The sequence below is a fragment of the Arachis ipaensis genome, chromosome B2 (genome assembly GCF_059453495.1).
Source record: "Arachis ipaensis isolate K30076 ecotype BB chromosome B2, ASM5945349v1, whole genome shotgun sequence".
NCBI lineage: Eukaryota > Viridiplantae > Streptophyta > Magnoliopsida > Fabales > Fabaceae > Arachis > Arachis ipaensis.
Genome location: NC_142437.1, coordinates 118979453 through 119051541, shown reverse-complemented (window position 1 = coordinate 119051541; position 72089 = coordinate 118979453). Strand labels below are relative to the sequence as shown.

The 72089-nt window shown below is 29.6% G+C and overlaps 5 protein-coding genes across 9 annotated transcripts; 2 read left to right on the top strand and 3 right to left on the bottom strand.

The window, feature by feature from the left end:
* Positions 1-17010: 17010 nt before the first annotated feature.
* LOC148575390 (uncharacterized) lies at positions 17011-25358 on the bottom strand. The gene is made up of 5 exons (XM_088506209.1): positions 24242-25358; positions 17772-17839; positions 17486-17669; positions 17314-17385; positions 17011-17147 (listed from the first exon to the last, which is right to left on the bottom strand). Exons 1-5 carry the CDS (start codon positions 25356-25358, stop codon positions 17011-17013), a joined length of 1578 nt encoding a protein of 525 aa, XP_088362335.1.
* Positions 25359-25726: 368 nt separating this feature from the next.
* On the bottom strand, positions 25727-32099 carry LOC107626067 (mitochondrial Rho GTPase 2). Of its 2 annotated transcripts, XM_016328847.3 has the most exons (14): positions 31735-32099; positions 31097-31229; positions 30854-31003; positions 30438-30614; positions 30077-30328; positions 29562-29630; positions 29391-29446; positions 28674-28755; positions 27829-28040; positions 27602-27671; positions 27356-27468; positions 26638-26788; positions 26343-26529; positions 25727-26107 (listed from the first exon to the last, which is right to left on the bottom strand). In XM_016328847.3, exons 1-14 carry the CDS (start codon positions 31962-31964, stop codon positions 26034-26036), a joined length of 1956 nt encoding a protein of 651 aa, XP_016184333.1. In that variant the 5' UTR covers positions 31965-32099; the 3' UTR covers positions 25727-26033. The 2 variants fall into 2 exon arrangements, with proteins under 2 accessions (XP_016184333.1, XP_020972085.1); XM_021116426.2 differs by lacking the exon at positions 28674-28755 and having other exon boundaries at positions 27829-27975; positions 31735-32079.
* A 685-nt stretch (positions 32100-32784) lies between these two features.
* Positions 32785-35703, top strand: LOC148575389 (Pentatricopeptide repeat (PPR) superfamily protein). Its single transcript, XM_016328844.3, has 2 exons — positions 32785-33139; positions 34035-35703. Exons 1-2 carry the CDS (start codon positions 32837-32839, stop codon positions 35316-35318), a joined length of 1587 nt encoding a protein of 528 aa, XP_016184330.1. The 5' UTR covers positions 32785-32836; the 3' UTR covers positions 35319-35703.
* Positions 35375-40948, top strand: LOC107626066 (uncharacterized). 2 transcript variants are annotated; one of them, XM_016328845.3, is made up of 6 exons: positions 35375-35487; positions 37500-37715; positions 38209-38304; positions 39392-39569; positions 40141-40230; positions 40361-40948. In XM_016328845.3, the coding sequence occupies exons 2-6, from the start codon at positions 37599-37601 to the stop codon at positions 40528-40530; spliced, it is 651 nt and encodes a 216-aa protein (XP_016184331.1). In that variant the 5' UTR covers positions 35375-35487; positions 37500-37598; the 3' UTR covers positions 40531-40948. The 2 variants fall into 2 exon arrangements, with proteins under 2 accessions (XP_016184331.1, XP_020972083.1); XM_021116424.2 differs by having other exon boundaries at positions 35381-35487; positions 37451-37715.
* An 11-nt stretch (positions 40949-40959) lies between these two features.
* Positions 40960-53581, bottom strand: TT8 (basic helix-loop-helix (bHLH) DNA-binding superfamily protein). Of its 3 annotated transcripts, XM_088504026.1 has the most exons (10): positions 53422-53581; positions 52301-52458; positions 51325-51579; positions 47570-47666; positions 46430-46444; positions 46225-46281; positions 45145-45487; positions 44938-45051; positions 42374-43056; positions 40960-41427 (listed from the first exon to the last, which is right to left on the bottom strand). In XM_088504026.1, exons 2-10 carry the CDS (start codon positions 52405-52407, stop codon positions 41107-41109), a joined length of 1992 nt encoding a protein of 663 aa, XP_088360152.1. In that variant the 5' UTR covers positions 52408-52458; positions 53422-53581; the 3' UTR covers positions 40960-41106. The 3 variants fall into 3 exon arrangements, with proteins under 3 accessions (XP_088360152.1, XP_088360150.1, XP_088360151.1); XM_088504024.1 differs by having other exon boundaries at positions 44938-45487; positions 53422-53580; XM_088504025.1 differs by lacking the exon at positions 53422-53581 and adding an exon at positions 52893-53393 and having other exon boundaries at positions 44938-45487.
* Between the last annotated feature and the right edge of the window lie 18508 nt (positions 53582-72089).

Genomic DNA, 72089 nt, shown 5'->3' with positions numbered 1-72089 from the left:
AGCCTCCACACAGTCTGTCTCACATATAATGTCTCTTTGTCCCGAGTCCCATGCTAAAAGAAAGCCTCTCCAAATAGCAAACAACTCTCCTTGCAAAATGCTACGACTCTCAATTGTTCCCAGACAGCCTCGTTGCCACCTTCCCTTCCAATCTCTGCTAACACAAGCAAAACCAACTCGAGCACCACTGCCAGGATAGCTAGCATCACAATTAATCTTAAAGGTACCCACTGAGGGGGGAATCCAAGAGCCACTAATGGTTGAGGGGATAGATAGTCGTTGCAACTCAAAAATATTTCGGAGCTCCTTTTCTAAGGACAAAGCCATACCAATCACCTTGTCTGTGGTCCAATGCTCGTGAGGATGAAAGATCTCGTTATTTCTCGAACACCAAATCCACCAGAGACCAGAAAAGAATCTAAAGGGGCGCTGTTTGCTATTATGTGAGAACCAACTCATCAAATCCACTGGTTGATCGGAGATCCCTAAAGCTTGCCAAACAAGTTGGGCTTTTGGACAATCCCGAATACAATGTAAAACCGACTCCTGACTTGAGAAACATCGTGGACAGCTATCCGTGTGCGAAATGCCCCTTCTAAAACGAAATGCAGCAGTAGGAAGAGCCTCCCGAAGACATAGCCAGGCCAAAAATTTGTGCTTTTCCGGAACATGTTGACGCCAAAGCCAAAGCCAATTACCCCTATCCTCCCAACTAAACATCTTCTTACTGAGCCATAAATAACCACTATGAGCATCATAAACCTTTGAGGCCGCACCAGTCCAACCCCAACCGACCTCTGAACCAGCTTGAACATCTGGGTTGTAAGAGTTAATGTTGCTCTGCAGAGACGGATTCAGAGGAGAATAGATATTCTCAAGGTTCCACTGTCCAGATGACCAAAGGTCCAAGATCCTGAGATCCGAATCAGAAATGTGAACATAATCCATCTCCTGACACAGTCGCCCCTCTCTTCTCCATTTAGAAAACCAAAAGTTCTGTTCCAAATCCCCAATGCACCAACTAAAACCTTCCTTTAGGATATCCCAAGCTCGACATATACTCTTCCAAACATAAGATCCCCTTCCTCGAGACTGACTAAAACAATCATCCTTAGAAGAATGGTATTTTTCCGTCAACAGTTGAACCCATAGCTTGTTGGGATGGTGAAAAAGTTGCCAAACTAGTTTTCCAAGAAGAGCAATATTGGCACAAAAAGGATCTCTAATTCCTAGACCTCCAAACTTCTTAGGAGTGACCAACACTTTCCAGTTAACTAGATTCAGGTCTCTACTATCAGCTTGACCCTTCCATAGAAAGTTTCGCATCATGGATTCTATCTTATTAGTTACCCCTTTAGGGAAGAGAGATACTTGCATGCGATAAGTAGGAATCGCAGTCACTACCGAGTTGAGCAAACAGAGTCTTCCTGCCTTATTAAGCAATCTTCCTTTCCAGATGGCTAGCCTTCCCCGAATCTTGTCCAAAACATCGTTGAAAGTTGCGCGTGTCACCCGAGAGTGATTAAGGTTCACCCCTAAATACTTGCCCAAGTTCTGAACGAATCTGATGGAGGAGACTCTAGTGAAAATCTCTTTTCTTGTCGCTGAAACATTCCTAGAGCATAGCGCTTTAGATTTTTCCACATTAACCTTCATCCCAGAGGCTCTGCAGAAATTTTCCAAAGCTACCATTACAGTTTGAACTTGCTGTTTTTCAGCTTTACAGAAAAGAAGCAAATCATCGGCAAACATCAAATGAGAAATTCTTGGACCCCCTCTAGAAACCGCAACTGGCTTCCACAAGCCCTTATCAACTTGCTGATTAATAGAACAGGACAATCTCTCCATACACAACACAAACAGATACGGTGATATAGGATCTCCTTGCCTAAGACCCCTGCTCGGAGTAAAGCTATTTAATCTATCCCCATTCCAGAGGATAGACAGTGAGGAAGCAGTGACACAACGCATAATCAGATTGACTGTCGGAGGAGGAAAGCCAAAACTCACCAGGGTTTGTTTCAGAAATCCCCAATCCACTCTATCGTACGCTTTCTCCAAATCAATCTTAAAGGCCAGGGTGCCTTTCTTTGACTTTGTCTTCTTCATGAAATGGAGAACCTCTTGTGCTACAATGATGTTGTCAGGGGTTCCTCTCCCCGGGATAAACCCTCCTTGAAGGGGCCCAATAATCTCTTTGAGATGGGGACGAAGTCTATTGACCAGGACCTTCGTTATAACTTTGTAAACCACATTACAGAGACTAATTGGTCGGAAATCCTTCATGGAAACCGGGTTTTCTACCTTCGGAATAAGAACCACAAGAGTTTCCATCATCCTTGGATCCATATCCAAACCAGAGAACGCATGACGAACCATAGTCCAAACATCAAAACCAACAATCTTCCAGTATTCTTTAAAGAAGAAAGCCTGAAACCCATCAGGGCCCGGCGCCTTAAAAGAATGCATACTGAAAACAGCCGACTTAACTTCTTCCAGAGTAACTGGCGCTGTGAGGCTACAACAGGCTTCATCATTCAGGGAAGGCAGCGGCACATCACCAAGACAACCTAAGTCTACATCCTCCGACTGGCAGAATAGGCGTTTATAGAAGGATTCAGCTTCCCTTCTAAGGACATCCGGGTCCGTTTCCCACACCCCGTCTTGAAGAAAGAGACCATGAATCTTATTATGCTTTCTCCGCACAAGAGTCTGGACATGAAAGAACTTGGTATTTCTATCCCCAAATTTTACCCACTGCTCTCTGGATTTTTGAAACCATAGAAGTTCCTCCTGCACAAGCGTGTTATTAAATTCCTCAATCAGCTGTTTTTCTTTTTGCCGCATAGACAAATCTTCCATTACTTCAAGTCGCTTCTGAAGAAAATTAATCTGTCTCTCCAATTTGCATTTTCTAACGAAAATATTGCCGAACACTTTAGAATTAAACTCCAAAGAGTTCTTCTGCACTTCTGAAAGCTTGCCATGCATCTCTCCGAAATTTTGTTTGGACTAAAACGAGTAAATACTCTTGTATTTATATATTAAGTTAGTTGGGACTAAATTTTTTAAGCAGAAATTTCTTTTTTCTCACAAATTAAAGTTGTTAAAAATTGTACATGCATATATTTGGTTTCCCTTGACTACTACATTAAGATTTGGATTAATTGGTGGAACATGACTTGTTATATTCCTTAACATACAATTCTGTTAGAATCTTAATACGTAAACTCGGTGGAATCTATGGTAATATCGCACTAACAGACATGTGGGAATCTTAAAGCTTAAAAGACAGGAGAAGCTGTGCTTGTTATAAGGTTTCACACCTAATTATGAGTATGTAAGTTATTATTTAAAAATTATTAAATAATTTAATAAATTTGATTAAATTATTATTTAATAATTTTTAATTATTAATTTTATATAAAAATAATTGTATATAAATTTTTTATTTTATTATAATTAAAAAATAATAGTAACTGATAAATAAATAAGTCATTATTTAACTAATTTTTTAATTAAATATTATAAAAACTTAATAAAAAAAGTCACTCTTTATATTTTTTTTCTTCTCCTTTTTTTTTTTTGATTTGCATTTCTTTTCTTCTTTCCTTTTTCTTTTTATTTTTCCTTCTTCAACTACGTTTTTTTTTTTTTTATTCTGTCTCACTTTTTTTTTTCTCTTTTTATTATTGCTCTTCTTTTTGTGATTAAAAAAACATAAATCAAGAAAAACATATATAGGAAGAAGAGAAACAAGAAACAAAAATGTAAAATTTCAGTATTTTTATACAAAAAATTCTGTTTATTTTTCAAAAATTTCTGTGTTTGTTTTTCAAATATTTATATGTTGTTATAAAAAAAATATTTCTGTTCTTATAATTTTTTTTGTTACGTAAATAAAATGAATCAGTAGTTTTTCAAAAATAGCAACTTTTCAAAAACATATTGCAATTTAATTATAAAATTATTTGGTCACCTGACATTTTTCTTTCATTATCATCCTTAAGAGAAATTCTATAGTAATTAGTTAATTATTTGACATTGATAACAACAAATTATGAAGGAAAAGTATATGAAACTAATTTTAAATCAGCCAATAATAGAACAACTTAATTAATTATAAATATAGTAATTAGCTTTATTTATTTATGATTTAAAATTTTGGTTATTAAATGTTTCACCACATTCAAATTAGGAGGAGATACATTCAGTATCATTACAACGTGAATCACGGAAACTGATTCAATTAGCTTCCGTCTCTTATTACTCTCTTTTTCTCTCCAAATGCCTAAAACATGATAAATCAGAAAACAGATTTAGAACCATCTAATTTACAAAGAAAAGAAACATCCTAATGCCTAGCATAAGCACAATTCATGTAAAAATTTTAGATTCATCCAGAGATATTTAGCTGATTTTTTGCTGAAACCATCCTGGTTTCTTAGCATTATCGAATTATAAATTTGATATTAGTTATAAACATTATTTATCTGCGAAGAATATCAAGGGACAGGTTTTTTTACGCCATTCCTTGATATATGTGTTGAACAATTACATTATTTATACACTAAAATGAGCTATTAAAATTAGTTATTAATATAAAAAATATATATTAAAAATAAATTAAATTATATATTATACATAATATATTAGTAATTATTTTTAGTAGTTGATTTTAATATACACATAATATTTTTTTTGTAAAAAGATAGAATCCACGTCATCAGATGGTGTTAAGTTACAAAGATTTGATATTTATTTTTCTTAGACCTATAGTTTCTGTAAATATATAAAAATAAGTGATATATATGATAAAAAAATATAATACAGAATAATATTCACTAAAAAGAGTCTATGCATGTTTTTCATATGTCCACATCATATTTAGATATAGAATGAAATTTTGAGATGATCTCACACGTGATATTATTCTCAGACATGACGTACCTTTTATAAAAAAATCTAGAACTCCAGATATTTGAGGCTGTTAGGATAATATGTTTTTCGATAATTTAATAAAAACTAATTCTAATAATATAATACTCATCATCTAATTTTGCACTTTGGAATGAATAACCTAACTGCAAGAGATAGGTTATATATATCATATTAGAATATATTAACATTAATTAGCATTTATTAAAATTATTTAATATATATTTAAATATTTATTATAAAATATTACGTTTTTATTATTTTGATTCTTTTAATATCTATAAATACTATTTCACATTATTTAAATACACATAAACTTTTTTTTTTATTCTTTCTTACTTTTTCTAACATATCAAATGCGAATGTTGCATACATATATCAATAAGAAAAAAAATAATCTATATCTCATTCGGTTTTCAAATCATAGTTATTAGACTCAATTTAATTAGATCGATCAAATAAAAAATCTTATCACAATAGTTATTAAGCAACTAATTTTATGCATGCAGTAATTTTTTAGTTAATAACAAATTATTAAATAAAATTTAAATTTATGATATATATTAATTTTTGATCTGTCAAATTAAAAAATACCGTAAACAATTAATAAACTTAATTACTGATCTGCTAATATTAGAAGGGACTCATCAAGCTTTACGCACCAACTAATAGCCACTAGACTAGGTTATTTTTCTAATACATAGCCTTTTTTTTTTAAATTATATTATATATAATTAATTAATTAATTTTAATTCATTTACGCCAGAATCAGTAGATAGCGATGGATTGATAAACCGTCGTTAATATTTTTTGTAGTGATTTAACGATTCAATCAATAATTCATGGGTTAAATCACTGATCTAATAATTTAATACTTTAACCAATTCGTTTATCTGATAATTGTGTGTCAAATATTTCTTATTTCCTTGTATCAAGTTAAAAAAAGAAATCCTAAAAAGTGCCAGCTTGGGAGCATATTAGTAAAAATAATGATTCCAAACTCTAAAATAAAAAAATAAATAATAAATAAAATTGTGTTAGCATTAATTGTAACACATACAAAAGTGTGACATGTTGTTGGCCATTTTTGAACCAATAGTCAAGTGGTGACTTTGCTCATTAGCTCTTATCCTCACTTTTAGAAATTTATTCAGCTTATATCCCTTTTTAGCCATGAAAGAGAGAAAACTCTGATACCATATAGATATCAGGCCAGAGAGAAAGAAAGAGAGAGAATAGGAAAAGAGTAAAGTTTTGAAATTATGTTAGAAATGAATTAATAACAAACTGAATTGGAGTAATTATATGTGTATCTCATATTATATAGCTATAGGGAATGCTGACTAATACAGTAACAAATAATTTTTTTTAAATAATATTTTTATTTTTGTAAAAAAAAAATTATCAGGTCTTTTAACAGGCTTCAGGCCAGGCCAGGCTGAATAACAGGCCAGGGTTAGTACTTTAAAAAAAGTCTATAGTAGGCTGCAGGCCAATTGATTACGTGACAGGCTAGTCCTGTTGGCCTGGCCTGACCTGTTTCTACCCCTAAACCATGCATTCACATTGTTCCTAAATTTAAGAACATTTTCAGACGTTATTAAAAATGTGTACATTATTGTGTACCTTACTTGGCAACAAATTAAATAATTAAAAGGCCTTATATATATATTGTACAATTTCATCAATAATGCAATTTTATGTTCCATCATATACATGATATAGATTGCACAAATATATGTAATCTAATTATAGTTACATTACAAAGCTCTAATATAGAGAGAAAGCTCTGATACCATATAGGTATCAGGCCAGAGAGAGAGAAAGAGAGAATAGAAAAAGAGTAAAGTTCTGAAGGTATGTTAGAAATGAATTAATAACAAACTGAATTGGAGTAATTATATGTGTATCTCATATTATATAGTTATAGGGAATGCTGACTAATACAGTAACAAATAATTTTTTAAATAATATTTTTATTTTTGTAAAAAAAAAATTATCAGGCCTTTTAACAAGCTTCAGGCCAGGCCAGGTTGAATAACAGGCCAGGGTTGATACTTTAAAAAAAGTCTATAGCAAGCTGCAGGCCAATTGATTACGTGACAGGCTAGTCCTGTTGGCCTGGCCTGGTCTAGCCTGTTTCCACCCCTAAACTATGCATTCATACTGTTCCTAAATTTAAGAACATTTTCAGACGTTACTAAACAATATGTACATTATTGTGTACCTCTTGACAACAAATTAAATAATTAAAAGGCCTTTTATATATATATATATATATATATATATATATATATATATATATATATATATATATATATATGAAGAGAATTTATGGCTAAGGTGGCTAAAGTGAAAGATCCAACCTATAAATGATACATGGTCTAAATGGATAGAAGACTAAATTTGTTAACTCTGCTAACACAATAAATTCGCTAAACCTTCAGTTACCAACTGAAATCGTAATGGTATATATGTCTATTTTTAAATATTTATAAAAGTATTTTGCTATATCTATTGACATAATATTTTTTGAAACAATAAATTTCAGCTAAAATAAATTAAAAAAAAACAAAAATCAAGACTACGACTCATAAGTTGTTTATTTGGCTACAAATAAAAATCTTTTTAATAAAAGTTGATTAATAATAAAAATGTTAATTATGAATAAAATTGACTCAATAAGTAAATTAATAAATTATAAATAAATGCTTTTAACTAATATTAATTTAAATAACATTAAATTTCTTAAATAGATACAAAATAATTTTTTTTCAAAATCTTCATTTTATGGTAGGTTTTATTCAAAAAAATCATAAATGTATAAAATTTTTTGGACTAAAGATAAAATAATTACCAATAAAAATTAATAAATTAAAATATAAATCTTAAAAAAAAATTATTAAAACAATTATCCAAATTATAAAAAAAAAAATTCTAACTCGTAAAATTTGAATGATTCCATACAAGTGTTACTAATAACACACGTTTTTACATTATTTTGATAAAAATATCAACTATCTAAAAAAAATTTTAATTTTGATATGTACGATAAGTATCAAGCAATTTTTTACGTATATTTAATTACGTAAAGCCACATTGTTAAAAGTAATTATTGTTTTCATTGACGGCGATACTGTGTGAATGATCATTCAAAGGATAGATGTAATTGTACGACGGTGTAAAATTTTGTATACTGTCAATGTAAAATCGTTTTACATATGCATCCAATCACATAATATCACATTAGCAAAAATAACTATCAAATTGAATGCGTGAATAGTCATCCAAAAAATGAATGTGATAGCAAAATTGTGTAAAACACTTTACAATTTACACTGTGCATCAAAATTAAATTCAAAATTTAAAATAAAAAAATCCACCTAACGCAAAGAAAAAAAAAACTCTCAAACGCCCCAGGGTAAACCACACAGGCACACTACAATAACTCTCAGGTTTGACTAAAGTTTCATACACTCATTGGATACACTGACCACTCCACAGGTGTCATATGACTATTGGACAGTCAAATATAAGCCATCCTTGGCCATCTATCTCCATGCCACTGTAGAACTCACCATATATATATATTGTATAATTTTATCAATAATATAACTTTATGTTCCATCATATACATGATATAAATTGCACAAATATATGTAATCTAATTACAGTTATATTACAAAGCTCTGATATAGAGAGAAAGCTCTGATACCATATAAGTATCAGGCCAGAGAGAGAAAGAGAGAGAATAGAAAAAGAGTAAAGTTCTGAAAGTATGTTAGAAATGAATTAATAACAAACTGAATTGGAGTAATTATATGTGTATCTCATATTATATAGTTATAAGGAATGTTGACTAGTACAGTAACAAATAATTTTTTTAAATAATATTTTTATTTTTGTAAAAAAAAATTATCAGGCCTTTTGGCTGAATAACAGGTCAGGATTAGTACTTTAAAAAAAGCCTATAGCAGGCTGCAGGCCAGGTTCAGGCCAATTGATTACGTGACAGGCTAGTCCTGTTGGCCTAGCCTGGCCTGTTTCTACCCCTAAACCATGCATTCACACTGTTCCTAAATTTAAGAATATTTTCAGACGTTACTAAACAATGTGTACATTATTGTGTACCTTACTTGGCAACAAATTAAATAATTAAAAGGCCTTTTATATATATATATATATATATATATATATATATATATTGTACAATTTTATCAATAATGCAACTTTATGTTCCATCATATACATGATATAGATTGCACAAATATATGTAATCTAATTACAGTTACATTACAAAGCTCTGATATAGAGAGAAAGCTCTGATACCATAGTACCAGGCCAGAGAGAGAAAGAGAGAGAGAGTAGGAAAAGAGTAAACTTGAAGTAAGTCCACATTTCTTAGTATTAGGGCATGTACCTAATTAGGTGCCCTTAATATAGACACCAACTAAGACCTTATATTGATGAGCATTGCCTAATTGTACAATACACTTGATCATCAAAATTTGAAAGGCTACGTGAACCATACACTTTAATAAAGATAACAACGAAACAAAAATGGTTATACACAATCTTAATTCGAATTGAGCATCACTTATATTAATTCATGATTTCATGATCAACACTAATGAACGGTACAACGTAGTACACCAATCATTTTGCTACGTGTCGATACCCCTTTTATGTATGGATATTGGATTCTCGGTACGTGTAGATACTATAATTTTTCCTTTTTTCTTTTTCAGGTATGTGTCTTTCTTATCTATTTCCAAACCAACACTATTATCAATCATGTATGCATTTATTTTTGGAAGATAAATAAATAAACGAATCCAAATTAATATATTTCAAATGAAAGAAACCTACTAAATATACACATTTTGTTGAATTGTTGTATTTATATATTAGATATATTTTAAATATGATATCTATTGATACTTATTTAATATGTATTTCTGTTATGTTTAACTGTATCTTAATAAAAAAAATTATATTCTAAATATATTTAGATATATTTAAATATAATTATGTATCAACATATCAAATTTTATTCTTACCATATATTCTTGAAATAAATTTAGAATTAGTATATATTATTATTTATTAAAATAAAAAATATTTTAAATATTTTGTATAATTAGAATAAATTATTAAAAAATTAATTTATATTTTAATATCAATAAAATTATAAAATATTCTTACAATTTATCTAAAAAATATTTTATATTTTATATATATGTGTGTCTCTGTGTTTTGTTAAATTTTAAAATTCGTGTGTCGACGTATCCTGTGTCGTGTCGTATCCCGTATTTGTGTCTGTATTCGTGCATCATAGGAAGAAACAAAAGATTTAAACATTGGGGTGAACTAATTAAGATTGATGCTATATATACAATATTTTTGTAATCAAATTCAATTAAGTTGGTACAAGTTCAGTGAAAAAAATATTGACATATGTTAGACATATGTATTATTTCTCTTCTTTTGAGTTTTCTAAGGTACACAATTTTTTATTGGAGAAGATAAAAACTTATTAATATAGCACATAAAATTTTATATTTAACACAAACTTATTGATATAGCGCACAAATTTTTATACATAGCCAAATTTTGGTTGCGAATGTATTTTGTTAGTTAGGTAAGTTAATATTCTGAGTATGAAGTTTTTCAAAAATTTATATGTTGTATATCAAAATTTATGTATTATACACCAAGATTTTTGTATTGTACACCAAAATTTATGTATTATTGTGCATATTTCATTGTTATAGTATATAAATTTTTGCATATAATATACAAATTTTACTACGAATGTATTTTATATGTTGGATGAGTCAATGTTTTAAATATATAACTCTTCACAAAATTGTGTACTGTACATCAAAATTTCTGTACTATGTATTATAATTTTTGTGTGCTGTACACTAAAATTTATTTGTAATACATCAAAATTTTATGCTCTAATTTAAGAAGATGAAAATGACGAAGACGATAATAATGATAATAAAAGAATGAAAAAGAAGACAGCATTGACGATGATGATGGTGTTAGGGCAGCGACAACAATAATGACGTTAAAAGAAGAAGTGTGTAAAAAAATAAGAAAAAGAAGAAGAAAAAAAAAAGAAGAAGAAGCAGAAGAAGAAGAAGTGTCTGTGTGTATATAAAAAAAATACACAAATTTAGTTAAAAATTTGATTAAAAAAAATTTAAATGTCTAGTATTCTTTTGTATTTAATTATATTGGATTAAATTATATTTCAAGTTGTTTAATTTTAGTTTAGGTAATTTAGTTTAATAAAATTAGAATTTTTTTTTTGAAAAGATAAAAGTATCGGACTAATACCTTTTCTTGTTGAGAGCTACTCAGATAAAGATGTCTAAAATATCTATTTTATAGATATTTTTAATAATTAAAATTTAACATATATAATCGATTAAACCGTGTTATTTTTGTCAAAATTAGGTCAGATAAATTAATTTGATCGAAAAAATGGTAAATTAAATTTTAAACTGGTCTAAATTAATGTTACTTTTTAAAAAAATGACCACAATATCTCTATTATATAAAATAATTAAAATGCTCCTATCATATATATTAATTTTAAAAATCTTAAATTCTAACACTTTTCTTTTCTGTCGTCATATAATTGGGATTTAAAATTTTTAAAATTAATATATATATATATATATAATAAAAATATTTTAGTTATTTTTTATAATAGAAATATTATAGTAGTTTTTTATAAAAAAATATTAATTTAGATCAATTTAAATTTTAATTTATTAATTTTTCAGTTAAACTGACTTTTTTGGTCTAATTTTAATAAAAATAACAGTTTAATCGGTTATATATGTTCAATTTTAATTATTAAAAATTATTTAAAAAAATATTTTTAACAACTTTAATTTAGTTAAGTGACTTCCTTTCTATTTAATTAAATTATTTGACTAATGAGATACGATTAACCGAATAACAAAAATACTGTTTACACATTAAAAGTAATTACTAAAATTAATTATTATATATTTATATATATATAATTTTATTTTATTTTTAATATATATTTTATATTTTAATATATATTTTATATTGATAATTAATTTTAATTATTAATTTTAATATATACCTAACCTCATTAATCAAACAAATAGCTTGAAAGCGCAACTGCCTACTAGTTAAGTATAAAAAACTAGTGTTAAACCCGTGCGATGCACGGGCTTATATTTAAATTTGATAAGTTAAATTAAAATAATATTTTATAACTATATATTTTTTAAATTTAGTATAACACTATCATCATCGTTATATAATAAACGTGTTAAATATGTTGTTTTATCTTTATTCAAAGTAAAATATAAATAGAAGAGTTTGAAATTTATAATATTCTTGAACCATAAGGAGGGAGACATAAAAAAATAAGAACATATATAACGGTAATAATAACATGTTAATTTTACCCTAAATTTTATATCAAAAAGCTAATAAAAATTTATCTACAACCTAGTATCTTACTAACTTCATTAGAAAAGCAATTGGCATAGGATGTTGTGCTCCTTGTTACACATTTCATTTCAAATTTGAAAAAAGAGTTATAGATAAATTAGTTATAGGGTTAAGTACTGTTTTCATCCCTAAGGTCTGGGGCGAAAATCAAATTCGTCCCCGACCTTTTTTTTTATTAAAATCATCCCCAATGTTACAAAACGTTATAAAATCGTCATTTACTACTTTAATTTTATTATCTTGACCAAATTACCCTTTATAATTAATAAAAATAATATTAAAAAAACAAAAACAAAAAACCCTCCCCCCACCCCACTCCCACCCCCATCCCCATTTCCATCCCCATCCCCATCCCCATCCCCGATATTTCTTCCTTTCCCATCCCCTTCCTTCTGCTTTTTTTGGATTCCCCCTTCCTCCCCCTCTCCCACCTAAAAAACTCCAATTCTTCTTCTCTTCTTCAACAACAGCAACGACTAAATCTAACAACAACAATTCTTCTTCTCTTCTTCACCAGCAATAACAACAAATCCAGCAAATTCAACAATAACAAATTTAGCTTCCTTCTGCTCTTTTCAGACTCTCACTTCCTCCCCCTCCCCCTCTCCCACCCAAAAAACTCCAATTCTTCTTCTCTCCTTTAGCAACAGCAACAACTAAATCTAATAACAACAATTCTTCTTCTCTTCTTCACCAGCAACAACAACAAATCCAGCAAATTCAACAATAACAAATTCAGCAGCAACAACAACTACAAAATAAATCACTAAAATTTATATTTGACAACAATTCAACAATCATCAATTGCACTTCAAATCCAAAATCAGTAACCACAGAAATTAAAAAGAATAAAAAAAATGTTTATGTTCTTCAAAAAAAAAAGGAAGAACGAAGAAAAGGAGGAACGAAGATGAATCCAAAACCCCCTAAAATAGCCAAACACCACCAACCCATGCTCTCTCTGCTAATGGAGAACATGCATTACGTCTTCCGAGACTTCACCAACACTCTCCAATCCTACGACTCTGAACTCCAAACCGATCTTGGAAAGGACTTCCAAGTCGATAAGATCATCAACTTCTCTTCTCCGCTTCTTCGTCGTTCACGCCTTGCAAGCCAATCGCAGGGACAGAGTCACCGACTTTTTTACTGTCTATGGCAGTGACCTCTTGCAACGCTCATAGGATTGGATTCGCTGGTTTGGTGCATTTTGCTGTCGATGGAGACGGCGATGTGGGACTGGGCGGCGAGGTTGTGGACCTCATCGGGGAGAAGAAGGTAGAAAAGAAGACGGGGGCGGAGATGGTACGGTGGCGGAAAGAGAGAGAAGAAGAATTGAGGTTGTGGTTGGGAGGGGGATTCGAAAAAATGGGTAGGAAGAAGGGTAAGAAGAAGGGGATGAGGGGTTGAGAGGGAAGAAACTGAAGAGATGCAGGATTTGGGTTCGGGTTGGGGGGTGGGGAGGGGGGAGGGTGTTGTTTTGTTTTTTTTTAATATTATTTTTATTAATTATAAAGGGTAATTTTGTCAAAATAATAAAAATTATAATATATAACCATATCTTAGTTTGAATTTTAAAACTTGAACACTAAACGATAATTTTTTGTTTATAAAAAGCATAATAAGAGTAAATAATAAAGTACTGATATTGCTACTTCTTAAATTACCTGTATTCTCAGCAACATCGAATATGGCCGGGTATTCAATTTGCATAGAATCATCTAATATAATCGTGTTTTTAGTAATATCCTCAACTTCTTCAAAAATTTTTGAAAGATTTATAGTCAATTCCTTTAAGAATGTTTTTCTTTGTATCAGGTGTCTTTCTTTTTCAGCTATGCACACTTCTTCTAAGTTTTTAGTATCTAAATTTGAATTAGATGTACTTGCTCCTGTAATCATTAGAGATAATACATCAAGTACTTTATATTATAAAAAAAGAAAAATGAATATATGTTAAATGTTTGAATCAGCTGAATTATGAATATATATTATGAAGGTAGTATTAAAGATAAAAGAAGTAAAATTTTAGTTTTGTGATAATTACAATCTATCATGCTTATCTTACCATGTCTCTTTTGAAGTAGCATAGTCTTCCTATTGAGTCTTGCATCCCTTTGCAATCTAATTCGATTTGTGTACTCCCATGAATCTATAATAATTATTTTGCATATACCAAAGTGCATGTTCCAAAAAAAATCATCCAAAAATAAATCTGTATTAATGCTATTTGAAATGTTCGACAACACCGATTGAGAATGCACACCATTGGAACTATCACTCGAATTTTCTGTAATTTTTTCATAAATAAATTTAGTAACATATTACGAAGACAATGTAAATTAATAATTTATTACTTGTCAATAGCTAAATAATATATAGAAAATATTATATTTTATGGGCTTTCATTCGGCCAAAATACTCATGACATGTTAGTTATTTTGTATACCCAATAAAAACTAAATATATAGAACTGACATACTTAAAAATACCAAATAAAAAAATATATTATTCTAACTTAAAAACAAAAATGATAAAATAATTAATTTATATTTTTTATATAAAATATACCTTGAATTGTGCTTCGCTTTGTATTTTCTTTGTCTTTTAATATCAATTTTCTCTTCAATATAATCTTGCTTCCCTTTGGACTTCTTGCATCTTTCAATATATACCTAAAAATATTAAATAAATAAATTTTTTAACCAATTAAAAATATATATACATTATACATAATACATTTTTATTATCAAATTTTTTATATTATTAAAAAAATAAAGTAGTACACATATGACAGCGTTTATTTTTGGTATACATGTTCATCGAAATATAGATACAGGAGTACACAGGAGTACATGTATAGTATTTGTTTACTGAGATAAAAATGATGGAAGGCATAGTCATACACAAACACCCATTAAAAACATGTATTTTGTATCTCTCTAAAATGTTGAAACACTAATTTTTAATTTGAGACACTAATTTTTTTACAATTTTTTCTCATGTCTAACTTACCAAATAGAATATGTAAAATCGCACAGGTTTTATTTTCAATGGCTGCTTTAATTTCTTTTTTATTCTCATTTATTTAGTTACGTAAACATATTTTACAGAAAATAATATATATTTTTTTACAAAAGTATCTGTTTTCAAATAAATATAAGTTTAATCTCAGATCAATAAATTCAACTTATAGTTAAAATCTTTTTTTTTATTTCCTTAAATAAAGAGATTGAAAATGAATAACTTATAAGTAAAAAGAGAGAAAAAGATGAAAGTACTTCTATTGTTATGCTGAGATAATTTAAAAAATAACAATGTAAACGAAGTAAATAGAAAAAAAAATTATAAATGTGACAAATAAAAAAATTTAAATTTAAAAATAAAAACGGTTAAGAAGCCACTTAATTAGGAATTAGTATTAGAATTTTAAATTTTAAATTTTTAAATAGAGTCTTCTAATTAGCTAGTGTAAATTTAAAATTTTTAAATAAACTTCTTTAATTAAACGTTTGTTATTCATTAAGAATATAGGAATTTATTAATTTAAAAATAATTTTTATTAGTTTCGTTATAAATAGTATCAATCCTATTATTTATCGATAAAAATAAATAAAATTAAATACAATCTAAAAATTAATAATTTTATAAATTACGTAAATTTAGAAAAAATACTTAAAAAGAGAGAAAAAGATGAAAGTACTTCTACAATCTAAAAGATAATAATAAAAATTTATAAATGTGGCAAGTAAAAAAATTTAAATTTAAAAATCGAAATGGTTAAAAACTTAATTAGAAATTAGTATTAGAAATTCAAATTTAAAATTTTTAAATAGAATTTTCTAATTAGATAGTATAAATTTTAAATTTTTAAATAAAATTTTCTAATCAAACGTCCGTTGTCCATTAAGAATATAGAAATATGTTAATTTAAAAATGATTTTTTTTAGTTTCAACATAAACAGTATTAACTTTATTATACTTTTTCTAAAATTTAAACAGTATTATATTTTTTTAAATAGTATAAATAACTTCACATCTTAATAAGACTAATAATTCTATTTTCTTTATTATAATCCTTTGTAATTAGCATAGTAGCTTATAAATTATATAAATTTTTAAAAAATATTCTCAAACACAATTGCTTACGTAAAAATTAAAAAAAAAAGTATATTTGAATTTAAATTTAAAATTCTAAACATAATACTTTAATTAAAAATTATAATTAGATTTTTTTTAAATAAGTACACATTAAAAATTAATAACTAAATCGACAATAATTCAAAGAAGAAATTTATAACTTTATGACATTAAATATTAAATTAAAAATTATCAGAATATCAACGGTGAGAATCAAATTAAAAATAAAACCACAAGTAATAACCAAATAACTTCAATTTATATTTAAAAAAATTCTAAATTCCAAACATAAAAATCGAAAAGAACAAAAAGAAAAATAACAACTCAAGAAAAGACAATGTTTCCACCAAAACAAACATATGCTTGGCATTATTCTATTAGATAGACTCTAAAAGGGATTCCAAAATATGTGCATCCAAATTCTCAAGTTTCTTTCTCAATCTTGATCTTCTTGCAAGTTGAGGTATCTCCTTCCACCTTCGAATCTTCCGACTCCGAGGATAGTCGCTTAGTTGGTGTAATAGCATTTTCCAACAATTCGGATTCATCATTGGCCGCAACTTCATTGGAATTCAAGCAACAAATTCTGTACAAAAAACTACGTTAAATTAAAGACTTTTTTCTAACCTCTGATTTTATCTCACTAATATTTTTTTAATAAAATTAAGATCTAATTTTGAGAGAACAAACAAAAAAAAATTATTTTTGAAACAAATACCTTAGCACCTTCTACTTTCTCCCCTTCAATGATTGAGGATGTCTTTGAAATTTGAAGCAAACCACCGGTGTAGTCAACATCTTAAAATTATAATTAATTATTATTATAAATTAGATACTACTAATGATCAAGGAAGCAAAAAATAAATTGATTTTTAATAGAAAGTATACTTATATATACTCACAATTTGAATAGGGGGAGCCTCTTTGAATTTATTGATGAGATCCATATTATCAGTCATCTTCTTAACTTTATAAGAAGGTGAAAAATGTGGATTATCAGATATTTGAACTTCAACAATGAAGAGAAAGATCTTATCAATTAGGTTGAGCAAAAGTGTAGGTGTATCCGATAAATCTCCTTTCTGCAGGGTATTACATAATATATTAATAATAAATAATATAAAAAGTACCAATAAAAATATCTTCACTGATGCTTTTAGAAATAAATATTGGTTAGATCTTACCAATAGGAGTGGATCAAGTATCTCTACACAGCTCTTTCCCAAAATTTGTTTTGCCTCCTTGTCAAAGACTACATAACATGCACAATCAGAATCATCAATGACACCAAGCTTTATTCGATACCTGCTTAAAAAAGAAAATAATATAAAAAAATTAAATATAGACTTATTCAATATCTAATGTACATAGACTTTAATTTAAAAAAATAAATAAATAACCTTGGAGTCATGGATAAAAGGATATTAGTAGAAAATTCGCGTCTTCATCGAGCCAAACCATTTCAATTGAGTATGACAATGGAGAATTTTCGTAGCTTGATAGTGTCCATAACCGTATCACTCATATACGTACACACAAATTGTCGATTGTAGGATTGATGTCAGCAATTTTGTGAATACCAGCCATTGGAATAAGTAGGGAGATTTTGGATATATGTAAAAAAAGGGATTGATGTACTTTAAATTGTGGTGCTTTACATCTCTCATAACTTATCCTTTTATAGTTGCATCATAACTAAATTTTTTTAAATTTGGTTGACTTCAATTTAAAATTTAAAAAATAACAAACTAAGTAAAACAACACAAACTTAAAATTTGAAAATAACAACCTAAATAAATAATAATTTAAAAATTCTAAACTAACGTAAATCTTTATTTATAGTAATATTAGTATATAACAACCGAAGAATTTATATAACGTAAATCTTTATTTATATAACAACCGAAGAATAATTAATGTAAATTTTTTTAAAACTCTAAATTTCTTTAAAAGAATTTATGTAGCTGCAATTTAAAAAAAATCAACAAAATTTTAAAAAATAATTCTAAAAAGAATTAATAGATTTTTAAAAAATAGTGTTAAAATATAAAAAAGAACTATCTAAGTAAAATCTAAATAAAATTTAAAAAATAACAACTTAAATAAAATAATTTAAAATTTAAAAAATAACAACTTAAGTAAAACAACCCAAATAAATAAAACAATTTAAAATTTAAAAAATAACAACCTAAGTAAAACAACCCAAACTTAAAATTTGAAAATAACAACCTAAGCAAATAATAATTTATAATTTATAAATATAAATCCAAAAATTTCTAGTGACGACACGTAAGCAAAAAAACTCCCAAACTCAACGTATGAGCGCCACGTCAGCAAATGAGCTTCCTATTTGTATACTATAAAGATTTGTATTGAAAAGTTAAAACTTTCAAAATTTTAAAGTATTTACCAAATGAAACATGCATGAAAGTTTACAAAAAAATATAAAAAAATAACGTTAGAAAAATAATAATTTATAATTACTTTATTTAACTCAACATCTATAATTTTATGTATATAATATTTAAAGTTATATATTTATTCAATTAATATTATATATTTATTTAAGATAAAATTAATAAATATAAAATAAAATAATTTTAAATTTATTTAAATTGATTTTATTATTTTTAAATATTTTTAATATTAAAATAACTAAGCATTTATTAGTAAAATTTTCAACCGTCTAAACTGCCTAAATTTAAAAATCTGATTAAGAACTCAGATGGCACGCCAAGTAGTTGTTTCGACTTTTGATAAATCCAAATTGATCTATTTACTTAGACCTGAAAACTTTCTAACTTTCGATCTTCAGCACCATCGTCATCACATCCTTCTAATAAATGGAGTAAATTACTCTAAAAAATTAAATAAGAGTAAAAATTATCAGCTTTGTTTTAAATAAGAAAGAATAACATTTTTGTCCTCCAATTTTTTTTATGTAAATAGTTGTCTTTATACTAATTTTAAAAAAAAATATAAAACCTAGTGCGATACAATGATTTATGCTTATATATTCTACAGTGTATAAATTAAATCATCATGGTGAGCATAAATAGTAGGATAAAGGATAATTTTAAATGAAATAGAGTAAAGTATTTGAGAATTCTATGATTTATAAAGTTTAGGACTAAAATAAAAAAAAATCTCATAATTTATACAAAATTACAGCAAATCAATATTTTTAAGTCTTAATAAATTAATGAAAAAGAACAATATGTATTATATATGTATTTTATATTTTTTTCTTACATTTGAAGTTATAATTCATGTAATCGATATAATTAAAAAAGAAAAATCAAAATTAGAATGATAAATTTTAATCTTATCTATTTATAGCATGAATTATTAAACTTATAAAGACTTAAAATTTAGTATTACAAACATGACAACGTTACATTATTATATTATTATAATTTACTTTCCTAACTCAAATAAAATTATTCAACTTGATTTATTATGTTTATTAGTTTTTCTTTTAGAAAAATAACATTACATGATTATTTATAATTTTGATACTATTTCACTTATTTTTCTTTAGAAATATATTTTTTTGGATTCTATAATATATATATCGTAAGTTTATTTAAAAAAATAAAATGACTAAATGTTATAAAGTATAAATTTTTTATTTAACAATGACTTCTATAAAAAAATTATATGAATGAAAAGTTATTATTTGTAATTTTCGTAGTGTCACTTCATCATGTGTACATATATATAAAATCGATCTTCGATTTAAATCTTAAGATTTAAAAAATCTTTTTATATTTTTTTTTAAAAAAGACCAAAAAATTATAGTACACTACTAAAGAAACTAATCTTAATATTCCATATATATATATATATATATATGTTAAGTGATCGATATTTTTTTTGTTTTAAATTAACACTAGTCAATGATTCATCATATGTATATATTAAATAATTGAAGAATTAAACATAAAGTTTGGTTTTTTAAATATGAGAATTCATGATTTGTTGTAGTTTTGTATAAATTATAGAATTTTTTTGGGTTTTGGCTTTGACCTTCATAAACCATAAGATTTTCAAATATTTTTCTCTATTTTATTTAAAACCACCCTTTATCTCATGATTTATGCTCACCATAAGGATTTATGTACTGTTGGATATATAAGCATGAATCATTGTATCCCACCAGGCTTTATATATATATTTTTCTAAAATTTGTATAGAGCCAACGATTTATATAAAAAGTGGGAGGACAAAAATATTTTCCTTTCTAATTTAAGACAATCTAATAATTTTTACCCTCATTTAGTTTTCTTAAATAATTTACCCTTGTAAATATGAATAATTGTTCGAACATTTTTTCTCACAAGTATGTTGGTGGACGTATATGTACAAGGGCATCATTATATTCTCTCTACTCTCTATGTTGTTGCGTGAGTAGGAATTGAAGTAACAATGTTAGAATATAATTAACATCAATTAGAATTATTTAGTATATCTGAATATTTATTATAAAATATTATGTCTTTATTATTACGATTCTCTTAGTCCCTATAAATACTCTTTTATATTGTATCATTTTAGATAATTTGAATAGACAATTTGATCATACTCAATAATACACAAATCCTTTCTCTAGTTTAGTCTCTTATTTCTAACAAGCAACAATAGAATGAAATAACAAACCCTCAAGATTTGGAAAATGATCACAAAAAAAAGGTGGCCAAAAGCACACAATGGTATTCATTCAAAGTTACAGAGAGGAGGGACAAAGATTTTGAAAGATGAAATAGGTGTTCTCTTTCGTCAACATGAGATCTCTTAGTTTAACTCTTTCAAGCTTCTTTAGATCTACACAGTTGTCCATTTCTTCTCATCTTTTTTATTTTCAAAGTTCTTCCCGTCTATCATTGGGGAATTCACCTTTTGCTAATATATTTATGATTTTTATTAATTCACTCTGAAAAAGAATATGAAATTGAAATTCCCCCTAAGATGTCTTATGGTCACTTGTTAAAGAATATATGGAAAACAAAAATATTATTTGTATATTAAAATCAACAATTAAAATTAACCGCTATGTATTTATATATAAATACATATATAATTTAACTTATTTTTAATATATATTTTGTATTTTAATTTATATTTTATATTAGTGACTGATTTTAATATACACCTAATATGATTATATTAAAAATTACTAATCATTATGTGAAAAAATTATTTGAACTTTTTTATTAAAATATCAATTATGATTTTTCCATTTTTTTTTGGTATTAATGATTTTTCCGTTTAATGCCTCATGACTAAACCTTCAATGTTCCGTTCAATAATGTCGTGGCCCAAAAAACAATTGATAAAAATGGACATATTATCAAAGACACTAAGATATTCCGACCAAAAAAAAAGACACCAAGTGTTGGAGCTTGTTAATGATTAATTGGCTATCCATTATAGCAACTCTGTTAGCATGACTAAGATGTATATAGTTTTTTTTGAAATAAAGGGAGTTCAACACAATAGGGTGGAGCAAAGAAAGTGTCTACAAACAATAAGAAATTCAAAGAAAAATTCATTCCAGTCATCTTCGGCATGACCATCAACAACCAAAGAGCTCACCACCAATTCACTCCTCTGCAAAAGTAAATGATTTGTTGATAATTTTTACCACACTCAAGGCATGATTTTGGAAGAGTCTGCCATTCCTTTCTAGCCAAATTGTCCAGATAACAGCAAAGAACCCAACGAACCACCTCCTTCTGTCCACCTTTCTTACTGAAGAATTTGTCCAGCTTTCAAAGTGATGCCTTAGTGTACCTAGAAAGCTCCAACTCCTTCCAAGGGCAAGCAACCAAGCATACCACACCTGCCAAGTGATGTCACACCCAAGAAACAAATGAAGAGCAGTTTCCACAGACTTACAGCATAACACACACATATTGTCATCCAGATCAATAACCCGTAATCTACAGAGTCTATCCTTAGTATTCACCCTGTCGACCAACACAAACCAAGAAAGAAGCTCAATCCTCGGAGGGACAAACCCTTTCCAAACAGCACTAGTGAAGCTATAGCTCGTGATTTCCTCCGGTAGAACTTCCGTCTGTAGCACCTGCACAAAGGAGTTAGTTGTATAAACACCTGTTTTATCAAATTTTCATACCACTTTATCCTCTCTCTCAGTTGTGAGCTTGACTGATAGTAATATCTCATGAAGTTGGTTTACTAAATCCAACTCCCACTGGAACAACTCTCTCCCCCACTGAAAACTCCAAATCCACTCTAACTCATCCCAAAACCCACAATCCCCTATCACAGATCCGTTAAGATTTGAAACCGAGAAGAGCCTAGGGAACAAATCTTTCAACACTCCATTAGGTAGCCATCTATCCTCCCAGAATCGGATTGTTCTGCCATTCCCAAGGTCCATAGACAACCCTCTGATCATCTTATCTCGCACCTGCGGCTTGCTTATTTGTAACTGACATATATCCTTCCAAGGACCCCCTTGTGGGTATAGGCTGGCCTTCCAGCAGCCCCGCAGTATCCATGTTATTACAGGAGCAAACCACTTTCTTCCATAGAGGACAATCTTCTTTTGAGAACCTCCACCACCACTTAAAAAGCAATGCTATATTTCGAATCACTGCATCACCAACTCCTAATCCACCCGCCTTCTTGGGAGCCATTACTACTTCCCATTTCACGAGCGGTAACCCATGCCTCCCATCCTCTGTACTCCACAAGAATCGTCGCTGAAGGGAGATCAACTTCTCTGCCATTGTCTTCGGCATCTCATATAAGTTAAGATAGTAAATAGGTAGGCTATTAAGGACAGACTTGATGAGGACCAACTTGCCCGCTTTGTTGAGGGCCTTTGCTTTCCACAAACTCAACTTTTCTTCCACTTTGTCAATTACTGGTTTCCAGGTCGTAACCTGCCTCGGATTCGCTCCCAAGGGAATGCCCAGATATCTGATTGGTAGTGACGCCTCCTTACAACCCAATAAAAGACACATTCGACGGACCCACGGCCTATCACAGTTGACCAGAATGAAGCTGGACTTATCAAAATTGATGCTCAAGCCGGACATCAGTTCAAAGCATCGAAGTAGCCGCTTATAATTCCTAATTGTCTCCTCTTCAATCGGGTAGAAGAGTATAGTATCATCCGCAAACTATAAGTGTGATAACTCAATGTTATCCCTTCCAACCAGTAGCGGATAGATACACCCATTCCTTACTGCCTCCCCAATCATTCTATGGAGAACATCAACAACTAATACAAACAGAAAGGGGGATAGAGGATCCCCTTGTCTCAAACTCCTTTTCATTTTGAAAGGCTGTGAAGGTGTTTCATTGATCAGTACCGACATAGATGCAGAGCAGACACACTCCTTGATCCACCCTCTCCATCTCTGGCCGAAACCCATCTTCTGCAATACAATATCCACGAAGCTCCACTTGACCCTATCATAGGCCTTTTGGAAATCCAGCTTTATTACCGCCGAGCTCTTTTTCCGTGACTTCAGCCAGTGCACAGTTTCACAGGCGATTAGAGCCCCATCATGTATTTTCCTGCCCTTAACGAAAGCGCTTTGCGTCTCCCCTACCAAACCTAGCATTACCTTTCGCATCCTCCGAACCAACACCTTAGATATGACCTTATAAACACAGCCCACCATACTAATCAGTCGGAGATCCTTTATTTCTCTGGCGCCAGTAAACTTCGGCGCCAGTGCCACCCAAGTGACATTCGAGTTGCTAGGTAGCTTTGCTGACTGGAAGAATCCGATCACCGCTCCAGTGAACTCCCTTCCCAATTCTCCCCAACACTTCTTTATAAAATTCATATTATACTCATCGCTGCCTGGTGCCTTTGTTGACTCACAGTCCCACACTGCATCCTTTATTTCGTCAGTTGTTGGCATCAACTCTAACTCAGCTGCCTCTTCCTCATTAACTTGCTTTACCAGCCCATCCCTGAATCCAATATTAGGCGATGCCCCTTGGTGATATAGCTCCTTATAGAAGTTTCGTATAGCAATCTTGATCCTGGCTTGATTCCTCACCAATCTCCCATTAACCATTAAGGCATCAATCCGATTGGACCTTCTCCGAGCTGAGGCTAAATTGTGGAAATAACGAGTGTTTTGATCCATCTCCTTTGCAAGCTGAGATCTTGACATCTGCTTCCAATGTAGCTCCTTTCTGATGTACCATTTCTTACAGAAGCTTACCAGCGCCTTTCGTCTTGCTTCCACCGTCCCATCTGCCACTCCGGTGCTCACCATGTCATCTACTTTTTGTATTTCATCCCCACACTGTGTAATCCTTGTGTCCATATCCCCAAAATTCTTTCTATGCCATCTGCTCAGCGGAGTCGTCAAAGCCTTTAACTTGTCCGTGAACTGCCCATCTCCTAAACTCCTCCATTCCTCCTTTACCATCCTCAAGAACCCATCATGAGTAAACCATGAGTCCAAACTCCGAAAAGGTCTTGGCCCCCCTCTAATCCGTGTGACCTCTATAATCATTGGACAATGGTCAGATAACCCTCTAGGTCCTCTTCGCAACCTCGTCTCCGGAAACTCTTCTAACCACTCCAAACTAACCAGAACCCTATCAATACGACTGCATGATTGCCCTCTGAACCAGGTGAATAAGCGATCTGTGAGTGTTAAGTCCACTAACTCCATATCCTGAATCCATGATCTAAACTCTGCTGCAGTCGCCGTCAAAGAAGTAGCTCCCTTCCATTCTTCCACATGAGTTATCTCGTTAAAGTCCCCCATGTAACAAAAAGGGACTTGACATAGCCCAGCTAGAAAGCTCAGCTCTTCCCATGTAACAAGCTTTTCCTCCCTATATAGTTAGATCATTTATTTACTATTTATTTGCCATAGAAAAGCCTGTAGAGTTTGTTAAAATAACAATTTTATAGTTTCTTATATATAAGGTTATTCTTTGTACAGTATAGGGTGTGATTTGCCACACTAACGAAAAATCTTCAGCTCTATCTTCCATATTCTCCCCTATCCTTATTCTTCTTTCTTCTCTGTCGCCATTTTTCTTTCTTCCTTTGTACAGCCTCACCAGCTCACTGCTCAAATGCTAAGTTTTAACACTAAGATATCATAAAACTGATAAAAAAAATCAATAATGATAAGAAACAACAAAAAATAAGTATTACTCAAATTGACCAATCTAATTAACTTACATGATTTGTTGATTAAAGTATTCCCCATGGAAAAAACAAATTAAAGAAAAGAAAAACTATATATATAAATAGGTAGCCTTCTTAAAGCATTCTCACAACAAAAAAATAAATATGATTATAAGAACTATACATTATATAATTTTTAACTTTAGGGTACCCAAAATCATTCTAATGCACAGTACTGTCAATGCAGTCAATAGTTAATGTTATTAGCAAAAACTACCGATGCAGTTGAACCGTTTTTTGATGACTAAGTAACAGAACTTTTCTTTATGGCACGTGCTCGGCTCACTGACAAACCAAATGCTGCAACAGCTGCTCCAACTGTAAATTCAAGAAAGAATGCTATTTAAAAGTTAGGTTGGATAATAAAAAACTTGGATGCTGTAAACTTTTGGTGCATGTGTCAAACCTTATATATAAACAAAGGTTACCAAAGGTTATCAAATCTTGAAGTTTTAAACTCTTTCCATGTTTAAGTCACAAATTCGAGTTTATGATTTGAGTAAGTTTGATAACCTTGTTTCCAAGTTCTGGTCAGAGGAAGGGAGGAACGCACCTAAGGCAAACATAAGAGATTGATAGAAAAATTGCTGTTGTTGTTTTCTTTTCTTTGCAGTCTCACTCTCTGGAATGTTCAAATGAGGGTGTTCTGCAGCCTTGACAATCTTCTGGTACAGATAACTTGAGTCATCCAATTTCATACTTACATGAATAGGTACCTCTATTCCCAATTGTTGAGCAACCTATACATAGATGATAAAATACTGAATTCAAAGGTAAAAGTATATCAAATCATAGAAAATCATCATGTTTGCAAACTATTTGGTGGCTACAATCTGAAAGCAAATTACCTTTACTGAATCCAGTAACGCCCTCGGATGGGGAGTTAAATCATCCTTAGCGGCAATGAGGAGGCAAGGAACTCTATAGCCAGTTAGTTCTCCTTTTCTAACAACCCTCTCAAGTAAATCTCTGGATTTCCTCCATGAATGTTCATCTGAGCTGGAAAATAGGGAACATAGATCTTAAACAACGAAATTGGAATAAAATCCAAAAATTAAGTCAGATTACTTCAATTGAAAAATTTATTCCATCAGTGACCCTAAAACCACAAAATTTGGTGTACTAATAGTCTAATACTAGTAAGTGAACTCAGAAATCAGAATTGCTTTTGTATTTTAATTTAACAGGAGTATATAGCTGTGCCTAGAAATAACAAACACTAGTAGCAAAATATATATTGCTATGTATGTCTTTGACTTATGAATCCTAGCAATACTCGAGGAAGGAAAGGAAACATGAATGCTTAGCCAAATTAAACTTCAATGACTTTTAGAGCAACCCATACATAGGTCGGAGATTCAAGATATCCAGGATTGAGTGACTTGGTTTCTAGTTCAACAAAGTTCATCGACATTCAAATATTATTCTTTTCATGTGGAACACAGCATATTTTAAGCTAACATACACACTTCTAGAAGATCTCATTTCAATATCAATAATGCAACCCAGCAGTCCTACAACTATGATGCAGCAAAAGCATTAAGCCATGAAAATTTTGCACCACACCTGTCATACACAAAAAGAGCTACATCACATGCAGCCAAACAATTCTGATTTGACAAAAACTTTGATACGCCATCCTCTGGTATCTCGCACAATATGAGAGTTTTCCTAGTTCCCTATATGGTAAATATCAGGGTTAGAAGTAACATCTACAGGAATTTGTATATACTTATCACCAAGAGTGAATTAGATTCAGGAAAAATCAAAATCACTTAATTGATTATCACATTTTCTCATCATAATACTCACCCCAATTAGTTCAACTACATTTGCTGCATACTGTTCAACTGTTGTAGGAGTATAACTATCTGAGAAAGGCCTGCACAATCAACAGAGGAAGTTGTTGATTTGAAGCAAAACAGCAATAAGCAGTATAAGCATATTAAATTTTACTTGGTTATAGACTCAAATTTAGAATACAAGGAAGCAGCATATAATTGGGGAATTGGACTATGATGATCAGTACAAAATCACACCTTTCCAAGAATGAATTCAGCAAAGCAGATTTCCCTGCATTTTTAGAACCAAGAACATAGCATTGGAACACATTTCTTTCTGTTGTTTGCTTCTTGCGGTCTGTTGATCTTCTACGAGTAACTTGCAAAGCTGTAGCAGGATTACCACTATATCCAATGTAAATCAAATTAGCCAAGCTAAGTGTTGGATCAAGTAATGTCATGAGGGCCCACTGCAACATACAATTATTCAAAAATAAAAATAAAAATAAAAAAATCAAACACACTCAACTTCCAGCTAAATGTAGACAAGATAGTAAAGAAGCATTCTTTTCAATTTACCAACAATAGAAATGTACAAGAAGTAAATTGATGCAAATGGAGAATTGGATGATGTCCTACTCCTATCCAACAGATCCGGCAAAGCGAGAAGTAGAAAGGGATAATTGAATAAAATGCAGGAGGCTCCCACATGGGAACAACGGAATTAAAATGCTCAATACTAATAATCATAGTAACACTAACAAGTAACCTACTTCAACAACTATTCCAACATGGTGGACTACTAACCAATACAAATCTTCCCTGATAGAGATAGGCATATCAGTTCCACAATTTAAACCCAAAAAATTATGATTGTGTCTGTCCTGGTTCTGATTACAATCTTTGTTAAATTTTCCATCAGAGCTAGTTAAATTATGATATGGATCTACCTCACAAGCTATCTACTGCAGTAGCAAGTGAAAGGCCATTTACACCATGGACCCAGTATTGCTAAAATCAGGAAGGATAAAAATCCTTTCAGATATTTCTCCAACAGCAACCGGTTGGACAATAAAAGACAGAGAAAGTGATTGATAAATCACCTGAGACAGAAATCCCTTCAGAGATGCATAACCCATGCTAGTTTTCTCGGTTGCATCCTTGTATGGAGCATCATTCCATGGACTAAAATTCAAAAGCAAGTGGTAATCTGAGACTTATAATTCCAGGCAAAATGAAGAGCTAGCTATATCACTGTTTCAAGATATGTATGACGAATCACTAGGGGGAAAAAGGAAGCAATGAACATCTTTTTAAGATATAACATTTTTGAAAAAATAGAAGGATTAAAATGTTTAAAATTAATACCATTATCAAATCCAGGAGAAAAAGCTTATACGTGGAATTACAAGGGTAAAAAAAGAAAAAAGAGGCATTTTTAAGAGGCAAGACAATGTAATCTTTCAACATAAACATAAGAACTGTTAATACCCTTTTTCAAGTATCTTATAACGGCAATTTTGTCTGAGATATGTTATTGACTGTTGGACCTAGTAACTATCTCAAAGCTCTACTGTTGATGCTTAATCAATAGCTCAAGCTATTAGAGGCCATCAAACAATTTAAGTGTACTTCCTCAATGTCACAAAAGAGTAATTTAACTATGCAGATTAATATAACCCCCCTCACCTCCCCCCCCCCCCCCCTTCCCCAACAAAAAAAAAAACAAAAACAAAAAAAGTGCAGATTAATATGATAGTAGTGGAAAATTAATTACTTATTTGGGAAAAGAAAAAGGGACAAATAAAGGGAATGTTCACCTCTCTGGAGCAGTATTAAAAAGCTTATCAACTTCTGCAGGGCATAGGGATCGATCCTAGAAAGTGCCAAGTTTTGAAACATCAAAGAACAGAAAGTATAAATTAAAATGCACATGGAAGCTAACTAAATGGAGGTGCATATTGGAGTGGATAAAAAATGTTGTGACATACTTTATCTGTATCCAACAATCGAAAGGTACCATTCAAAAACTCTATAGCTTCACTTGTTAGCTCCACACTCTGCAATATTATGTCAAATAAACCAAGTTTCTTACATATATTTGCAAGTTAAATAGAAATTGCAGAACTCCTTATTTATCAAGAATATTTGTCAGAATTTGACGGCTTAAATCAAAGATAAATGTGATATTTGGTAGAAAATGCAAACCATTTCTCATGTTTTGAAAATGATCATTTGACTAAACAATCATGCATCATAAAAACAATGCAATCAAATATTTGCATCTCTTTGGCTTTAGGCAATCATCAACATTGAGAAAACCTCAAATTAGTAGTTTTACAGCTCAATTTGCTAGTATAATCCATGTATATAACATTTTTGCATTCTACTTTAGCAATTAGATACATTTTTTGTTATGGAGTTATGAACCAAATAACAATTAAACGGCAATACCACACAGAAGAAAACTTAGAACTTCAAGATAGTAAAAAGATGAAAATATGACCTGATCAGGAGCCTTCTTAGATGGAACTGGAAGGCAATCATCCCGGAGTTTTAAATTATTATCATACCCAAACTTTCTTAGAACTGTCCAAAATGTCTCTGTGCTTCCTTTCTTTAGATACATATTATGGATATAAATAAAGCCTGGAAAAGTAAGACCAGTATAGTTTACTCCTTCAGGTACTTTCTGCTCTATAAGTCTTTTGACTCTTGTGATTTCAGATGGCTGCAATGGTGCATTGAAGCATCTAACCTGTCGATATATGAATTCCAATACTAAAGACAGCAAAAGAAACTGTACATTCATAGTATGCAAAATTTGAAAGCCAAAAAAGAAAGGAGGGAGGGACTCCATCAAAAACCTGATATTCATTTAGTTCTTCATCATTTAGGGCACCATCCATGTCTTGATCACAGATTACAAATATTCTTCTTAATGCCCTTACACATCTATCTGTTAAAGCATTTCTTTCATAATCAAACAATGGATCGACTGGATGCAGTACTGATTTTTGTGCAAAATAGAAAACTTCAGGGACCTAGAAGCAATCAAAGTTACACATTAAATATATGGCACTTGAGTTTTGGAACATAGGAAGTCAAACGTTACACCAAATATAATAAGTAGCAATCTGTATATATGCATGAGTTTCCTGCAATCTGTGTATCTTCATCTTATGTTCTGATACATAATGGACAAACTACAAAAGTTTCTATTTGCAAGATTAAACAATATATAAGTATAAACGATTAATAATAATCTCATAAAACAACAAACCTGATACATCGTAGCTGCAGAACATTCAATACAGGTAACAACTTCCTTGAATTGTTGCATGATCTGTGCAGTGAAACTCTCTAAGCTCACTAGCCGACTATCATCCCGCAGATCTAGCTTACAACCAACCACAACCACCGGTGCCTTCACCTGCATCATGACCAGGTAAATTCCAACAGAAGGTTATTTGCTTGCCGTTCATATTTCCTCAGTTCCTTCAAAAAAACTAATCCAAACACCAACCTCTAACCGGCGTAGCTCGGGAAGCCAGTAACTACTCAAACGCTCAAATGTTGCACGTTCCTCACAATCATACGTTAAAACCACTGCATCAGCTTGCTTCAATTCCTCATTGCGCGTGCCTTGTTTGTCCAAACTAAACAAAGCAAGCCACATTTGCTCACATCACATTAACATAATAAAACATCCAAAAGTATGTATACAACATTCATCTATCATAATAATTACAACAATTAACACACGAAAAATGTTAATCCAATCAAGATACTGGCATACAATTTTTCATACAAAACATTAACCCAAAAGAAAATGTTAATCCAATCAAGACAGTTGCTATGCAAATGTTATATCATAATAATAACAGTAAAGTTCAAGACTTTAACAGTTGATTAGATAATAATGAATTTAGAATTTTGTGAAAAACATATAAACACAAGCATAACAGATTATAACACTTGTATAAGTGCTGAAGATTCAGCGAATGGCATGCACCTTCCAGATTATAACACTAAAGAAGATAAAATTTGAAAGCAAAAACAGAATCATAGTTCATTCAGTTAATTACTTAAATCTAGGGTATATCTAAAATTAACACAATTAAACAGTTTTTCCATTAATGGTTGTGTTTCATGATAGAGGACCTTGAAGGAGTGTCAATAAGGATGAGAGGAACGGAATCATTGAACAAATTATGAGGCAACCGCGTGGGAGGGAGCAGCGGTGGAACCGATTCGGAGTAAGAGCCGGAAGCCATGGCAGCAATGAGGGTGGATTTTCCGGTGGATGCGTCGCCAGCTACGGCGATTCTGAGCTCCCTGCTCCGGCGACGTCCGCCGGAGAAGAAGGTGGAGGGACCTAACAGCAAAACCATTGAATTGAATCGAAAGCGCGAACGTCGATAACAATTAGTGAGAACGTGAATCGTTTTGCCGTGCAGAGATCACAATCGAACGAGGAATCCGTATCATTATATGCAATATAGAATTTAATTTATTAACATGTACTTATTAAATTTCTTATCTTTTAAGTTAAAAAAAATAAAAAATACGTAAACAATATTTTTGAATATTTGTTGATCACCCATGGTATATTAGATTATTAGTACATCATAAATTAAGTAGACACCCAAAAAAACCATAAATTAACTACTAATAAGTAAATATATATTATTTAATATTAAAAAATACTTCATTACAATAGATATGATATGACTTTCAAGTTTTAATATTTATATAATATAAATTATTTTAATTTGTCAAAAAGAGTATAGTCATGGTCAAATTTTTTTTATGTTACGATTTTAAACGAATAAAGAGTCAATCAATTTTAAATAATTTTATTAAATTATATAATTTTACGATTTAAATTTTATTATAATTTTATATTTTAAGTATAAATTTATTTTTTAAATTTTAAGTAAAATCTCATTTTTTTTATTTTATTGCAACAATTAGATAAGCTCAAATTTATATTGTCTATCACATTTTACTTACTTAAGAAAAGAAATAAAAAAAATTCATTTCCAACATATTAATCATATTTTTTTTTGCCATATAATTTTAAGGTTTTTAATATATAATTTTTTTTAATAATGAATTACTATATTATTATTTTTTCGCACGTAAATACGTAAAAATGCTTGAAATTGAGAAATGCTATTTCAATTAAAAAAAAGTAAATAAAAATAGCATTTAGGGTTTAAGGAGATAATTTCAGTTTCATTTCATTAGGGTTTAAGCATCAATGTTGATTTCGGCAAAACGGAAAATGTTCCTCCGCTCCATCAGAACAACCTACCTCGCTTCCACACGCCACCTTTCCACGGCGGCGCCGCCACGAACACCCTCATCTTCCTCCCCATCCGGCGGCGGCGGCGGTAGAGACACGCTGGGGCGGAGGCTGATGAGCCTTGTGTTCCCGAAACGCAGCGCAGTGGTTGCGATCAACAAGTGGAAGGAAGAAGGTCACCCTCCGCCACGCAAGTACGAGCTAAATCGAATTGTTCGCGAGCTACGTAAGAACAAGAGCTTCAAACACGCGCTTGAGGTTGATTCCTTCTATTCTCTTCTCTTCCTTTATTAGCTTGAAATATAAACTTATAATAAATATTAGTAACCTTTTGGGTTTGTTGCTTCGGATTTGAAGTTTCGATAGTTATACATATGTGATTTCTAGTTTCATCTTCGCCATGTTTTTCGCAATGAAGAAAAAATTTCTGTGGCTTATTTGGATGAACTTTCTCAATCAAAGCTGAAGCACAAAAGGAAAATGTTTATCTTCAAAAATTGAATATTGAGAAGTTCTGAAGGATTTGCTTATTGTCATATATACTTTTGAGAATTAGAACCAAAGTACCAAACTGATTATAGCACATGATTAGCTGAGATTTTTATGAATTATCCAGTTGGTTATACTTAGTCGCACTCACATCATTAGTTGGTTGGTTGGTTAGTAACTGTAATTGTATGAATTACATTGCTAATGTAGCTTATGTGGAAAATAAGAATTTGTGTTTTTTGAGTTCGACTGAACTTTGTTTATTGTAGAGTTGAATCTGCTCAGCAGTAAAGGAATACATTATGTGCTTTGAATGGAAGTTTAGTTATGAAGAGGAATACATAGGTTAGATTAACGTATTGTAACTGTAAAGCATATTGATAGATAAGTAAAACTATCGAGTCAATGTTGACCGAGTGAAGCTGCTGTAAATATAGGCTCATGAGTCATGAAAGGGCATGCCAACATAGCGAGTTGGGCAAGTTGCCTTTCTTTGTCTGTTGGACCCGGTGATCGTAGTATGTAACCTATTAATGGCATATTTACCAAGATGCCTGCTTAGTTTTCTTAAAAGTTTTAGATATTAGGTATATTATCGTGCATTCATTGGAGAGACTTTTATTGGGGCTAGAATTGAACAATTTCATATTTATTGCAAATTTAGGTCTGTGAATGGATGACCTTGCAGCAACATATCAAGCTAGTGCAAGGAGACTATGCTGTCCACTTGGACTTGATAGCTAAAGTTCGGGGTTTAAACAGTGCAGAAAAATTCTTTGAGGATCTTCCTGATCAAATGAGAGGCAGACAGACCTGCACTGCTCTTCTTCATGTCTATGTCCAAAACAATTTGGCAGACAAAGCTGAAGCCCTCATGTCAAAAATGTCAGAATGTGATTTCTTGGGATGTCCACTTCCTTTCAACCACATGATATCTCTCTACATTGCAAATGGGAAGCTAGAAAAGGTCCCGCAAATTATTCGGGAATTGAAGATGAACACATGTCCTGATGTTGTTACTTTCAATTTGTGGTTAACTGCATGTGCTCTGCAAAGTGATGTTGAAACTGCAGAAAGAGTAATGCTCGAGTTAAAGAAGGCAAAAATTGATCCAGACTGGGTAACATATAGTACATTGACTAATTTGTACATTAAAAACAATTGCCTTGAAAAAGCAAGATCTACTTTGAAGGAGATGGAGAATAGAACCTCGCGGAACACTCGGGTTGCATATTCCTCTCTCATTAGCTTGCATATGAATATGGGGAATAAAGATGAAGTTAACCGATTATGGAAGAAAATGAAGGCTTCCTTTCGCAAAATGAATGATAATGAGTATCTTTGCATGTTATCATCGCTTGTGAAGCTTGGAGACTTTGCTGCAGCTGAGAACCTCTATAGTGAGTGGGAATCTGTTTCTGGGACTCATGATGTCAGAGTTTCAAATATACTTCTTGCTTCATACGTTAACCAAGACCAGATGGAAATGGCGGAAAATTTTTATCATCGGATAGTAGGAAATGGCGTAAGTCCTTCTTACACTACATGGGAGCTATTAACATGGGGCTATTTGAAAAATAAGGATGTGGAGAAATTTCTAGATTATTTTGAGAAAGCCGTTTCTAGTGTGAAAAAATGGAATCCTGATCAAAAGTTAGTGAGAGAGGCATTCAAAATCCTTGAGGAGCTGGCTCATATTGAAGGGGCAGAAAAATTGTTGGTTATCCTTCGCAATGCTGGCCATGTGAATACTGATGTGTATAACCTATTTCTCAACACTTACGCAAAAGCTGGTAAAATGCCTCTTATTGTTGCTGAGAGGATGAAAAAGGACAATGTTCAGTTGGATGAAGAGACTCATAGGCTCTTGGATCTGACCAGTAAAATGTGTGTGAGTGATGCTTCACTGATTCTGTCCACAGCACCAATTGAAGGAGTATTAGAATAAACTATGATTTGGTTGAGCCTCACCTCCAATTGTTTATATTCATACTCAAATATGTGAATACAATGACGGGATTGTTGATGCTTGTGAATAAGGTAACAGCGCTGGTATCAAATTTTCAGAGGCAGAATCAGAAGATTTCCGCTGTTCGATTCTGTAATCTATTCATGAGGTATGTTAGCAACATGTTAAAATGTTTTTGTACAGGTAAATATGGGGCCTAACCCTAACTTGTCACAATTTTACTAACCCGTTTTCGTCTACTTGTAGTGTATGCCAATTCTGATTTTTGTTTCACATATAGAGAACTATGTTTCACACTTTCACTTACCTATATGGAGACTTCTAAAATTTATGGAAATTGATTAAGTGTGCCAATGTTGGTAAAGTTGTTTCTTCTGATTTTCTAACAAGCGGTGGATGGATATTGGAAGTGCATCTAAGATGGAAGTTTTGTTGACCTAAATCTTTGTCCTGTGTATGGTTCCATCATATCCTGGTTTGGTACGTTTAATGTGTCTGTTTCTTTTGGACACAAGTACCCAAGAAACTCAACCTTTATTGAGTTTCACCAACCATTATCCTCAGCGTATTGGCATTATTATTAATCTTCAATTTTTCCGAGTTATGTATTAACTCTTCTGATGACTTTGACCTCATTAGACCTGCTTCATAAAACTTTGGTGGTTCCTGAATCAAGAGTTGACTTCTAATTCTGAATCAAGAGGTTACTGAATAAGTATTAATATTATACACTAGTGTGTGACACATGATTATATCTATGTATTATAATCACTTCATCATCTCCTAATCTAACTCGCCTAAACCATAATGAAGTTTATCATTTAACTTATTGCATAATACATGAGTAATAAGTAGCTAATCTTTAGCATAATAGTATATCCTCTATTTTGTGAAAGTATTGTCTCTTTTGGTTATTAGTGATTATTATTAAATCACAAATATAAATAGTAAAAGCAGAAAATAAAAACTGTAATTTCTGTAAATATTAAATAATGAATTTGTGACAAGTATCAGTATGAAGTTAACTTCAAATGAAAACATTTAATTTGTAATGAACATAGGTTCTTGGAAGAATTGTTCCAATAAGAATTAATGCTGGGGTAGAATATCTTATACGGTTTCTAGTTTAATGTGATATCCCCAATGTGAGGGTACATTTCAGGGTTCTATAATACGAAGAAGAATAGTAGGTAGAGGATTGCAACCTTGGTAATGCAGTTAAGACAAATGTTTCATGTTTCAAATATTTATGGAGGATTTGGTATGGTGGTTTAAAAGTTTGCTACAACTTTCCTCATACGTACATAAGACCTAGTTTAACTTAACATCTACCTCCTCCTCCTTCAATTATTTTTTATATTTAATTTTTATAAGGCAAGTTGGGGGGTGTTTACCTGCATCTTATAAGATTGCTCACCAACATAAATAATAAGTTTGACATTCAAAATTGAATTATTTAAACATCCTAAGTGATATTATTTGACCAAAAGGATAAATGACATAAGAGAAGGTTCATGTGGAGCAAGCAGAGGAGGGCTATGAGAATTAAGAGGAAATATAGGCAACAACCATAAATAAGAGGGGTTTACCGAACCCAACCCACATACATAAATACATGCCCACGTCCCCAGCCATAGCTACCAATGTTTCTAATTTACATATAATACAGAACATAAGGTTGTAGTGTAATGAGTAACATCATCCTATTTATGGGGCTGAATTATTTTCAACCATACTATGAATTATTATTATTATTATTATTATTATTAACATGTAGACCAATTTTAGCTCAATAATATCTTATATATGTATTCGTAACCTATAGCTCTAGTCAAAATGAAAAAAATAAAAACCATTAATCAAACTCAAATGATTCTAATGTTGATTAAGTAAACCAACCCTTACAACATAATATAATCATATTAATAAGAAAGAAAAGGAAGCACTTAACTATATCTAGAAAATATCACTATTTTGTACAATATGCTTTCTTTCTTTCTTTTTCTTTATTTTATTTTATTTTATTTTTTTTTGAAAAAAAAAAAGATCTAGTTTGTTTTGTGTTGTCCCCACCACTATACCCCACAAAAGTTTATTTAGTTAAGTTGCAGGTCAGAAGTTGGAGCCTTTAAAAGCCTCCATTTCTCTCTTCCTTTACAGAACATCAGGAGACAGAAACTTCAACTGTTATCAACATCAAAGACATTAACACCAACAACAGCAACTACAAAAAACAATTTAGACTCTTCTTCTTTTGCTATGGCTGCCATGGATGATGGTATTGTTCATCATCATGATGATGCTGCTGAAGTTGGTTTTGAAGAAGGAATGCTCTGGCTACCCTCTCATGTTTTGGATGAGGCGTGCGGCACTAAGGTCCCTTTTTCTGCTATATTATTTATTTCATTCTTTCTTCTCTCATTATCTTTCTTTGTTTTCCAATTAAACAAATTAATTTAACATTGTTTTTCATGATTGAATACTATAATTTGGACATAGCTATTTTTATGGATGTTAGACATATATATTATTAAGCATGTTAGATTGTTAAAACTGAGCATAGTTCTCTTATTTCTAGATATTCTTTCTACTTTTTCTTTTCTTTGATTGTCATGAATCTCAACATGGTATTAAAATTTTAATAATGGAGAAGATTTACTTGCAATTGCAAATGAATGAACAATTCACCATGATCATCTTGTCACAATAAGTGAATAATTATCCATTTTTCATTTAACATTAATTTCGTATATCAATCTACATACCCAGATAGCTATATGTTCAATTAACACTTTGATTTCTGAAGTGTTTTTGTGTCGTCTTATTAATATTGAAATTGCTTACATTATCTGGTTCAATTTATCTTCAGGTTCATACTAGGAACCGAATCCATAAGGTCCAAATCCAGCATCAATTGCATCATCATCAACAGCATAATAACAAATCATGTGAAAAACAATCACAGGTAGCTATTATATCTCATATGTTGGGGATTGGAGAGACACTAGGAGCATACTTTAATTTGTGAAGTTAGGCAGGGGAACTGGGGTATGAAATTGATAATTTGGGTTTGATTGTTTCGGATTTACTTCTGTACTTCCAAAAAATACATGCCAACTTTAATTTTGTACTTTCCAAAAAATGCATGCCAACTCATATATATTCAATTACAATTAAATCTTCATGTGAAAACGATAAGTGAAAACTGTTAGATGGTTTGATATAATTGACTAAATTGTCATCTAATAGTTCTCAATTATCATATCTTTGCACAAAGACAATTACATGTGAGTAGTCATCACCGATGAAGTAATAGACTCATTTAAGTGAGATTGTATTTCATCACCGATGAAGTAATAGACTCATATCTTCGCACAAAGACAATTACATGTTTCCTTTTTTCAAGTACACATAGCATTATAAACTATTTAATTACCCCCACTTAGTATGAGGTAGGGGATGCAAGATATCTCTCAAGTGTTAGTGGGAATTGGGAACAGAGAATATACTTTTGCATTTTGCTTTATACCCAAATACAGTATTATTTTAATAAGAGATAACTGAAAGGTTGCCTATAAAGATGAACATTACACAAAAAAATAACAATAGTGGCTTTTCCAGGAAAAATATGAAGCATATATTACCAACATTCAATTAGAAATGTCATATTGATGCTTGCCTTGTTGGTCACATGCATACTCAATCTATTAGTAGGGTTGAAATTTTGGAGACTTTATGGTTTCATTGGTGAAAAGGTGGAGCTCGGTTGCAATCACATATTTTACTATTTCTTTAAATTAAAAAGAGTATGAAAAATTCATCTGCTTATTAATTCATAAGCTAGTTGAAATTAGCTTAATTGCAGTACGAAAAATTGGCCAATTAACTATCACAAAAATATAACTATCACAAAAATATAACTAATTCGTCGTAAATAATAAACTGTCCCAAATTAGCTATTATTTAGCAGTTGATTGATCCCTCGCTAATTTCAAGTCGCTAATCTTTAAGAAAAAAAGGTTTTATTCGCTAATCCGTCACAAATTTTGCAGTACTCAAAATCTAGCACAAGATCATCATTGCATCAATGGCCAAATAGTAAAGTTATTGCTAATGGTGGACCTGGAATGCAAGCTATTTTCTTAGGATCAAGTCAAAGGTCTTGTGGCACTGGTGTCTTCTTACCACATCGAGCAGGCACAAATAATTTCCAACCAACCAAAAAGCCAGGTCAGCTGACACCTTACCTTGTTTTTTCCCTTAACAATTAATAGAAAATTAAAATTCTTTTTCCTCAATGCATTGTCACAAATAATATATATAAATATATTTTCTTTTTTTATATATATCATTATTGTAAAATTTAATTTTATATATTATCCGTATAAAAAAAATTATATAGATATCCAATCGTATTTTATCAAATCAATAAAAATAATTAATTTAACTTACTATTTAAAAATTCTTTATACTTTCACTAGTACATCAAATTCACTATTGTTGAATAATGATATAAATTTTTTTATAATTTCAGTACATCAAAATTAAATTATTATTTGTCACATAATTTATTAACTCACATTTCATTTATCTTAAATACTTATTAGTGACTTAAACTAAATTTCTTCAGCAACTATTTGCACGTGCTAATGTAAAATACTTTATCAAATCCTCCTTTTTGTTTGATGGAATTATCTGCTATCTATAATAACTATATTAAAATATGCACCTTGTTATAGTTCTTTTAGATATTATTAATTTATTATTGCATGAAATTCAGAATATAGTGTTTTATTTGCAGCTTGTTCTCCGGTTCTTCTTCCAGCAAGAGTTGTTCATGCTCTGAATCTTAATGTTCAAGCATTAGGAGTTCACATTTCACCCCCTCAAGGTCTCTTATATATCCAAGTAGTTTCAAAACTATTAAAATTTTGAAAAATATTGTTATTTTTAATAATAGTGATAAATATGCTAATAATTAATTATCATGGCCTTTAATTATTATTTCTTGTTGCATGCAGTTCACAAATCTAACACAAGATGTGAAGGGATGGACAATAATTATTCTAATAATAATAGTTCAACGAAAAAGAAAAGTGATCAGAAAGAAGTCTCTAAGCAATGTAGTGTTATTTCTCAGAATCAAAGTTCTTCTGCAGAGATATTTCTTCCAAAGGAATGGACTTATTGATTAGCAAGATAATCATATTTCAATAATATTGAAGATCAGTTATAATTCTGATGTACACACAAATTAAAAGGGGTTGATATTATGTATTTACGTTATAAAATAAATAGAAAAAAAAAATCATGCATCATATGGGATTGACTATATATTCATTAAATATTGTGCTATGTTAGATTTCTATATGATCTTGTAAATGTGTAAATTTTAAATAAGAATAGCACAAGGGTCGTCCCATTTAATTTGTATTTGCATGCTTCAGTAAAATCAGTATATTATATTATATTATATTACTTTATTATTAGAATTTGCATGTCATAATCATATCTCACTGCTCCTTGTTATATATACTTTGATTTTTATTCATCCAAAAAAATTGAAAAAAGGGGTGCTGTATTGTAAATAAATCATTCACGTTCCTTTTTTTTTCCCCCTCATCATTTGATCTAAGAAAATTTCAATATAATAATAAATGGCCCATAAATTTAAGGTCTTAAACATCAACTTATACATAACACCTAGCTAGTAATTCACATTAAGGAAAAAATGATCCTAATAATCTTGATTTAATTTAAAACCTAATTAATCACCAGTATGGGGTATAACCTGATTTAATGCCCTCTTGACTTCCACAATGCTAACCTTCTTCCCACAATTATTGTCCTTAACCTTGGCCCTCAATTCAGCCACAAAAACTCCATTGTTGAGTGAGGATTGAACCCCAATAACCTCAATCTTCATCTCTCTTAACACCAACATCACATCAAGTAGTAACCCTTCCCTATGACTACACTCCAACTCCAACAATGCATCACTCTCTATAATCGAAACCTGCACCGATGCCTCTGTGGCCGCCGCCGCCGCCACCTTGGTTGCGGTCTTCGTCCCCTCCACAATCCTCACCTATGTTGTGGAAATAAAAATATCAAATACAATATGGCATGATACATAAATACGAAGGCTAAATAAAAAGAGAAACTCTTGGTGACAGTAAAATTTAGTATTTTTAGTCATCATTTCATTAGTATAAATATTAAATTATTTTTAATAAATAAATTTTATTAATTTATGTGTGTAAATTTTAAAAAATATGAATACAACCTATATTGATTAATGTGTGTAAACTCTAGTAAATATATAAGTAAATTATATGATTTTTATGTGTAAAATATTTATAAATATGGGTATAAATTATTGTTAGTCAAATACTAACAAAAAATGATAATATTTGTTGGCCATGTAATATTATTCAAATAAAAATATCAAAGGTTAAATAATTTCTTTAATCTTTGTAAAATTGTGAATCTTTAATTCTTGACTCTAGGGGTTTTCTTTTTTTTTTTTTAACTTTCTATAAAATTTAAAATGTTTTATTTTGATTTCTGTTTTAGATATGAATTTAATCCAATTATGTATGAATTGATACATCAAAGTAATTAATTTTTAAATTAATTATTGAAAAAATCATTTAAATGCATGAATATAAATAAACTAACGTGTTAAATTCTTTATATAGTTTATTAAAATTAAACTGTTTAAATATTGACGTGACAAGACAAAATAAGATATTATCTAATAATCTGTTATATTAACATTTAATGAAGAAAAATTAACAAAAATATTGAAATCAAATTTTTTTTATAAGGAGGAAGAAAATAAGTGAAACCAAACAATTATTCACTAAAATTTTATGTTGACTAAAAATTTCTTTGAATAAAAATTAATCACAAATTTAAAATGGTAGTATTTAATGCAAATACACATATTATAATATGCATACAACATAGATAAGCAACTAAGCAAGTAAAATGAAGTGCTTATGCCATTGTAGTAGATCGATGATTATTACCTTCCTCTTCTCATGCCCTAACACAACCGTGTGTTGTTGTTGCTCCTTGTTGGAGGAGCCACAATGGTGAACTTCAATTGTTGTTGATGGTGTCCTCGAACGTTGTTGTTCAGCTTCCATTTGTCGGATACGTGCCTCTAAGTCTTGGATCTTCCTTCTAAGTTGTTTCACATATTCAATTGTGTCACCTAAAATTGAAGCTTTGTCCATTTTGGTAACAAATGGGACAAGTGATCTTAGGATGATGAATCTCTCATTTAGCTTCTCACGGCGGCGGCGCTCCGCCAGGACGTGATTGGCACTCAGCTCGTCCTGCGGAGTGCCACTGCCTTTTCCCCCTCCGCGCAGCCGGTCTGTCGGACCGGCTGAGCTGGTAGGGTTTGTGTTATTTGGAGAACTATTGTTTTCTTCATTGTTTTTGTTGGAGTGTAAGTAGGGCACGGTAAATAAGATGTATTTTAGGAGCCATTGGGAGGAGCCGTCGGCCGTGGCGGCGTGGAGATGTTCGTCGGCGACGAGGGATGTCCACTTGGCGAATGCTGATTGGTTGGAGCAAGTGACGTAGCATGCTATTGAAGGAGACTCAGCCCAACGGGTTGATTGATTTTGGAGGATGCTTGATACAGTTTGAGAATAGTGATCATCTTCTTGTGTCAATATTTGATCTTCTATAGGTGAAAAGACTGCAAAACCCTTATGCAAGTTAAGCAACTAATAATAATAAGGGTAAAGTATATTTTTTTTCCCTAAAATTTGGGAAAAGTTTTAAAAATATCCTTAAGTTTTATTTTGTTTCAATTTTGTTCCAAAAATTTTCGATTTGCATCAAATATACCCCTGACGGTTAAATTTTCAAAAAATTTAAGACCAATCTAACAATAATGCATGAAAATGATGCTTAATTTGCTTGTATTGAGGGTTGTTCTTATGAAATTGTTGTTGAATTGGTCTTAAATTTTTTGAAAAATTAGCCGCCAAGGATATATTTGATGCAAATCGAAAATTTTTAGGACAAAATTGAAACAAAATAAAACTTAGGGGTATTTTTAAAACTTTTGTCAAACTTAAGGGACAAAAAGTATACTTTACCCTAATAATAATAATAATAAATAAGTTTAATTTTGATATATTGGCTATCATTTAATCAAATTTATGTATTTACATAATTTTTTAAATAATAAATTTAAAAATAATTTATTTTTATTTGGAATAATTAAAGTAGGTTCTAGAAATATCCCATATTTATTAGGTGTTGAAATTAATATCATAATTAATATCTTCAGATAACATTCCTATTATAATAACTATAGGAAACATATCATATTCGACATTTATGTATGCATAATTATTCACCTAGGTTGTTTGACAGTAGAATGCATGAAAGATCATGGATTTTAGTTAATGTACATGGATGTTCCTTCTTCATCGATCAATCATATTCGAAGCATGGGATATAGTTTATCAGTTTTATGCAGAAGAGAGTGGGGGCCCCTCATCACAAAGGGCCAAACCAAAGGAATTTAATATGATGGTCCACAATAATATAGTATTCAATGGTGTTTTCTATAGTTATATATAATATAACTAACTACAATAATTATTAGACCCTACTCTATATAATGTGGTCCTTCAAATGTACTTGGATATGTATACTATAGTAGATTTCATTATCAAAATTTAATGACTCTCACCTTACTATCATGCTTTTCTTTCTAGGTGTTGAATGTTGGATGCGTGCGTTTATGAAAAAGTCTTGCTCTAGTTGCTATAATGTTATGTGATGCTTATGCTACTGGATGACTATGATTTATATGACATATATAAGTTTTCTTTTCTATATTTGTATTATATATTGATCTGATTTTAATTTTAATAAAGAGTAAACTACTATTTTTAATCATAAAAGTTAAAAATGCTAACATATTTATTTATAGAAGATGAAAATTATCGTTTGTATATATAAAAAATGACTTTTGCAAGTAAAATTATCCAAACTCTAAAAAATTAAATAAAAATTTTAAGCTACCCTTCTCTTCAAAAACAAACTATTTCTTCGTAATTTAAAAATTTTTAATCAATATGTAATAATTTAAGTAATTGGTCTAAGCAATTTTTGTTATTGGTCTAAACATCTCCTTATACATTAGTAGGTCACTGCTTTTAAAAACTGTTTAGATCAATTACTTAAATGGTTAAAAATCAATTAAAAATTTTCGAATTATAAAAAAATATTTTGTTCTTTGAACAAATAATCATAAATCAAAAAATGTATTTGCTCTAAAAATTATTTATTTTAGTTCTCATGGTTAAATATTGTTGTGATCGGTTAAATATTTAAATAATGCATATATCTTGATACATGAATATTTTAGCAAACAAACAAATTATTTGATAAATGCTAATTAAATATTAAAATGGTATTTGCATGCTTCTTGACGTATCAACATTTTGCAAAACAAATTTACTGTGAAAATTAAATAATTAATTTTTAATTTTTAATAATTTTATAACAACTAAAATAAAAAATATTTAATAAAAACTAAATAAATGATTTATGATTTTACCTGGTAGTTGAACTTGGAGTTGATCCAAAGGGCTTTGAATTGGATCCCATCTTTGGGTCGGGTCAACTCGATAAGAGTCAACTTGACCCGAATGATTATCTGCTTCGGTAACGGCTAGTAAATGAAAATTGGAATCAAGATTATTTGATCCATCATTAGGTGATCCAACTCTAATATCTTCAGACATTTCTAATTGCATCAACTCACTTGGTTCTGTAATTCCACCTGAAACATTATTATTATTTCGTCTCTTTTCATCTTCAGAGTCCAATATGGGTTCTTCTTCTTCATCATCTTCGTCTTCCTCTTCCTCTTCTTCTTCCTCATTGTCTTGATCTTCTTCCATATTGTCTTCATGGGTAAGATTAGGCGGAGGTAATGGTGGGTCCGCTACGGTATAAATGAGACAGTCAGATGAGGATGCAGGATTGGAGGTGGAGTGCTCTGAGAGGGCTGGCTTCGGCGGCGGCGGCGGAGGATGGACGGAGGCGTGGTGGTGTTCTATGAAAAAACTCTTCACGTGTTGGATAAACTTAATATCTTCTTGAACCTAATAATTAAAAAAGTATATATATTAAAATATAAAATAGATAAATAACTATATCTTTCAAAAAATTTAAATTGTGCACTCGAAAGATTGAAAATAAAAACAATCACAATTGTCTTAAGATAATTATTTGGTGAAAATTATTTCTTTATGTAAAGTTGGTAGATGAGAATTGTTAAATAATTTGATAAGTTTAACTAAATTATTATCTGATGACTCTAAACTATTAAATTCACATAAAATTAACTATATTTGAGTTTTCACCTAATTATTTACACAAAAATATTTTTACGTAAAAATAATAACTAAAATACTATGCATTATTTTGAGTCATTTAGTCCAAATATATAAATTATTTATCAATTTTTAAGAAAAATGCTAAAAAATTATTAAAAATTATTATTTTTAACCATCAATATTTAAAAATACAGAATAAAATTATTAGATTACTAGATTAAAAAATTGAATTAATGACTAAATAATAATCAAAACAATAAATTTTAATATTTTTTAGCCTCTTTCGATTCTTAATTGTTATTTTTATATAAAAATATTTTCATATAAGTATTAGATTTATTTTTTTTTACATAGTTTCGAAACACAACCTATTTTATTAAACGTATATATAGCACAGACTAAACTTTGTATTGAAAATATTGTTAAAAATGAATGATAAATGAAATCTATAAACCTCATGATCAGATGTTACTAGACATATATAAAAAATAAGATAAATTTACCTTATCTATTGTGCCAAACTCAACGACACCGTCCAATAGAGGAATGCACACCACGGTCTGTGATTTGCATGGCATAAATCGTTTTTGTGAAATTAGTATTATTTTTCTCATTTTTCTATTAATTCGTATTATTTGCTTGAATAATATATTACGCATAGTAAAAATATAGAATGCCATAAAATGCAGGACTTGGAAGAACTATTACCTGTATACGAGCACTCTAGCGGTGGAAAAATTTGAAATAATAAGAAAAAAGATGAAATGGAAGAGAAGAATATGTTAGTAAGTTACATATATATATACAGTTATATAACTACTAACTATACATCGATAAATTAGTAATTCAAATTTCAAATCATGAAATTGTCATAGATTTTACATTTTAAAACTTGAATTAGAAAGAGGGATAAGTTGATACAAATTATTTTCAAAATCTAGCTCTAGCTAGCTCATCATAAAAATAATTAAATTAAATTGCGAGTAAAAAAAATCTCATACATATTACGATAATGTTGCTAATTTTCTCAGTTAATTATTGTAAGTGAAGAACTTGCCATAAATAATCAAGAAAGTGATAACTTTTGTACTTTGCATTTTTCTTGATGTTGAAAATTGTAAAAACAATTAGATGGCCAATTCCATGGTATCTTTAAAAAATTGAAAATTATATATATAAAGAGCAATTCATTTCTGACAAATTTGCTTTTTTCCAAAAATAAAAAATAGAATTAGCATCCACAAATTATTAATTTAAAAAACACTGTTGGGATTGTTTTCTTCCATATTCTCGTAAATATTCCATAATTTTCATTTTTGGAAATTACATCTATCAACTAATCATTTTAAAATTGTTTCTCGAATTAATTTTAGTTTATTTTAATTTTTGAATTGATTCTTCAATTTTTTATGGGTTTAATTATTTTGTTGATCACTATAATTTTACCAAATTTTTAGTTAGATTTATATACTTTTTTTAGTTAGATTTCTATACTACTCTTAATTTTATAATTAGATATTTTTCATGTCAAAAATATTAAAATTAACATAATATTTCTCTTAAAATACATGCAATCAAAAATCTAACTAAATTTTTAATTATAAATGTCTTCAATTTATAAATAAATATTCAGTTAATTTTAATATTTTTTATATTAAAAATCACCTAATTATAAAATTAAAAATAATATAAAAATTTAATTTAAAAATATAAAATTTTAATTATAAATTTAATAAAACTATAAAGATTAATAGAATAATATTTCAGTATAATATATATATATATATATATATATATATATATATATATATATATATATATATATATATATAATAAGAAATTGAGGACCTTGGCTAGAATAGCTCTGGTAAAGGTTTTGCTGTCCACCTCGTTTGCACCTGTGAGCCATACATGCTGCCTCCTAGCATATGCCTTTCCCGGCAACCTTTTATATATATATATATAGTGCATAATTCAATCATTAACTCAACCACAAAAATAAATAAATAACTTCTATAGTTAATATCTTTTTAAAAAAATATTACTCATTTTATGTGCAGTTATTAAAAACTCCCCACTTTATCATTACTAAAATACAATGTTATAAATTAAATTGACTTTTTATTAGTTTTTAAAAGTACAAGGTAATACATTGTGTTTGATAACTTAAAAAGATTTAGGTGGTTAAATTTTTTACTTTTAAAACTAAAAGCATTTATAAAGATATTTCTAAAATATAATTTGTTCTCTTTTTTTTACATGAAAAAAAGTCTATTTTTACCTTATATATTAAAAATAAAAAATATTAAAATTAATATTTTTTTTAATATAAACAATAAGCTGTTTATGAGGTCAGCTTTTCCAAACATGCTCTAAGCTAAATTTAAGATAAACAAGGCCCACTTTTTTAGGGGAGATAAATTGTATTAATTATTCTTTATAAGTGAAACACCAGCGCAGTCCAATCAATACACATTACAAATTCACAATGGAATTATATGCATTAATTATTTCACCCAAAGTCACAAGTGACAATACAACTTAACAAATCAAGGGGAAAAAAACCAACAAAATATGATTGATAAAAGAGTATATATGCTTATTTACATTAATAACTAAACAGAATCTAAGCAATAGTAACACATTAATAGAACTTAACACATTAATATGATTGAAATTAAAACCTAATCTAATGCTAATACTACAAGTTCTAATTAAAACACTCAGTTAGGTCAATTTAAACCCATATCTAATCTAACCAAATCAAATTAATGCATTGTAATTAGTGCATTATAACATTGTATGTTAATTTGAACCACCCTAAAATAGAATTTTAATTTATTTTTTTTTTTACTCAATTCTAAGTTTATTACCTCTAATAATACCATGTCATAAAATTACTCATCTTAAAAACTTAATATAAAAATGCCCACATTTATTTTTAACTATCCTACCTAGAATTTAGTTTATTAGTATCTTCATTATTTTTTCTCATATTATAATTACTAACATGCCTATTAATTCATTCTTTTATTTATTATATATATAAAAATAATAAAAATAAAATTAGTCAAAATAACAAGTGATTTATAATTTAATTAAGAGGTCTTAGATTTAAGTGTTGCATTGACAAAAAAAATTATTCTTCTATAGTTTATATATGATGACAAGTATTTAAGAAAATAAAGCTGTGAATTAATCCTTTTTATACCTCTATCTACTATATATATCGACTGATTTGATGATTAAATTAAATTCTTTAGAAATTGATTTGATATATCATTTTTTTATAAATTTTGTTAGCAATAATTATTATAAAAAATTACTTATATGTTAAAAATAGAAAATATTAATTATTAATTATAAAGATAAAAATATTGGAGTAAGATACCCTACTAGACTAATGCATTTAATGTATTAACTAAAGTTTCAAAAACTTCTATTAGTACTACTATAAAACACTTTCTAATCTCGCTATTAATAATTTGTACTTCCTAGCTAGCTAATTATTTCAACCGTATTAATGAACACGCTTTAACCAGCTCATCATATTCTTGTTTCGTGCATATATATGCTTCGAATATATTCACACAACAAAACTATTCTAACCCTAATAACTCTTAATATCACATATAAAAATATAGGGTTTGTCACAATGACATACAATTTTATTATGTAATCTATCTGTTCTTCATTTAATTACTCCCCACAATAAGAAGAATCTGACTGACACAACCTCTCGAATCTATGATGAAGAAAAATAAAGGCCCTTACCTACCTCTTTGGCGGTGAAAAAATCATACTTTATATGAAAAAACTTCCAATCCAAAAGTTAAAAGAAGTTCAAATATATATTGCCCCCAAGTTTATTATTATTATTATTATTATTATTATTATTATTATTATTATTATTATTATTATTATTATTGGTCAACCTAGCTATTTTTAGTTGTATTTTCTTAATATACTTAAAACTTAAGTATATTTGGTGTCTACAAAAAAAAAAAGGTTCAGTTTTACTTATTATCATAAAATAACTATATACTATATATGATTTTTAAAAAAATTTTATTGACCGAGAAAGTTAAATAATAGAAAAATTTAAACTGGCAGAATTTTATAAAGTGTTAAATTTTTGAAAAAAGAGTAGAATAAGAAAATAATATTATATGTGAAGTTGTATTGAAATTGTTGTTACATGATATAATAATCACTCTATTTATAAGAATATTACCAACTAATTTTATAAATATCTATCTATTAACTATTATTAGCTATTACTAATTTAACTCTTAATTACTACCAACTCTACTAATATTTTAATATAAAGTATTAAAAGCTCCATAAAAGAGCTCTCTATAATTTGAATCTCCTAATAACCTTATACTTAAAACTCTTCTAATAAGATTCAGCACAATTATTCTGTCCATTTTTTCTAAACTATTGACAGATTGCATAGCAAAATCTCTTTCATGATGAGAAAATGTTTTAAAACGTTTTCAACGTTCTCCAACAAAAGAAATATTTTACTTACTTAATAATAATAATAATAATAATAATAATAATAATAATATATTATTATTATTATTATTATTATTATTATTATTATTATTATTATTATTATTATTATTATCTTCTTTACTTTGCACGTACTTATATTATTATTACATTTAGCCTCACAGAAAGTTCAAGCCACATATATCTACCCTCATCTAACCCTTTGTCTTCTCACTTTAGGGAGTAAAAATTTAAAATGTATTCAACCTTTATTAAAGCTATCTCTCTTCCTATCTACAAATGGAACTTTCCAATTCATGCAGTGATAGCTATATTTATAAAGAAAATGACCTATCCTATGATACAGTCATCATTACATTACACTTGTACATCCATAGATTTATGAGAAATCAATCATGACTCAAAGTTTTGAAACACAATATATAAATAAACATCCACATTGATTTTCAAAACCTTTTTTGAGTGATTATTTTAATATTTGTTTATTAGTTGTTAATCTCTTCATTTTTAAATTTTGAAACATATCAAACACTTTATTTTTGTAAGTTTTAATGATTTAGGTCAGAAATATAGTTTAATTAATTCTTAATTAAATTTTCAAAAGAAGTAGTTTTATAATATTATATTAGAATTTTTATAATTAAAAATTTTAGAATTTAATTTTTATTATTTCCAAAACAAATAGAATAAGCCAATTAAAAAATAGAAAAAATCTACACAAATCCAAAAAAAATTATATAAAAAAACATGTATAGAACATAATTATTTATGTGTCTCCTCTTATCATAAATTTAGAATGAAAACTAAAACGTTCTTTTTACAAGTCTAAAAACTGATTTATCTCATAATTAAAAAAAATAAAGATTAACAAATAATTAATAAAATGGTTATTAATAAAGTTTAGAGACTAATTTAGATTACTCTTTAAAATAAAAAAAAAAAGTGTGTTAATTGATTAATGCAAAGGGAACTCTAGATTAAATTTTCTAATTTAGAGTAATTAAATTTGAAAGAGAGAGATAAACATGTAGTAACTGTTTATTAAGTAATAGTTAGAGCAATTATTATTAAACATGACTACTTACCCAACACCAGGAGGAAATGAGAATGAGACACACATCAAATAGAACCATTCGGATTCTGTTAGGTCCTCCGGCGACAAGGCGGCGCAAGGGCGGCGAGTGGGCGGATTCGTCTCTCCGGCGGACAAGGAGTCATAGAGTTCCCTGAGCTGTTGGCTTCTTTGGAGAGACGCCTCCTCAGCACTAACCTCCATTGGTTGCACTGTCTTCCTTGTCTTAATTGCCCCATTGTAGTAACCATCCCCCCAAACCAAAATCCTAACAATAATAAAAATAAAAAATTATATAAACAGATAATTTTTTATTTTTGAATTTTCAAAAAAATTTGTTGCTGAATGTAATAACTAATTCAATTTGTCATGAATCAACTACTTAAGAACAAAGGTGCAAGATGCTTATTATATAGAATTGCAACATCATTAAATCATTTTAGTAACTAAATTTAACTAAGTTGATCTAATCACTTATTAATACAATAAAAATCAATTAAAAAAATAAAAAAAAACACACACAAAAAAAAAAACTTAATTCAAATTAATTATAAAAATAATTTATTCATCTAATATACTATATTTAATTTTCAATATTTTCTAGAAGCATGTTATAACTTTTGTTTAAATTTTACATTTCAAAATAGGTTTTTGAAATTTGAATGTGTTTTAGTTTATCCTTCATCTATCTGAGATTTAAGTATTTCTTGTACTAGATGAATAATATACACCATAATAAGTTATTTATATAAAATATTTATTAAAATAGAAAATAATATGATAACTGATTTCTTTTATAAAAAAAAATATTTATGTTTCTCAATTATATATGTAGACCAAATACTCACATTTATGTCTTATTAGAGACTTACCTTTTTATTAAAGAACTTGATTATTTGGACTATAAAAAGAAAATTAAAAAAGCAGAAAATCAAAGGTTATATGGGAATTGAATCAATAAATTAAATAAAATTAAATGAATTACATACATCTGTTGTGGACAAAGTTGCCAGAAGAGGCTGTAGGTCCATTGAACAGATTGAACTGCAGCTTGCAACATGCTTTGAAGCCTACTTCCACCCACTGACGCAGCCATTTATAAATAACTCTTAATTCCCAACAAAGATTTTGCACCCTACCACCCTTTCTGAAACAACAATAATAATAATATCTTATAAATAGATATTGTCTATTAAATATATCAAAATTTCAATATTAATTACAAAACTAAAACTCCACCATTTTTAATATTAGAACTAGAAGAACTAAGAATCAAAGAAGAAGATGTAGATAAATGAAAGTATGATTGTGATTATATTGAAATAATTGAAAAATATATAGAATATGAGAATGAATCAAGAACTAAGAACATAATTCCCTTAGCTTTACCTTCAAGTAAAAGAAAAAAAAGAAGAATTCAATCCTTTATGAACCAAGATTCACCAAATTTTATTATTTATTTATTTTCTTTCTTACAATAGTATATAATCTCTTATTTATATTATTATTATTCTCAATTTCTCATCACTGATACACACTGCTACTACATTCCCAAATAACTAATCATTACTCCCTACTTACCATTGTTCTATCAAATATCTTCTCCTCGTCAAAACAACCTTGCTCTCAAAATTATAAGGATTGAAAAGACACTAATGATCTCTTGTAATTCAGAATTCGATGTGCCAAAAGCATCTTAATTAATTCTATTATAAAAAGTTAAAAACAACACATTTATCTCCTCAAAACTAACTCTAATCACTGTATATCTCTATATAAGTATATATCCTTTCAAACTAAAATACATGCCCAAAAATGGAAAAGAACAAAAATTGAATCCTAGGTAATTTTCATGGAGGAGTAAATTAAACAGGGACATAAAAAATGAGTGGTGATAAATGTATGTTGTGTTTAATGATCTGAAAAAAATTGAAAAAACAAAAAATATATTATCACTATTTAACTCTCCTCTCAAGTCTCACCAACAACAAATTAAATGAATAATAATAATAATAATAATAATAATAATAGAAAAGAAAAGAAAAAAGAAGAAATAAAGAAAGATAAAGAGGAAGTTCCAAGATAGAGGGAGAGAAGAGAAGATAGTTACATGAAGTAAAGTAGAGGCATGAAGATATATGTGAGAGTGGTGATGAGATGAAGAAAGAGATAATATGTTTAAAAAAGGTATATGACTTTGAGGTGGATACGGAAACTGTTCAAGAATTAGCATGTTTGTGAGATGAGATGAGATGATAATAATAATGATCTGAGAAAGAAGAAGGTTTGTTGGTTAAGTAAAGAAGAAAAAGAAAAAGAAGAAGAAGAAGAAGAATCAAACAATCTAGAAAGAAAGAATAAGACAGTGTTATGAAAATTAAAAAGAGAGTTTTTGACTGGTTGGTCTACCTGACACTGAGTACATAATAATCATAATAAATTAATAATGCATGTGTGCTTTTGAGGCTAAGAAATAAGTGTGTGTGTTGTGCAAATTTTTGTTAGTTGTGTGTGTCATTTTCTAGACTATGTGTGTGGTTGTGTTTTTTTTTTTTTTTTTTTTTAATAATTTTGATGTGGATTTGATAAATTATGGGAGGATTAGGTGGGATCTATGGCTAGTTAGTAAATAAGAAATAATATAATTAATGATTGATTGCCTTCTTTTTTCTAAAAGCAAAATATTTAGATAGATTATTAGACACTAATGATCTTAGAGTATAGTTTGATCTAAAGTTATTTTATTTAATGTGTATATATTTGTAGATTTTTTGTGAAATTTAATTACAGAATTGAAAAGAAATTAATATATAATGCTCAAACGAAAGAAGAATGTATACGTCATCATCCCAAACTCTTTGGACAACAGTGTACTTATTAGTTTTTGAATTTTCTTTAGGGTTTATTCTTTTATTTATTTTTTAATTAGTTTTTAGTTCGTTTTAGATAATGATGTAATTATTATAGGAATGATACTATATGATCAAGTTATTTTAATAATTAAACTTAATTAAATTGGTCAAATAATTTATTATTATAATAAAAATTAGTTAAAAATAGACATAAAAAAATTAATTGAATTTTATTATAAAAATAAATTGTTAATTTAATATTTTTTTTAACAATATTTTTTTATTCAAAAGGTTAAAGATTAATTCGTCGAATATCTAAACTCTATTTAAGAATTTGTTACTGATAAATAAATTACTGCATGCATTAGGCGGGATTCGAAATCCCATCACTTATTTAAGCATACGAATAAAGTTACTATTTGGCCATTGTTTAATTGTGGTTATTTTGCTTTTGATGTGAGATTGAATTGGGAAGATAGAGTAGGTGGGATCGGATAATACTTTCTTGTTAAGCAATAATGGATTAATATTCTTTTTGAGCGAAAAGTTAACTGGATTAGGAGCTAATCATCCCAAAGTCATCACTAGGGTTCATATTAATTGGGTATGTGATTCACAGATTATGTAGCTGGTTCTAGAAATGAGAGAAGCATAAACCTAGCTTTTCAGTTTTTTTTTTTTTATCTTAAATCTGACCTTTTAAAAAAAAATACAATTTGTTAGTTATCATCTCTAGTTTTAAATAAATGTTTATTTTAAAAATCTTATTCGGTTTATTTTAAGTACGCTTTTTTTTTTATAAAAAAATTAGACAATTTTTTTATTGATAACTATATTAAATGAAAAAGAAAATAAGTATAAGAAAAGAAGAGTTAATAAAGTTAATTTTGTACAATCAAATTAATTTATCTAAAATTTAACATATTTTTAATCAGGATAAAAAGTGTATTTTTTTGTCTTTAAAATTTATTAAAAATTTTAAAAATATCCCTAAGTTTTATTTTAATTTAATTTTATCTCATAAATTTTCGATTTGCATCAAAATATATCTTTTACGGCTAATTTTTCAAAAAATTTAGAACCAATTTAACAACAATTTTACAAGAACAATCATCAACAAAAATAAGTCAGAGTTATCATGCATTATATTATTATCAAATTAGTCTTAAATTTTTTAAAAATTTAACTTCTATGAATATATTTGATACAAATAAAAAATTCTTAGAATAAAAGTGAAACAAAATAAAACTTAAAAATATTTTTAAAATTTTTGTCAAATTTCAAATATAAAAAATATACTTCACATTTCTAATTATTTATTTATTTACTAGATTTTGAACATATTATTGAGACTACAGTGCTAGAAGTCTAGAGAACTATGATTTGCAACTACTAAATGCTCATAATAAGCAACTTCATTAATTATATTGGTTGTCCACATCAGTTTTCATACTAAAAATCAACCGCAACTTCTCTTGAACAAAAGACGGTGGAAGAAAAATCACAAGATGTGTATGTTGGTGTGAACATCAATCATTGTTTCTCTTCATTTTATTATTGAAAATAACATTTTTTTTTTCAGTGGCATTAGCTGTTAAAAATATATTGTTGTAACAAAAAATATTATGGTATACTGTCACAAAAAGTGTTGTTCCTAAGTCCTAAAAGTTTTCAGCAAAGAAATATATTATTGTGACAGTTTTGGACCATTGTAAAACTTTTTATTGTGACAGTTTTGGTGTATTAAAAACCCTTTAACGGTGTCTAATGTATTAATAAATACCAATGTATTTATTAATTCACTTCTATTTATTAAATGCATATTGAATGGTCACAAAAAAAATGCATATTGAATTAATAAATATATAATTAATCAAATGATAAACATTTTAATTAAAGTAAAAAAAATGTTGGCTTCAAATAAAAATTATAAAAAAAGTAATTTTGTTAAATATACATAACAAAAGATATTTTTTAAAAAAATATATATAGCCAAATTCTTCTTGACCCCGTTTTATATGCAATAGATTTTGTGCAACTGTTAGAATAACGTCCTTAAAAAGTATGATAGATGCGGTTTGTGGCAGTTTTATAACAAAATATAATGAAACAATAAAGGACCTAAAATTTTTTTAGTGGTAAATTTGAATAAATTATTTGTGTTCTTTAGCAGGAATATTCTGGAACCTATTCGAGATCACCTAGCTAATATTCTCCTAGTGCCTTATGTGGGGAATCAGAACAAGTATTTGAGACTCTCAGCGGTGATTCAGAGGTCAAAAAGAGTTACTTTTAACTATATCAAAGACAAGGTAAACCAAAAACTCCAGCAATAGAAGATGTCTCTATTATCTTTTTCTGGCAGGGAAATCCTAATTAAAACTGTCGCAACGGTGATTTCGATTTATACCTTAAGCTGCTTCAAGTTATCAGACACTCAACTAGAAGAAATTCAACGAGCTATTCTACAGTTTTGGTGGGGTCAAAAAGGTAATGAACAGAGTATGCATTGGGTGGGGTGGAAGATAACGTGTAGACCAAAATCACAAGGTGGATTCAATTTTAAAGAGATGAAAGTTTTTAACCTTGCAATGCTTGCAAAGCAACGGGTGGAGGATTTTAACAATACCTCATTCGTTAATCTACAAAGTCCTAAAAAGTAAATACTTTAGATTTTCAACATTTATGAATGCTGAGACAGGAACAAATCTCTCTTGAGGTTTGCGTAGCATCATAGAAAGCAGAAAGGTGTTAGAAAAATGTATCCTCTGGGAAGTTTGGAATGGTAGATCAATCAGAATTAAGGAGGATTCTTGGGTCATGAATTTTGTGGCTGTTACTCCTAATCCTATCCCAGCCTCATATCAGGTTTTAAAATTGGTGTCTGAACTAATTCAATCAAATGGCCAATAGAATCAACAAAAAATAATAAAGACATTCAGCTCAGCAGTAGCAACAACTATCTTACAAACAAATATCCAGGGAGGAGAAGATAAGATTACCTAGATGATGAACCGAATTGGTGCTTACTCGGTTGCATCTGGGTACAGAGTTGCCTTTCAATTCAATCATCCGCCGCTTGAGTTTCTTCCAAAGAATTGCCGCTTGAAACCCCTTTGGTCTAGCATCTGAAAGTTGAAAAGCCAACCAAAAATTAGAAGTTTTCTTTGAAAATTACTGTACAATACCTTACCAGTGAAGCTCAAAATTAGCGCCAGAATTAGAGCAGTGAACTCGGCCTGCCTCAAGTGTGGCTCAGCAGAAGAGTCAGTCCACTATTGTGTGTGGTATTACACTGATTCGTTAGAAGCTTGGCACTTAGTAGACTTTCCCATTCCAAAACCAGATGAACATCTTTGGCAATGTTGGAAAGAAGTTACAGAGAAAATGGAAGCTTTCAGTAACAAATCAGATCAGGTGGTAGAGCTAGTGGCAAACCTTCTATGGCAGCTTTGGAAAGCCAGGAATAGCTTCATCTTCGACGGGTCTAGGAAGCCTCTATCTCTTTGTGTTGAAGAAGCCCGTGCTATATATGTTACAAGAACGGAAGGGAATGAGCTAACTTTACCAATTCTTCATACTTCTTCAATGTAATGAGTACTAATTAAATCCTATTTGGTGGAACTTTTTCTTATTTATCCCTGGTGCATGATGTAAGTTCTTAGTGGAATTTTTTCTAGTAATGAAATCACTATCTTAAATAAAAAAAAGACCTAAAATTAATTCATTTTTCTATAACCATTACATATAATGAAAGAACAAAGTATCTTATGTTATTTTTCACATTTAGAGAAAATAACCATTTGTACTTATGAATTTTGTGAACGCTGACAAAAGTACCTATCAAATAAGGAAGTTATCGTTATACCCATGAAAGATGGGTTACATGTGATAAAAGTACTCATATCCTAATTTTTTATTGAATTTTTAATAAATTCTAAATTACCTTTACCTTTTATCTTTAATCTCAACTCCACACTATCGGTTCTGAGCAGCAACATCTCCTCTGTCTACTATCTTCTTTTTCTCCCACTAACCCACATTTAGAGTTCAAACTTCAGCAGTAGTGCTTCAAAAAACCCCATTAAGCCAGATCCTAGCCTGTGATAACTGAATCCTCAACCAGAGGATGCCCTCGCCGCCAGCAGTCGTTGCCCCTAATAGCCGTCGTCGCCTCTAAAAGCTCTGCTCGGCCACTTTTCCTCCATCCTCTTATCTTCTACGTCGTTGCGTCTAGCCCTCTTCTCTCTCGCACAAGCTCTTCTCTTTTATGGTTGCTCGATCCTCTTCTTCTCTTTTCTATCTCCGAGCTACTCAGCTATTGACCTCACTCTCATTCTCGATCCACGTCAACACAATCATAACCATAACAATCTTCATTATCGTTGGGAAGAAGAAACACTAGAATATCAACACGATCCACGAGTTTGGATTAACGCTCATATTCATGAGGCCAAATAATAATAATAATAATGGTCCACAAAGACTTATGCCTCCACCGCCGTAGCCGCAACTGCAAGCCAACAATAACAACAATTCCAATTGATGAATTCATTCAAAATTTGGTCGAGAATAATAACAACCGGTATTATAAGAAAAACGTTGAGTGTCGTCGAATTTACCAACGGATTTCGCATCAGATTTTGCAATTAATGCGACGAAAATAAGTGGTTGGTTACCGTGGACATTTTCAATGATAACTTTGGCGCCATATTATGTTTTGTGGCGCCCAATTACCGTCAGATTATTCCACTGATAAATCCGACGGTATGTTTTTTTTGCACAATTAGCATACAATAATTAGTAGTCAAATTAAACTTTTTGTTTACAAAATTAAAGCAGAAATTCAAAATTACCAGAAATCAACTAATAATTTTATTACATATAAAGGGTCTAAATATAATAAAAAGTTAAAGAAGTAAAATACAATGAAATAAACATAAATAAATTAAATCCCTAGACCCTACAGATCCTAGTAATCGTCGTCGTTGTCACTGCCTTCCTCTTATTGAGGCAGTAGACTAGGTGCTGATATCAGTGTCCCACCAGCAGCGCTGCTGCCTCCAACGCGCATTTGGTCATTGTACACCACCATCTGATCTCGCAAACGCTCCAGCTTTTCCGTCAGCTCTGACCTGATGGCAACGATATCTCCCACACATGCTCATACTGTTGAGCTTGTTGGTGAAGCTCATGTGTGAGCTTCTACACCTCCTCCCTCAAGTCGATAACTTCCTCGGAATCGGCAGGGCTGGTGGCAGAGGCAAAGGTAGATGACGCCGCCAATATAGAGATGCAGAGGTTGCTGACAAAGAACGACCCTAACCCGTAGACGTGATTCTTGTAGGGCTCAGAGGCGGTCTCATGCCAAACTCTATCAGGATCTACGACTGAGGCATCGGAGCCGGGGTCTTCCCCACTAGGCTGAAATTGTTGAGTCGTGACCTCTAATATCTGCACGTAGTTCTCCTGTGTAACACACGTTGTGAGTAGGATGAAAGTTAATTAACTTTAAACCGAATATATTCAAACTTAGAATTAATTGAAACTCACGTAATGAGCCACAAACCACTCGTCAGCAAATCTCTCATTTTTGGCCTTCAACGTATGGGTATACTTAGCTTGAAGATTTCCGCCAATGTCATCTCATGCTCCAACGACTTAGACTACATATTAAAACCAACTAATAAATAAATCAAGTAACAATTAATTCAAGTAATAAGTAACAAAGATGAGCAAACTACATACCAGCCTATTCGTCGTCTTCGTGAAAGTCGCCGACCCACCGGTATACTTTGACAACCTTGGTGAATCCCTATTAGTTCTGTTCGTCAGATGGTGACACTTGAACCCCTCATCAGTACTAAAATGAATGTCCAGTTCCTTCTTAATATTTAAACGGAGCCAAATCGCGAGGTGGTCGCGCCCCTAATGAACGTCCTGCCGCATTTGCTGAAGTCGCCTAGCTATCTAGTGGTAATAGATCTTCCTGATTAAGATATCATGTTCCTTATCCCATATAAATTTCTCCTACACAAATCAAAATAAAATACAGGTAAAATACAATTCAACAATATTGGGTTCTTACCGCCCACTTCTGAAATCATTGCTCTCTAGTCTCAGCAGAGATCTTCGTGTAGCTCGGTCATGGATTGTCGTACATACACTTAATCACATTGGAGATCTCCTGTGTATATGCATTGTTATTTGGTGCAAACCTATCAACAAAAAACTTAAAATTAGCAAACACATAAAAATACATAAAACTTAACAAATTCAAAATAGATTGTGGATAAAAGGCATTAAATAGTATGTACTCACGCGTGCATGCCATCAGGCCAAATCCTCATCTGTATGACGAGCAGTGGTGAAGGAGCATCTGGCTAGAACGCATTAGAGGAATCACCCACTACGGGCTCTGTCGCTAGAGCTGTAAGGGGGTGGAAGGACGTAGAAGAAGGAGCCACGTAGTTAGGATTTGGGATCATGATGAATTACTGGTCTGGTAGACCCGCCTGTGATATCACAGGGGTCGACGGGATAGTCGAAGTAGAGGGCGATGACTAAGAAATCTCTAGGGTACCGGTAGAAATCCTCCCTCTACCATGACCACGAGACTCACTCGTGACACCTCTACTACCTGTCGTCATGTCTGCAAAGAGAATATCAATTAACATTAATTAGCATATATACAACACAAATCCTTCAATATTTATATTATTTCAAAAAAAAATTGATATAACCTCCTTTAAAATTGGATATATATCCATCTTTACGATTTTCACAAATCAAAGTAACTTCAATCCACAATATCAATTAAAACTCAAGTAAATTTACAATATTTTCAGTAGAATATATTAACTTGTTTATACTATTGTATATATTTATAAGGACATTATATATAATAACATTTATAAAAAAATTCTTAATTAATTTATACATATATGTAGGTTTCGAAAACCTGAATTTATAATGTTTAATTTTTTCAAGCTACCTTTTGGTAGACCCAATCTTAGAGGTGGAGATACTAGACTTGTTCCTAAAACAAAACCTACAATGAGTAATAGACCTAAATTGGAAGTAAAATTTGTTTGGTTTGATGAATTTTTATCCCTACTTAACAAGTTATGTTGTCTAATAAGATTGTTTAATGTGGACATTAAATTAAAAAAGATAACATTTTTGTTTGAGTTATGCTAAAAAATTTCAGCAAATAATTGTTATACATGTTCATCCAATCATCATGAGGTTTATTTTGTAATAATGACTTCATAATATATTACTTCATATTTATTTATAATAGTTTCATATTTTCTATGTATTTATATAGATTAACATAATGAATAATCAATTAGAACTATTTTTTACGTTATCATTAATTCATAAAAGTTATTATATTGCATAAATTGCAAGACATAAGTACTAGCATAGACAATATATGATAATTTATGTATAATATAAAATTAAATACAATTTTTATAATATTAATTTTATATCTTCAAATATCATAAGCAAGTAAATTAAATTTAATAGCTTGAAATAATATTTGATATAGTCATATAAAAAATGTTAATTATTAATTATTTAGGTTTTAACAAGAGAATTTATCTTCAATGGCCTAAACCCATGATAAAGAGTTGTTTGCAATATTTTTTCAATGTTAAACATGAAGTCTCTACACTCATTAACATTTCATTCTTCTAAGACATGCAATTAGCATATGATAACCAAATTCACTTACTAATTATAAATTAACATATAATTAAATCTTAAATTAACTTAAACAAAAAAAAGTGATCATAGAATCTAAACTTCGAACAGAAAAGAAAAAAGAAATCAGGAGAGGGAGATACAGTGGCACGACAGCCGCTGGACGGCGAGACATGAACAAAGAAGGAGAGAAAGAGTTGCGGCTGACCGAAGGGAGAGTAGGAAGAGGCTGATTTCGGTGAAGGAGAGAGGAGGCGGCAAAAGGAGGCGCCGATGCCGGTGCTGGCGGAGCTGATGGAGCGGCGAAGAGAGGAGAGGGTTAGAGAGAGAGAGAGACAGAGACAGAGGTTAGAGAGAGAGACAGAGGGGATTTTGAAATCAAAAGGGAGAGGGTTAGTGTTTCGAATTTTTGGGCTTGTTACCGTTGGATTTACTGGTATACGTAACGCATTGCGGGTCACCAAAACGTAGTGTTCCACTAATTGGATTTACGACGAAAAAATCCACTGGTAAGTCTCACGCTACATTTCGCGCCTATTTTTTCTCCAATTATTACCGGCAAATTTACCGTTGGAAGTGTGAATTCGCCGATAAAACCGACGGCAAATCCGACGGTATTCAACATTTTTCTTGTAGCGAGGCCAAGGCCGCCTCCGGCTTCGTCTTCGGTGTCTTCGGCCATCGCAGCGTTACCAAGGGTGAGGTTTATGCGAGAACAATTGGCTAATGATTCATAAATATGGTTAAGATGGTGTCAATGGAAGGTTGTTGTGAAAGTTTGGAATTTAGAGAAAAAGAGACGGTATATAATTGAGGTTGAAAATAAAGAGTATGAATAATTTAAAATTTTTATTAAAAATAGAATTTAAGTAAATTTATTACACAAAATTTATTTTTTATAAGTGTAATATTAATTTTTTATTTGATGAATATTTTTGTCAGAATTCATAAAATTGAGTTTTTTATTTTTAATATTAGGATAGATTGTGGGTAATACTCAGAAATGAGGCTTCGAATATGTTATACACAGATATGGGTTTGATAATTGGCATATACAGAAATCGTTAGTCTCATTTTTAAACAAACTCTGAATAGCGTTTTCTATTAGGAGAGAGAGTGTGGAAAGAGAAGCTAGAGGCGTTAGATCCGGTGAGGACGGCTAGGATCAATAAGAAAAATGAGGGTACCGATTTCAGGAGGGTGAGCAGAGAGACCGTGGATAGCAACCGCAAGATGGACGATCAACGGTTGGGAAGCATGAAGAAAATCGGTACTTTCGATTTGATGTTATGTCCACGTGGCTCGCATGCGGTGAGCCCTATGTGGTCCGTGACTCCTCTCTCCCCAGAAGCTCTCACTCATCATTGAGAAGACCAAAACACAAAGTGTGTGTTAACTCTCTGCTCTCTGCTTCGGTTCTTTTTTTGTAAGTGCCATTGTTTCCATATGAAGGTTGCATGTTTGGTGGAACTCCAGATTTATCTTTTTCAAGATGGAGAAGAAAAAAATTTCAATGGATAAAGATATTGTGAAATATCTTGATCATCCTTTATATGTAAGTAATTTTTTTAGCTAGATAGTAGATTGGGCTTGATAAACATATTTATATCTCAATAACAGACACTTGTGATTGGGTTTGATAGTAGATTGAGAACATCTCTTGCAGACTTGTGTCATCATTGATGCACATCGCATGAAATTGAACGAATCCACCGAATACTGATATAGGTCGTCTGTATAAAATATTTGTCACCCTCTCTGGCATATGAGGATCTATATTTTGACAAATATAACTCTTAAATTCTTCGAACGACACCATAAAAGAAAGAACAGATATACAAGAATTATTACACATAAAAATCACACCTTCAACTATTTCAGATAAAATTTGACCATTATAATAAATTTTAAAACTAATATTATTATTCATTTTTGTGATCACAAAAATTATATTTCTATTATAATTCTTGCCACACGAATTAACGAAATATCATAGTATTAAAATGAAATAACTATATAACTAAAATAAACAAAAAAAAATTTACCCAAAAACAAACAACAAAAAAATTGCTTGCACACAGGAAAGAAGAGAAACAATAAAAAGAATAACAAATAGAAGAAGAGCATTAGAAAGAGAAAAAAAGATCGAGAATTACAAGACATTAAATTTACGCACGCATTCTATATATAGAGAAGTTAATAAACAAATCGTTACTCACATTTATAAATTAAATAATTTCAAAATTAATAGAAAAAAAATTGGCACTAACGATTTCATGCTCTCATAGATTCAGAACTTATTTTTGTCCTACTCAAAATTGTAAGTCTCATTTTCTATATTTTTTGTCTTATTTAAAGATCATTAATCTCATTTTCATAGCATTTTGTCCATTCTAAAATCGTTAATAACGATTTCTTCTTGTATTTTTCAATTTCCATATCAATGCCTTACACTAAATTAGCATAATATCCCCGTGTTACACCTCTGCTTTGATAATATCTAAAAAAATTAGCCCACAAAATTCATGACACAAATAAATGTTTTTTTTTTTTACACTTAATGATTGGAGAACATAGATCACAAAAATGTCACACCGTGTGTACCATTAATGAATGGCCAAAAGTGTCTTCATAATACGTTAAAATTGGTAAAATTGTTAGGTTCATCTTGTACGCTAAAAGTTCATCACAAAAAAAAAAAAAAATCATTTACACTCTAAATTAAGGCTGGTGAAAAAAAATTGCCAATTCTTTTATTTTCTTTTTTTTTCAAATTTGATCATTGCTAATTATTTGCTTTCCGAAAATTTACCAAAATAAGTATAGGCACTTCTGTTCTATATAGGGTCCATCTTTTATTTATATGTAGTTTCTATAACGTTGGTCAAATATAGTGTGATTAGATAAAACTTTTTTAAAGAGTATAATTTTTGTATGATAAATATTTACATCCAGTTATTTTTATGTAAAATTAATATTTAAAAATAATTAAATAATTTAATAAATTTAATTAAATTATTATTTAATAATTTTTAACTATCAACTTTAAATAAAAATAATTACACGTAAATTTTTACATTTTTTCGGATATCCTTTTCGGTGAAAGCACATTTCAAATTAAATGGAAATTCGGTGACTCCATAATCCATATATAGCCTTGTGTATATATATGCACACACATATTTTATATATACGCGAGATATGTCACGCCCAATAGTTAGAAAAATATAAATTAGATTCACCAACTAGTCATGCTCTAGGGAGGTCCTTTTATTTGTTTGTAGTGCTAGATAGTTATCGTATTAAAACGTTTTATCCAATTATTCAATCACATCTATTTTTTTAGATTATTATTTATATTATTAATATAAAATTATATATTTTATATTAATAATATATTAAAATTAAACTCATATATAATGCAAATAGATTAATTTTTGAACTAATTTTACCTGTAAGAAGATTAAAACTTTGAATCCTAAAATGAAAAAGCGAAAATTAAAAAACACAACATCTTCAAGTATTTAATTAATTAATTAATTATGTGAGATCGATAATTGCTTTACTAGCTGATACTTTTAATAACAACAAAAAATGAATTGATTTGATTATATATAGAGACGGAAAATTATAATCCATTCATCAAAACCTTTTCTTTTTCTTTTTTCCTTAATGTTTTGCCATGGTTCTTCTTTTTATAACTTTTAATTAGGCAGGTTCTTCCTTGCCCGCACCCACGCCACCTTTGAATATAATAACAAAAATTGAAGGGATAATTCAACTTGATCAGCATATTCAAGGATCTACACCTTTAGGTAAAATATAAAGATGAATAATAATTAGTAATACACTTACTAATATAATTATATATATTGAACAAATTGATAAAAATTAATATTAAAATTTAATATGGTAAGTTTAAGTTAATGATGTTAAACATTTTCTACGAAAGATCAACTTAAATTTTTATTTCTTTTTAAAATGTTATCATCACATGTAACAATTTAAACTCTCATTTGTATTACAAAGAATGAATTTTTGTTTTTTGATTTTTCATTTTATTTCCTAATTTAATAAATTAAATATTAATTTATTGTATGATATAAATTTTATTTAAGAATTTATTATTAATCAATATACATATATATATAAAATAAAATTTAAATATTAATATTTATTTAATTAGATAAGTGAGTTCACCACTTGAATGGTCGGCTTAAATTAGCTACAAATAATGAATATAATGACTAAAAAAATGAGACTAATTAATTAAGGATTTTTTTTTAATCCACATATAGTTTCCAAAGGCCAATTAATTTCATCTCATGATGCATTGACAGAGAAATGAGAGAAAGCAATTCTTCAAAAGAGGGGGGCCCCTCTCTTCCCATCCTATATATGTACGTCAAATTATGGAAATTCCCATGCATTAATAATTCTTCTGAAATGAAAATGTATATGCTTTGCTTACTCATCACCAGGACCATGTATTAATATTATGTACTGTCTTAGCTAGTAATAGGAAGCAAGTAGAAAATGACTTGACTATATATGCAATTACTCTTCAAATTTTATTTATTTTTTGGGTGGGGGGCCTCTATTAGTTTAAAATAATTTTGTTTGCATATTTTTTGCTTGCTACCTAGCTAACTCTTTCAATTTGTTTTAATTTTTTTTAGATATTATAGGATATTTTATGAAAAAATTTATCCAAAAATTATCATTTATATCTATAAAATTGAGTTTAAAATATTAATAAATCTACTCATTAATAAACAAAATCAATTTTGTACTCATGATAAAAGAAAAAAAAATTCGTCATTTCTACTTATAAAAATTTAGAATATTGATAATTTACAGATAAATAAAATTAATGATTGGATATTTTTGTCACATAAAAATTATCTTTTGTTAATACCAAAAATAATTTCATTCATTTATAGTTAAATTTATTAATATTTTAAAGCTTTATAGTTAGAAATTATTATTATTATTATTATTATTATTATTATTATTATTGTTATTATTATTATTATCAGAAATAAACATTTTGAACCTTGGAAGCTTACTTAATTATGTTTGACTGCATATACACGGGCTGTGTTCCAAGCCCGGCTCCTAAACTTCCTAACTACCAATCTGCCATTCTTTTTACCGTTTGCTTTACGATTTCAATGCAACACATACATGTCAACTTCGTGCACAATATTATATGTAACAAAAACAAAATGAAATAAATTACCTATTTAGGTGTGTTCTAGAGATGAGATTAGAAATATTTTAGAACATGAATATGTAGGGTCAGGCTACAAGACTCCAATTTTCCTAGTTCCAATTTAGCATTCCACAGGGTTTAAGTATACCTCTTTGGATATTTATGTCAGTAATAATCTAAAAGATATATAAATTAAGCCATTAGGGTTTAATCACGGCAAGAAATTTATCGGATATCATTGGATTTGTCGATAAATTTTTAAAAATCTATCGGTAATATGTTTATTATCAGAATTATTATTGAAATAAATTTGACAGTTTAATTTCGCTGGTAATTATTTATTAGCAGATTTTTTTTTGTCTGTCGTTAATTACTGATAAATTTAACAGCTGATATTAACTTTTAATTAGTAAAATTTTAAAGTTTGTTACCGTTAAATTTATAACGGTAATCTGAAAGTTTATTTAAAAAAAAAAAACTTATTTAAAAATTTAATATATAATTTTAAAGGTTTAAATTTAATAATTTTTAAACTAACAAAGTTCTAAATTTATAATTTTTTTATAATAATTTGTCTATAATTTTTTGTTAAAAGTTCACAAATAAGTTTACACATCAAAGTTTAAGAATAAAGAAGAAAAATAATAATTACTCGTGTATGAAAAAAAATAGCACTATAAACATATACTCTAAATCCAGAAAAGATGAACTTACATAAAGTTTGATATGAAAAACAAGATACCTCATGGTGGCTAAGTAAATTACATAGTCAAAACTCTCTAGACAATAAAATATTGAAAAGAAAAATTAATTATATACAAATGGTATATCTATTTAAGATTTCAAGTAATTCACTGACATGCATATATATGTATGTCTCTCAAATGGTATAGCTATTTAAACTTATACTTTCAACAATTTACAACTTTAGTTGGAGGTTTTGCATCATAAATCTACTATCTACAAATGCATTTTCTGGAATAATAGACTGTACACCTTCAATTGCAAACTATAAATATAATCAACACATAAATTATAATTAAACAAACAAATCAAAGTTCATATATTCAAATAAGTAAATTGCAACAAACTTAGTAAGATTAACAACAATTAACTTAGCAAAATTAATTCAAAAAAATAATTAACTCATCAGACAACAATAAATTCAGAAAATTAATAATAATAATCAACAATAAATCAATAATTAACTTAAAAAATTAACAAGCTAAAATTAACTTAGAAAATTAACAACAATCAACACTAATTAACTCAGAAGAAAATAATTAACTCAGACAACAATAAACTCAGAAAATTACCAATCATCCAAAACACCATTAACTCAAAATAAACCCTAAATTACACCCTATCTAACTTAACATTATTTAATTTTTAATTAGACTAAAATTAATATAACAAACCTTGATGACACACTTCATTAAAAAAATTAATTAATAATTTAATAAAATACCTAACAAAATAAATCTGATAAAATATAAAAATTATAGAAAAATTATCTTTGATGGTAGCTGCAGAATGGTAAAAGCGTAGTGGTGACAAGAAGGATCAATGAAACCTATAGTGGTGGAGCTAGAGGTTAATAACACAACAAACAACTAAAAAGAAAAATTGGCAACAACCTTACCTTGGCACGGTGGACCTTAGCTGTGGTGATAGCCACAAGGCGATGACCTCCGATCGACGGCATGGGATACCAATATCGGCAGCACGGCAAATGCTTTCTACTCCAGTAACAGTGACGACGATGTGCTGATTTGCAACGACAATTTTGCTTATCGGCGACGACAGCTCCAGGTGGTGGCGGCGCAATGTTCTTCAATGGCCAAAAGGGGGAGAGAGAGAGAGGGATTTTGCGTTTGAATTTTATCCCAAATTTACCATGAAATTTACCGGTAGAAAATTCTAACCGTAAAGAATTATTTATCATTGCCTAAACGATGTGTTTCACTAAATTCTATTATTGTCGAAATGTTTCAACCCGACGGTAAATTCGGCGCTAATAAAATTAATTTTTGCGCCTCTATTTACCACCGGATTTAGTGGCAAAATTTTAAATCCGATGATAATTTATTCGAGGGACGAATTTTCACTCGTAACCGTCGAAAAATCTACCGCTAAATCTGTCAATAATATTAGTCGCTAAATTCGTCGGTATTCAACGCATTTCTTATATATATATATATATATATATATATATATATATATATAAAAGTATGTATTAAGTCTTTTATTTATAGCGTTTAGAAGAAAAATTTGGAAAGTATCTGAATAGCTCTATGTGGAATATACACAAAATTCTATATAGATATAATCTAGATTATGTCCTTTACGACGCGTTTATTACTGTAGAGATTGGAACTAAAGTTGGAAGACTAAGATTTATTATTGTTTAATAACCAGAGATTAAAAATAAAATTTTAGTTCAGGACATAAAATTTCAATTTTTTTAATATTTTCAAAAAATAAAGATACAATAAACTAAAATTTTTAAGAATAGAAATTAAAATTTTAATAATATACTTTTTTAAAATATATTTATTTAACTTTTTAAATTCCAAATTTATCTCTTGTAATCATATGGAACTCTCTTGCACCCAACGGTGCTCCTTGCTCAAGCTCGTGACATAGTTGCCACCGCCAGGACCTGCTCTAGCTCGTCATCAGCATTGCTATGTAAATGAGAATGAAATCGATGGTGGATAAACTAAAATAAAAATAAAATAGAGATTAACAAGCTGAAGGGAGAAGTTGCACTACCAGAAATACGGGCGTTACCAACGGAAAGATACCCACGAATCAAAAACAGTGGTAAATTTATATGATCGTGTTAATCACTTGCAACGTATTGTACTTCCGTGGCTAAATTTTTGGAATTTTTCGACGGTTTTATTTGTTCGTGGCCAACTTGAGATGAATTCTCTCAATTACCACAGATCTAATGATCACCGTGACAAATTCATACGATTTTCACTTCAAAATTTTGCGCTTAATTTTGTGTTTTCTCCATCCCTCTCAAAATATTTTTATGCAGTTTATATTTTTTTCCAATTTTAAACTCTAATCTAAGATAAATTCAATTTATCAGGGTGCAGGCTTTTCCAATTCCTCAATTGTTAATTTTTTTTTCCTTCTTTCTTTCGAGTGCTGCCACTGACAAAGTAATAAAGTTTGCTAATAGTTTGATTTTAGATGTGGTTAATCATGTGTAATTTTTTCATTTACTATGATTCTTATACTCTGCCATATCTCCGAATTTTGTTTTTTTCTTACTTACTACTAATTCGCTGATTTTGTTAATTTACCCTTTTTAATTTAATACTAATTTTTTAGTGTGGTTATGTTGTTCATTACTTTATAAAAATCAGATTGTAATGTAATTAAACAGATTAATTCATATGCATACAATTTTACTATTTATATTTTTTAGTTGTCAAATTTTTTATTCGTATTCTTTCTGACCAAATGCAGTTTCAGTGCCCAATTCCACAGTATGCATTAATTTAAAGACTTTAGTGATGGAATAAAATGATTTAATTAAAAATAAATGTTAAAATTATAAAAAGAGTACCAAAGGAGTACAAAAAAAGTACATATTTATCTTTAACAAAATAACTCTAATTAATTCTAGAAAATAAAAAATACTAACTATGATTGATTGGAATAATGACTAATTTAATTACTCACTATTAATTTACGACAATATTAATGAACAAAGTCCTAACTCTTAAAATTCAGAATATTAGTTTTATACATACATTTTATTATTCTATCTATTTATTATCATTTGATTAGTTTAATAGAAAAATAAAATAAAATTAATTTTCATTTTCTAACTATGTACAAAATTTGTATTCTTTTTCAATCCAAGGGTATCAAATTCTTAGATTTTAAGTTTATTTATTTTAATTTTTATTGATACCATTTTTTTAAATCCAACAAGTTAAAATTCTAAATTTTAATTAGTATGTAAAATTTTTGAAATATAGTTTAAAGTTATAAAATTTATAATTTAATATTTTTTATTAAAGTTAAATTTTATTCTAAATTAAAATTGAGAGTTACTTCACTAAACAAAATTCAAATTAATATCTATAATAATAAGATAAATGAAATTTTTAGCGGCAATGTTAAATGTAACTTCTTTTTGGTAGTCCACTTACCCAATTTTCATGGTAACTCCCTCACACTTTTCTTTTTCCCAAATCCCCAAGTTTGATAACATGCCGCCAACCCCTTTGCTAATAACATTTTCTTCGGTTTCTCTAAATTCGTAATTTCTTAGTTCCTATACTCAGATCAAGCCAACTAACCTTTCACTCAATCCGTTTCTGTTTAGGTTCTGAGTACGATCGCACTGGACATTTTGTGGAAGAGCAAGGGATCACGATTTGCAGTTCGAGTGCCATCAGTTCGAGTTGCTAAAGAAGCAAGCAAAATCAATCCAAACCCAAATCGTAAAGAAGACTTCCGCTCACCGTCACTCTCTCTGGTAGTGTGCTCTGAATCTTACTTCTCTAAAACACTATCCGATGGATTTAAGTTTTCTCTTCTTGTCCTGTTGTTGGTGGAGATGAGTGCGTTGGCTTGGATTTGCATGTTTTATTCATTTATCCTTTTGATGGTATAGAGAATGAACTACTGGTACAAAGTATAATTTAAATGTATAAATATAAGTAGCTACTTAGTAGTATGTACTAATGTGATTAATTACATTCCTAATTAACCTTAGTTCTCTTTTATATGCTGAAATTCCTAAAATCAACATTATTTTGGTAATGCTCATGGCCATAGCAAAGTAGCAAACAAGAGTTATTGTTTACATTCCTTAGCATTTCTTGTGTTTCTTACTTTTGAATCTGATTTTATGCATTTAGTTCTGTATATTCTAAATCACTTCAGAAGAAGAAGTTCCACCATTTAGATTACTATGGTAGCATCCATTCTTCAAACATGTAATTTTTTATATACTCAACTTTTTTAAGA

Bases quoted from the DNA above. Each gene is read 5' to 3' on its own strand.
- LOC148575389 (XM_016328844.3), top strand. From the start codon at position 32,837: ATGTTGATTTCGGCAAAACGGAAAATGTTCCTCCGCTCCATCAGAACA. The intron at 33,140-34,034 runs GTTGATTCCTTC...TTGCAAATTTAG, and splicing joins GCTTCAAACACGCGCTTGAG to GTCTGTGAATGGATGACCTT.
- TT8 (XM_088504024.1), bottom strand. From the start codon at position 52,407: ATGGCTGCGTCAGTGGGTGGAAGTAGGCTTCAAAGCATGTTGCAAGCT. The intron at 45,488-46,224 runs GTAAATTTATCT...TTTAATTATTAG, and splicing joins AGTTTGGCACAATAGATAAG to GTTCAAGAAGATATTAAGTT. The intron at 43,057-44,937 runs GTAAAATCATAA...AGGGTTTTGCAG, and splicing joins ACTCCAAGTTCAACTACCAG to TCTTTTCACCTATAGAAGAT.
- LOC148575390 (XM_088506209.1), bottom strand. From the start codon at position 25,358: ATGGGGGACTTTAACGAGATAACTCATGTGGAAGAATGGAAGGGAGCT. The intron at 17,386-17,485 runs GTATATATAAGT...TATAATTTTAAG, and splicing joins TCCCCCTATTCAAATTGTGA to ATGTTGACTACACCGGTGGT. The intron at 17,148-17,313 runs GTGCTAAGGTAT...ATTCCAATGAAG, and splicing joins TGAAGGGGAGAAAGTAGAAG to TTGCGGCCAATGATGAATCC.
- LOC107626067 (XM_016328847.3), bottom strand. From the start codon at position 31,964: ATGGTTTTGCTGTTAGGTCCCTCCACCTTCTTCTCCGGCGGACGTCGC. The intron at 29,447-29,561 runs GTATGTCACAAC...GGCACTTTCTAG, and splicing joins GATTGTTGGATACAGATAAA to GATCGATCCCTATGCCCTGC. The intron at 27,672-27,828 runs GTGTGATTTTGT...TTGATTGTGCAG, and splicing joins CTGAATTCATTCTTGGAAAG to GCCTTTCTCAGATAGTTATA.
- LOC107626066 (XM_021116424.2), top strand. From the start codon at position 35,381: ATGACGGGATTGTTGATGCTTGTGAATAAGGTAACAGCGCTGGTATCA. The intron at 38,305-39,391 runs GTAGCTATTATA...CAAATTTTGCAG, and splicing joins CATGTGAAAAACAATCACAG to TACTCAAAATCTAGCACAAG. The intron at 39,570-40,140 runs GTCAGCTGACAC...TTTTATTTGCAG, and splicing joins CCAACCAACCAAAAAGCCAG to CTTGTTCTCCGGTTCTTCTT.